The 72,089-nt window shown below is 32.9% G+C and overlaps 4 protein-coding genes and 1 long non-coding RNA gene across 6 annotated transcripts in view; 4 read left to right on the top strand and 1 right to left on the bottom strand.

Annotated features, from left to right (window-relative positions):
• LOC128228165 (guanylate-binding protein 1-like) overlaps nt 1-17,554 on the top strand; it is a 17,969-nt gene extending 415 nt beyond the window's left edge. Inside the window, exons 1-10 of the mRNA XM_052939325.1 lie at nt 1-293; nt 12,688-12,755; nt 12,976-13,175; nt 13,952-14,091; nt 14,421-14,530; nt 15,064-15,467; nt 15,806-16,086; nt 16,328-16,543; nt 16,763-16,844; nt 17,102-17,554. The exon at nt 1-293 is cut by the window's left edge and continues 415 nt beyond it. Coding sequence (XP_052795285.1) covers nt 1-293; nt 12,688-12,755; nt 12,976-13,175; nt 13,952-14,091; nt 14,421-14,530; nt 15,064-15,467; nt 15,806-16,086; nt 16,328-16,543; nt 16,763-16,844; nt 17,102-17,529 — 2,222 coding nt within the window. The 3' untranslated portion in view covers nt 17,530-17,554. The remainder of the gene's footprint in view (nt 294-12,687; nt 12,756-12,975; nt 13,176-13,951; nt 14,092-14,420; nt 14,531-15,063; nt 15,468-15,805; nt 16,087-16,327; nt 16,544-16,762; nt 16,845-17,101) is intronic.
• A 16,982-nt stretch (nt 17,555-34,536) lies between these two features.
• Nucleotides 34,537-39,320, top strand: LOC128228156 (uncharacterized). The gene is made up of 5 exons (XM_052939312.1): nt 34,537-34,583; nt 37,824-37,871; nt 38,114-38,146; nt 38,444-38,643; nt 39,316-39,320. Exons 1-5 carry the CDS (start codon nt 34,540-34,542, stop codon nt 39,318-39,320), a joined length of 330 nt encoding a protein of 109 aa, XP_052795272.1. The 5' UTR covers nt 34,537-34,539.
• A 1,441-nt stretch (nt 39,321-40,761) lies between these two features.
• LOC128228148 (uncharacterized) lies at nt 40,762-42,327 on the top strand. Its single transcript, XM_052939300.1, has 4 exons — nt 40,762-40,902; nt 41,149-41,364; nt 41,583-41,664; nt 41,853-42,327. The coding sequence occupies exons 1-4, from the start codon at nt 40,762-40,764 to the stop codon at nt 42,281-42,283; spliced, it is 870 nt and encodes a 289-aa protein (XP_052795260.1). The 3' UTR covers nt 42,284-42,327.
• Nucleotides 42,328-50,715: 8,388 nt separating this feature from the next.
• LOC128215058 (guanylate-binding protein 1-like) lies at nt 50,716-59,374 on the top strand. The gene is made up of 11 exons (XM_052921816.1): nt 50,716-50,870; nt 53,716-53,763; nt 53,998-54,030; nt 54,335-54,534; nt 55,281-55,420; nt 55,724-55,833; nt 56,265-56,668; nt 57,113-57,393; nt 57,641-57,856; nt 58,069-58,150; nt 58,345-59,374. The coding sequence occupies exons 1-11, from the start codon at nt 50,827-50,829 to the stop codon at nt 58,773-58,775; spliced, it is 1,989 nt and encodes a 662-aa protein (XP_052777776.1). The 5' UTR covers nt 50,716-50,826; the 3' UTR covers nt 58,776-59,374.
• An 11,991-nt stretch (nt 59,375-71,365) lies between these two features.
• The window catches only part of LOC128214964 (uncharacterized), a 12,954-nt gene continuing 12,230 nt past the window's right edge, over nt 71,366-72,089 (bottom strand). For both annotated transcript variants that reach the window (XR_008258018.1, XR_008258029.1), the window contains exon 7: nt 71,366-72,024. This is a non-coding gene — a long non-coding RNA (uncharacterized LOC128214964). The remainder of the gene's footprint in view (nt 72,025-72,089) is intronic.

Genomic DNA, 72,089 nt, shown 5'->3' with positions numbered 1-72,089 from the left:
ATCTGACCTCTTACAAAGAAACATTCTCGATGCCGAGCAAAACATCATGGAAACGCATTGTCAGCGCACGTGTTAGTGACTATCACAAGCAACAGTGGCTTATTCGTACCAGCGGAGACCCTGACTTTACTCGGTTTACAACGGTCCATCCACTTCCTAGAAGGGCGTCTATATGGGCCGCCGCCGACTCCCCGACTGAAGTACGCAACGCCACGGTCGTGATTCGTTTGCTGACGGACACGCGGACAAACGCTCGATCGTTGTGCAGAAGATGCAATGTTGTTACAGACAATGTTTGTGATCACAGGATCAATTCGTGCAACTACTTCAACCAATCAAGGAACAAACATCCCATAGTGTGCGCCGGGTCAGACGTTCATATTATATCACATATGTTTAGTGAACGAAAGCTACATACACTTGACCACCATATGGAACAGACATATATAAATGATGTGTGCAAATACGTATCATCAGTAATCCGTGGAGAAATAGACTAAGATGTTACAATGTTACTATTGCAAACTGTATATTGACTAGATCACAGTCTAAAACTCTGAAAGACGTATCACCTTATAAATGCTTGTTTTTGCATTATGTTGATATGAAATATTCTTCACATTAAATACATGTTACATGTTTTACATGTTTGTTCGTAAATTGAATAAGCTTAACAATTAAACAATTCATATTTAGCTGATCTCATTAGCAACTAAATATTGTGCTCTGTTTTTGTTTGCTCTATAATAATGTAAAGCAATTTGTTTGTCAGGAACATATTTCCTCTTTTATTATTTCTATTTTTAATTTGGTAATTACAAATATTTTAATATTACTAATTAAATCATTATGGGAACTTAAACCATTCTTCCATATCAACATCAAACCACTTTAATTAAAGTGAGACGTATCACAAATACTATTTTCTTTTTACATTGTTTTCAACGTAGATGTTTAACACCGCACAACCTTCACTTGTATTTCGTTTCGACAAGTGCGGGTATTAGTGCCTAACTCATCTAATATTATTTCTACAGTTATCATCCCTTGCCAAATCATCACCAATTTAAGTTATTTGGCAAATCTACCTTATCAACAACACCATTATTAACCTAAACTTCTCTACTCTAGCCATTGCCTTTTTACGATAAACGAGCACTCTTTTTCCTATATTTCCTTTGCATAAAGTTTAATATTATATAACTGTTCTTACTTTTTTGTCACCAAATACTAGTATGATTGTGTTTGAGAGTGTGTAATAATGTTATAATTTGTTCATGGCATGTATGTTATATTGCATATAATTTATGATATTTCTATGACTGTTTATTATGTGTAACACTTGTACTATTTATATAATTTGTATTATTTATATAATTAATCACTGTAATGGTGGAAATAAAGAGAATATATATATAATAATAATAATAATAATGATAATCTCTTGAAGGGAATCAATTAATGTAACTTTCCTTTTTATAATGATTTGCACAAATGATACAAACTCGCAGTCTCTATTCTGCTATTAATGTTACATTTGTATCTTAAGCATCCGGTTTTTTTGTGATGGAGGCGGTGGCGTGTTCCGACGCTCATTTTGAAATTTGTGTACTTATAATAAAAATTGGACAACAACAAAATACGTTGTTTTTTCAGGCTGGTGATTTTTCTTTAAATTCGTCTTTGATAAGTGAAATATTACGACAACGACACTATCATGATGATGCGATGACGACGATAGTGATAATGCGGCGGCGACGAAGACGAATATTATGAGCATTATAATGATAATGCGACAACGACGACTAAGATGAAGATAATAATAATGATAATGCTACGACGGCAATGATACTAATTATGATGTGACGATGACGACAATGATCATGACGAGATGATGATATGTAGATGTTCCTCATGATTGATGATGTGGATGATGATGAAGATGGTGAAGTTGGTGGTGGTGGTTGTTGTGGTGGGTGCGTTGGATGATGATGATGATGATGAATGATGATGATGATGATGATGATGATGATGATGATGATGATGATGATGATGATGATGATGATGATGATGATGATGATGATGATGATGATGATGATGATGAGTAATGATGATGATGATGATTATGATGATGAATGATGATGATGATGATGATGATGATGATGATGATGATGATGATGATGATGATGATGATGATGATGATGATGATGATGATGATGTTGATGATGATTATGATGATGATGATGATGATGAAGATGATGATGATGATGATGATGATGATGATGATGATGATGATGATGATGATGATGATGATGATGATGATGCACCAAAACTGTGACTGAGAGTTGTTGTATTGGGAAATAATTCGAAAATACAATTTTGACTGGTTGGATTTTTTGTATGAAGACAATTCATAAATCCATCTTTATTGTGCCAATCGTTGTTATAACAGTTAAATAAACAGCATTTCAGATCCATTCAAAATACATGATAAAATCTACATTTGCAGACATGCTTCAAATACACAAAATTACTAAAAGAAATACAGCTATTTTACAAGCTAGTCTCTTCAAAACACATTATTCAACAAAATGTATCTTTATTGGTGCAGATTGTCATAGTGGTTAAGTGTTCAGAGTTTCACGCAAATATTATCTATTATCTATTTCAGTCATGTCATGATATACACTGGAGTATACACTTAATGTAGCATTCTGTGTTTATGCACGAGACAGTCAAAGTAAAAATAAATGTATTCAGAAATATCAAAAAAGATGCACTTAATTTCTATAATAAGATAGTATGAATGTTTACATGATCAACCATGGTAGTGTGTGTTTTATATACTATCATAAGTTTGAATAAATGAATCATTTAGATTTTCCTATATAATTCAGAAGTGTTTTAATCCTTAGAGGAAACATGTACAACTGGATATACATCACAGTTGAAACTATATAAATATATATATATATATAAATATGGAAAATCTAATGCCAATGGCTTTTAAATGCAAAGTCAAACTTCAAAAATAAATAAGAAATTTCATTTCAAATAATGAAAGTTACACACAAATGCCTCACTACCTATTTAATAGTTTAAAGTTTTATGTTGTGTTGGGATATGCAATTTATTTCAGGTTCTGTGTCAATATATCTGTAGTTATCTGCTGGGTCTGGTATCTCCAGTGTATGTAGGTATAAAGTACTGTTTTGACAAAGTCTCCTAAAACACACTGATACCTTTAAGGTGAGTTTCTTGAAGACTGACCGTGAGCATATTCTAAACCTTGTGATTTTTCAGTGTCCTGAAAAAGACAAAAAGTTATAAAATATTGTTTAATACAGCACAATATATTGCATTTATGAAAACGCCTTTTAATGGTTAAACAACAAGAAACACATAATTTTCATTCCCATTTTTCAACTGAAATAGTTGGATATTTTATGAAAATTATTGTCTTTTTAAAAAAATAAATAGGTAGGGTATTTAAGAAAACATGAAAAACACCATTCTGGTCACATTTTATTTCTTGTTTAATGTTCATATAAGTTAAATAACAATTATGCTATACCAGTTAACTGCTCAAAGTAAGATGCTCAACATTGTATCAATATGAAATTCATTTTATTGTATTATTCATAAAATCGGTTGATATCTTATTGCATTTTATCATTTCCTACCTACTTTTATATTTCCCTCCATTGCCAGCTAGAAGCATTCCTGATAGTTTTCTATCACCAGCCTGAAATAATTAACTTAAACAATATTTAACAAGCAAAAACACTAAACAAATAAACATAGAATATCATTCAGCATCCGTTCATAGCCTGTGCATTAACTGCAGGTACATAATATGGTTTTACAGTTTAGTTTCTACATTAGTCCTTATGACAATGTGTCCATATGTTGAATATACCTCCATTATTATTCATAAAACCAACATTAGAATTAAATTCCCTTTTCCATACCATTATTAAACAGTAGTCAATGAAGAGCAAGGCTTTTTCCACCAAGACCATGACACTTCTGTTGTCAATTTTCATTGTACAGTTGGCATCAAATGGTATGACTGAAAAAGACAAGATTTAACCTTTGTCAGTTGAAAACTCACATTTGTACATATATACTACAAAGTTCTACATAAACCATATGATACCTTACTAAAACAAGTTTCAATTACAAGTAAAGGTGAAATAAAATGATTACATTGTCACCCGATAGTGTTCATGGTATTAAAGTAGCCAATAATCAACTTATTTGTTGTGACAGTGTTGTGTACATTACTGTACAGTAACTATATTTATATATTTAGCATCAGTTTTAGATGTGTAAAATTAAGAAAAATAATTTTATTTATCCGAATTAAAAACCATCTGAAATAGAAGAATTTCAAGAACATGTTTTACATGACATGACATGACAGCAATGGAACCAAATCATATTCAACATCATATTCCATGTTTTAGATGTACTTAATATCAGCACATTAACAAAATATAACAAAAAGCTTATATCTTCTACAGTTAAAATCCGTTTTTGACAGAACGGCGGAAATAGAACATTTTCGTACTGTTTTCAGCTATTTTTAGACATAGTTTGAAAATTCCACACCAGCGAACATGCTACACGTAATATTAAACTCTCAAATGTTAATAAAAAGTAAAAATATACTTTGATATGGAGAAAATCTTCGTCCGCCATCTTGGTCGTTAAGTTAACGAGTGCCTCTTACCGGTCGTAGGTTTATGAGCAATATTAACGATAAAGCAGGTGCACGTTGCGTCTCTGAAACGGTGCGGATCGGTAATTTTGGTCGTACTACCAAAATCAGCTAACGATCGCCTTAACGATCGTCTCTGAAACGCACCCCAGGTATCTTAAATGGTGGGCAATAATATAAACTCATTAGGGTAAATTTCTCTTCGAAAAAGTCATATACGAAGGTAAACTATTTGTAAATGATAACTTTAGAAGTCGGAATATTATGGTCTTTTGGATAAAAAGTAATAATTATGAAACAGTTATGAACATAATATGTTCTGTTTTTAATGTATGCACAGTAAGATCAAGTTGAAGGGAAAGTTAAAGTCGAATTATTACAAAAACCTATTATGCACCACATTGGAATCCTTATAAACACATTTCTGTAAAAATATCATCTTAAATTAAACCTTTTAAGTAGAATCCGCGTAGCGGTATGCTATTATACCAGGGACAAACTAAACTAGAGCTGTCCTTGACTGCTAGTATAGGTAGATTGCGACACCGAGTAAACACTTGAAGATATTCATTTAATCAAAATGAGGACACGCAGTTAATCTGTAATTTCGTAAACTTAATGTAAGTTTGATTACATCCAATACATTTAGAAAGATATGTGATGTTTTTGATATGTTGGTGTCTGGTAAACAAAATGGGCAGAGTGCGCCACAGCACGTCTGCGTTTGTATGCAAACGATTTTAATCAAAACACTTTGTTTAAAAAATTCAACAATTGGCAAGGACAAAAGCACAGTCACGCTAAATGGTCTATGTCGTAAATTTTAAAATACAGCCTTATGCATTTAAATACTTCGAGTGCTACTTCGTATAAATTCATTTGTACACATAACATGAGTCTACATTGCAAAATATAAAACGATGAAAACAAGCAAATTTTTTTCATGAAATATTCTTCAAAACTGCATTTATCACGAAGGTTTTATTTATATGTACAATAGCTTTACTTGAAATAAATATTTGTGTTAAAGCTTACCACGACCCATTTTCTTGATGCGAGTACAACTTCGACATGATATGTCATATTGAAAAGGTAATAGACTCTTGACACTTGTACATGTGAACAATTCATAACGATTCACATTTTACCTCTCAAATAACCAAGTGTACAGCATCAAACTTTGCTTTGTTTGGTACAGTTTTAGTACAACTTATAGCTTGGTATGTGCACTTTATTTAAATAATACGGAATGAAAGAAAAAAAATGACCGGTTTCACCTATTCAACAGCACTTAGGTCACCTTAGATCAGAAAATGCTGAATAAACGGGTCGAGTAGATTGTTAACTCAACCTATTGAAAACGCGAAAGTGACATTTATATCTACTGGCGGAACTTAATCCATACGGGCTTATCTGAGTGCATAACAATAATGCATGATCTCATAAGATAAGTCGATTGCGCTTCTGCTTGTGCATGGGTGGTTATTTCAGGCGCAAGCGGACTAACTTTGTTTTCTACGCAAGTCACAGTAAAAATGAATTTCGAATAATTGAGATATCTTTTAATATATCCTTTAACATATGTGTTTTTGTTTAGTTGTTAAAGGGGCTGTCTAACTAAGGCACCAAAAAATTGATTTTTGTAACAAATCTCAGGATATAAATTATCTAATAGAATGTGTTACGCTTTGATATCATAATTATAATAACAGTACCAAACTGTAAAATAAATTGTGTCAGGGTTCGAACCCGGGTCGCCAAAATTGTGGTCAAGCGTCGTACTCACTGAGCTACAAAGGCTTACTCTAATCGCGTGACATAACTAAGCTATACACCTACGTCGGTCATATCACGTGATAACACAGACTAGCCAATAACGCAATAAAGTAATTCATATTACCTGGTAGACATACCCAGTTATATTTTTAATCGAAAAATACGAAATAACTGCTAAACTTAAATACATTGCAAACTATGTGGTACTTCAGTTAGTAAGTTTCGATGCATTGTACACATCGATGCCAAGTTTATGTTAGTTTTCGACAATTTAAAATACCATGAGAAAAATATCTAACTATAAATCACTATTTATTCATCTATTTAAATTTGAGAGGGCAATAATTTCAGTTTATATGCCAAGATGTATTTGGCTGAACACGTATACTTTCGAAACCACATATATGTATTTATATATATATATATATATATATATATATATATATATATATACAAACCAAATTTAAAAAGTTGAACTCAAATATATTCAATTGCAGGAGTTTAACCTTGAGTATGCCTAAAATGGAATAATATTAAAAAATAATAAGGACGTGGGTTCTTTGTCTTTGGCGTTTACCGTGTACCATTAAAGGAATTAATGTCTTAACTTACTGCCACTAAGCTTGTTTATGAAGTATTTCACATAAATTCTGCACGTTATTTCTCGTTTTTTGATAGTATTTTGAAAAGCAGTATGAAATGTTATTGTTAACATCTCGCACGTAACAAACAGGTTAATCAGATTGTCCTTTGCCTTCATGGTGGTTTTGCAGCCAATGTGTGTCAACATTTCAGTCACAATCTTTACGTTATATCATAAATCCTCGTATTGAAATTGAACCTTAAAGGTCTTGATTTGTTATCCGTTTCATGGAAAAATGATAGTGAATGAAACAAAGTTTAACATATCATGACGTTATTATCCAGCGTGTCGCCAATCCTGAAAGATTGTAAGAGATGTGCATGCAGCATGGATAACATTTGAAAACTGTCCTTTAAAAGAACAGGTAAGCACACTTTTGTTAAATTTCCACTGACTGTTTGAATAACTGAAATAATGTAAGTTTATGTTTACTTTGACTTACAATAAAACATTGTTTGGAGCTATTTTAACTCATTTAAAAAAATGTTATTATGTATACAATTAAAATTATGTTTTCAATTGACATATGTAGGAGACCGTGCATGTTAAGTTCAAAAAGAGAAACGCGACTTATACTTGTTATTATTACTACCCTGCAGATGGTCTGAAAATTGGTTTGCACACTTGTTTTCATTTTTTGTGTACCAGAAGGCTGAAAAGCTCTCCCATTCATCGCTTTTTCGTGATTTTGTTAGTGTCAGTACCGTTTTGTTTTGTAAGAGCCTACTCTTTCCTATATAATATGGATCATTTTTAAAAGCAGTTTGGATATCGTTTTCATTGTTTCAACGTTTATATATAATAGTTCCCTTGATGATGTAGAATGTGTTAGCATTGTTACAAATTATGTTCGGCAAGTTCTCTTTTGTTTATGAAGTACAAATATTTTAAAAACTGATTTGAAAATTAACTGATTTCGCAAAAAAACAAACTAATTTACTTTTTATTCCATTTGATTGTTTGTTGATTTTATGGCCACTCAGAACATTCACTCTTAAGATAACTGGCTACTCAGTAAACGCTCATCGTATTAAAAACGCAGCTCTTTTAGATAAGCATACGTCTTTTGAACACGACTATTTAAATGAAGTTGTGATTGTTTTATGATTGTAGTAAGTGATAAATCAACAAAGAAGTGCACATTTCAGGGGTCAGTGGTTCAAGCCGCACACTTGGGATATTTTTGTATTGATAAAATGTTAGAATATGACACTTGAATGTGAGCTCTTTTGACGTTCGTGAAAAATAACAAGCAGGTTTCATCGAGGATATTGAGAAAGTGTTAATATATTCCGATACATTGCAAGACATTGATCTGTTCTTTATATGTTTCTTTCTTGGTCGCAAATGGTCAAACTTTAATATAATACTAAATTGTAAAGGAGGGAAGGGAAGGGAGATATGCCTTTCAAATCCCAAATTATCACATACTCATAAAATGTTGATATCTCAAATATCGACCTATAAATAGAAGCAATATTATTTTAATTATTTTAATTATCAAAGCATAGTAAAGTCATGGAATTGTACTTTTTTAGAATATACCGATTCGGTTTAGCTTTTAAGTAATGTTCTATAACGTTTCTGTTTACTAGGTGTCTAATCTGATGTTTACACTTTCGGCTATGAGCTTGTTTCTGTATTTTTTTATTTAAATATTAATTGTTTGAAAGCGGGATAAAACAAATTTGCGTATGAAAATTCACGTTCTATGATTGTTTAAGAATGTCTTATATGCAATAGTATATTTTTCAATATTTACTTTGGTTCATATACATATATTGCAGATTAAAGTGAAATCTATTGTTCATATTTTGGTGTTGATCACTAAAAACCTAAAGACCTTGTCCAGGATTTTTCGTATTCCTCCAAATTGCGCTTATGAGACGTCCAATTATAGAGCAATAATGAATAAACTGTTCACACGGCACTAAACAATATTATATGTATAAAGTACGCATATATCAATGCCACTCTAGTCAGATTAAAACGCATCCGTAGGCATGTGTAGAATTGTCCAAGAGTGGTCTTTACGATATATCAAGGAAAGTGTGTGTATTTCTGTCTTCAGTTATTACTTTGGACACGAACTGAAAATGAATGTCTCATAAAGGTTTCTTGCAACATTTAAAAAAATCGTATCTTTATGTCGTTTTTCATTCATAGTAAAAATGTAGTATTTGGCAGTATAAACATTTATGCAAAAAACTACAAAAACAAGCTCAGTAGCAAAAAATTTAAACATAAACCATGTTTAATGGCACTTGGTAAACGCCAAAGACATAGAACATAAAATCACAAACAAGAAACATAGGAGAACAGCACGAAACTCCACAAACAGCACAGTGCATACATACTATATATAAAATACTAGGTATGTTTATCAACAATTGTTAGGTACCGCCTGGGAACGGTTAGTAAAATGTAACTTTATAAATCAATTACGTGAACGTCTAGGAGCTTCGATAAATGTTTGGGTTGTAAGAGGAACGAATGCAAAGTGACATCTTTGTTTTAAGTTTGTAAACAGAAACCCTTAAAGATAACATCTTGCTCAGTCTGCATAAGTATGCGTTATATTTACGGTACTGGCTTAATTATTAAACACTCACTGTTTTATAGTAGAACACTACTATCTACCCAGCTATATCTACTATCATTTGTGCCATGTTTTTTTTTTAAATATCGATACTTTTAAATATTAGAAATTCATATATTTGTTTTTTTAAGGTGAACACGGCTCATCATGGATTTTAATGAGAGACGAAGGGTGTTTGAAGAGGGAGGAGGGTACTGTAAACGTTATTCATTGCTGTAATATTTGAGTGTTGAATAGACAGTATCTTACTGGACATTTAACTATTACCATTAGCTTATGCCATATTTGAGTGTCCATAAAAACGTTAACCTCGATTTTGTTGTAGTGTTATTAGACTTATTTTAAGTGACATTAAATTACTGATTACAAGATTGTAGCCGTGTATTTAATAGCTGTAAAAGCACACATACTAAATTATTGGTGAGTGCCAAAGGATTTACAGTCATCAACTTAGACAGAAATACCGTGTTTTATGCACCTTTCTTTCATGAAAATAACCCACAGAATTCTTCATAATAACCATTGTTTTCGATATATGTATTCATTCTTTACGGTAAATTAAAACAACTTTATTAATTGTGGTATATCTTATTTGTGAGTAAACGTGCATCTTTAAATCAATAATGAAAACTCACACTGCTTCTCGTACTTGACATTTCCCTTACATTGCACTTAACGGCATTTAGAATATAACAATTTAAGCCAATGAAATTGCAGGTAGGCAATCATTAAGTACTAGACATAATCATTGAGAATTTCATCTTTCGCGAGTAGTTAAAGGTCAGCCTACTGCCACTTATCAGATACACACTCCCTGTGTCAAATTTTGCGTTGTCAGTGTATCAACCAATGCGGTTGTATTCTAAGGCAGTTAGATGAGCTGGAGTAATTTCTAAATAATTAAAAAATCCTCGTTCGCAACGCTCACTACGCCGAATTTTTAATCATTAAGAATTTATGCCGTGACATCTAACTATTACGTAAATCATTTAATCGTTGACAAATAGTTTTATATACAAAGTGTATGCTATTTTTATCCTACTTCAGCTATCTTATCACCAGTATGTAAAGTTCAATTGGCATAGAGTGGATCTCCAAATCTATGAATAACAAGTGGGTACATGTTCACGTACGCCTTTTTTTCATCGCATCTCTATGATAACATTTTCGCTGAGTACGGGATTTTATATAAGGCATTGCAAAGGCTTATTTAATCAGAGAGAGCAATTTGTTAAAATAACGTGTTTTATCACAACGCTGACATATAATGTTACTGTACATACATATATACAACGTCAATGTACAAATTTACAAAATTATCAAAAAACAATAAAAATGAGAGCTATCCTACGATGTGTTGATTTTAACAACTCAATTAATTTAATTTGTCCCCGGTGTGTCGTCATCAGGCGTCCACGTGTGCCTTAAAACGTGATGTTTTGAAAGGGACATGATATGTATAGGTTGAAATGGGTTGCATTCAACAAAGAAAGCATTATCATTGTTTCTTAGGCACATATTTCAAATATTAAGCGGGGAGCGGGATTTGATCTAATTTAACTTTTTTGTTTATATCATTCTATTTAACGTTATTCAGTTCAAGATTCATAAGACTCAACTGCGATATTGCCGTAATAAAATATATATTATTAATGAATTCTTTTAAACAGCTTCACACAGCTAACAATGATAAATTCGTTGTATTCAAAGATACAAAAAAATATATTAAGAAATAATTAAGGAAAATGATGCAGGACTACTTTGTTGGGCCTCTGCAATGGACCACTGACGCATCGACTTGTGATGTTATACACTATATAAATTTACGGTTACATATGAATTTGTCAACACGGTAGCGAAAGTTGTCAACATTACAATGTTATTATAAAACATTCATTTGAACAAGAATATACTTTCTGTCAAAAGTTTTCTTAATAAAAAGTACCCCAAAACCCAGCCTCCGCAACCAAACTAAGTGATGTGTTGTCAAAAAAAGCCCTGTTATATTGTTGTTGTTTTTTCGGCCTTATACGAGCCTTTATTTCATCGTATCTCACATCGACTTGTGATGTGTTACACTATATAAAATTTAGGGTTACATATGAATTTGTCAACACGGCAGCGAAAGTTGTCAACATTACAATGTTAATATAAAACATTTATTTGAACAAAAGTGTACTTTCTGTCAACAGTTTTCACTTTTGGACAGAAACTTAGTATAAAGCACCCCAAAACCTACCAACCAAACTTAGTGTAAAAAAACAGTTATATAGTACAAAGCCGAGTCTAGCTACAAATAAGAGAAATCAATAAACGCCAGTTCACCTTGATTTCGGCCTTATACGAGGTTTCCCTATTTACACGTCGTTTCACGAGCTCTAATGCTAACCGATGCACATCCCTATCATAGCCTCATTGCGTTACATGTACTCGTACATAATGTATTGCATGTTTTAACTCATAGTTACTCAAACATATCCACGTATTTTTTAATAATCTATAGTGTGTACCCCTACTTTCATTTTCGAGCAAAGCAAACTATTATTGACATTCAGTGTCGAGTATTGGAAGCGTGTGAAATGTTCTTCAATTAATAAACTCTTGTCAAAAAGGGAGTAATAATAAGTGTTTGACTAAATTAAATGTGATTGCTTCATGACCGTGCAAATTAATTTTCCGTCTAACATTTTAGCAACGCTCCGGTTCCTAAAGAGGCACATGCTAATAGAAAGGCCGGGTATGTTGCTTAAAAATGATATTTGACATAATGGACAATGCATACCGACGCGATGTTAAAACAATTAGTATATTAAATATTTATCATTGCTCTGTGATTGAAAAGAAGTGTAAAAATATCTAGTCTGTATTTGATGAAACATTCACGCCAGTTCTAAATTTGGCATAAGCATGTTTTTAAAATTACGTACTAGTACATTTTGATTCTAGCATGAATTCGATCCCCTCCTTTTATGTGTTTTCAGTACCAACGCTGTAAATGTAAAACTTGCAGACAAGTAAGTTCTAGAACTAAGAAGATTTTCGAAAAAAATACTTTGATTCAATTTCTTCGAATAAATCTACTGGTTCGATATGTACTCTTTATATATATATATTGCAATTAAGTGATTCAGATTAATTTATCAAAAACGTATCTGAAATTGTAGTAATCGACTGACTTAATGATACATCAGAATATGCATCACAAAATGCCAACATCGCAACATATCATTCTAGGTACAAACTATCATTGTTCGAGAGACCATTACCACTTATCGTCAAACACGATGATGGTGAAGGTAACGCACTGTCTTACAACTATGATACCCTCGAGGAACTTAGCCAAATTGAGGAGCCATTATGTGTCATAGCTGTAGCTGGATGTCTGAGGACTGGAAAATCGTTCCTTCTTAGTCGCCTTGTACAGAAGTGCGGCCGTAAGCTAAAATTATTTAATAGTTTGTTTAATAGATTAAACCTAGTTGTGCAGACATGTTAAAAGTGGTGGTAAGTCCCAATTACCCATTCCTATATTTAAAAAGAAATGGTATTTTCAATTCCTAAGGAATGTAGTTAGTCTTGCCTCAACGTGGTCACATACATAAAAGGTTCAGTGAAAACTACTAAAACAAGTCATTCGAATCGGACGTTTCTCATTTGATATGCATTTACCGCAGTTTTGCTGTTTCAACTGAATATATTATCTGCAACACATAGTTATTGCTTTAGACATTGTTCGAAATGAAACAGTTAATAAAGGAACTGTCATTAACACAAAGAACATTGTTTGATTTTCGTCTTTTTTTGTTTAGAAACGAAACGATTGCGGCCGAAGATGGTTATTTCATGTTTAATTACATGATGTTTAATTACATTTTTAAAAATAGTTGTGATTATATAATATTTTATCCATTAGTTGGTATAATGTAGAAAAATCCCTCACAACATACTAAACTTGCATACGCCCAAGCCCGCAAAGAAACGCGAGAATAATTGGTGAGCGCGAATAACCTTCCCCTGCACATAACGGATAACTAAATGCGATTGTATAAAAGTAACTTACTAGTAATTAATATACATAAAAGGAGTTCGTGTGCAATGTTATTACAATAACATAACAGTTAAAATGTACGCTTTAAAATGATGTTAAATGGAATCGGAAAAACATATTTATCTCGTTTATATTTATGGATTAGATGAAAGTTTATTTTAGTTCCAGGAAAGGCTTTCACTGTTGGGCACTCAGCCAACGCACAGACGCAAGGAATATGGATAATGTGCAGACCTCATCCTACTCAGGAAGGGAAGGTCATTGTTTTTCTCGATACGGAGGGCATAGATGATCCAGAAAAGGTTTGCTTGATTAATTAAAACACATTTATACGTTTTATATCCGTCACGCTTTAAACATAGAATACGACTGATTTTAATTGATAATCATGTGCATGTACCGCTACAGATGGATTGCTTTGTTTGTTAGAAGATCTTCAAGTGTTTCACCAGAATGAAATATTCCGATCAAAGTTACAAAAAGTTATTGTTTTACTGAAACTGCACATTAATAGCCTGTATATTGTAATTTAACTTTGACGCAATCAATAAGCAATCAATTGTTCAAACTTCCTTTAAAATCTCATGTTGCATTCATTGCCATTTATACAATTTATCCGATGTGATTGCAGGTTGAAATTCAAGAAGACACTTGGATATTCCTTATTGCAACGCTTCTGTGTAATGCTCTAGTCTACAACACAAAAGGAGTCTTTGATGCTTCACATATCAGCAAATTTAGGTAAGAAATTTCAAATTATCACAGGTAACGTTGTTGTTTTCAAATAAACTTTTTCCCTAGGAACGATAGGAGGATGAACTATTATTTTGACATGTGTTTGGCGTTTAAATAAAATACCAACATTTTGACAATTGGGTTTAACACAACGAGCAATTTTGAGCTTCGATGGCTAACAAATATCAACCTTTATGGGATTATAACATTTTTTGTCAGGCGTTTGCCAAATAATGTTAATGTTTGTGTTGTATTATTTCGCGGTTTGATTTGCTTCAAAGTCAGCACAATTTGCATTTTGCCCTTCTTAATGTTCTATTTAGAAGCAGCCGACCGATTTGTACGCCTGAAAAATGCCATAAAGTTAACGAGAAAATATAAAAAAAAACCCATTTACTCAAAGCATAAAACAGTTAGTCAGGGCAGTGTTTGTAAGTTCGTTTGACAGGTGCAAATACAGACGAAAGGACGGCCTTATACTAAAATCATGAACATCTATATTATTAACATAATGCATTAATGGCTATTGATATATACAGATTTCTGAAGGTGGTTCATTCTAACGTGACGGTTGCAAGAGATTCAAGTGAGGACGACAGTTTTCTCGATTTCTTCTTTCCAAATTTCGTTCTCGTTTTACGAGATTACAATCTAAATACTGATACATCTGCTGATAAACTCCTTGAAAAACGTCTAGTGTACAAGACTGGGGAATCGGACATTTTTAGGGATTTCAACGAACCAAGGCAACTTATTCGAAGATATTTCAAGAATAGGAAATGCTTTGCCATCCCTATCCCATGCGCAAAGCCCGAAAATCTAGATTCAATGCCAGATTTTCTGATTGAGTCAGGGTTTTTGCAACGTTTAAACGACTTGCACCAATACCTATGCCAATGTAGCCCGATGAAACTTAAATCAGGAAAGCCTGTAAACGGAAGAAGTATGTATCTAATATATAAGCAATCGAATAAATAAAAAGCTTTTAAAGGTATCAAGGTGTTGTTTCATTAAATATGTTCTATAGACGTTGATTAAAATTAATTTGCCATGTTATATATCCGTGTGAGTTTAAAGTTCTCGTAATGGTAAACAAACCCATCTTGTTGTCTCATATAAGATGTTAATACAGATTATTTTTTTCAAAGAATAGTTGATAAAATTTGTGCCTGGTTATTGAACAAGTTTACTCTTTTACATGATTAAATATTAAGATGAACCAGCACTTCATTAAATAAAAAAAATCTATCTTATTTACATATGATTTTTTTTTATATCTAGTGCTGAAAACGATGATTATATGCTACATAAATTCCGTGAAGAAAAACATGGCACCGTGTTTAAACGATGCTATGAAACGGATTGCTGACGAGGAAAATCAGTTTGCAGTGCTGAAAGCGTCGGAATGCTACAAAGAAGAAATGAAAAAGAGGATTAACAAAAGCATGCCAAATGAGAGAGGACTTGAGAAATATCACACTGATTGCATGGACGAAGCTATGAAGATATTAAAGGAAATTGTTGTTGTTGATGATGGAGAAATATTTCACCGAAAAGCAGCCGTTAGTATGCATTCGTATTTGGGTACCTTTATACTAGTATGGTATAAGATCCAGAAATTAAATAGGTTGCAGAGTGACTTTGGTTGGCTTAATTTTGCAGAAAACTGACTAAGACCTGAATTGTCTTTTGGCTAATGCGATATTTGCATCTTCCCCAGAAAGCGTGTATTGAGAAATAAGTACAAGATAAAGAAATAATCGATTTATTTAATATAAACATATTTTTCACTTATTATTTCAGGAATGTTTCGAAGATAATTTGAAACGATTCAAGTCATATGTAGAGAGAGACTCCCTTGACAGGTGTAGAAGGTCTTTAAAACAGCTGGACATGAAAATTCAACAGAACATTAGAGAGAGAAAGTATGCTCATGTGCGTGGTTACAGCGAATATATGGAAGACATCAACACGCTTGCTGATAAATTCATAAAGCAAGAATGTTACCTTGGATCAAAGGTAAATATATAAACATTTTTATGAGCGGAATCTAATATTCCCATAAATCGTAAGACTTCTTTTTCAATACATGTAAAGTTTCCAAACGCTGACTGTTTTCTTTATAAAGAACATATTTACATATTATGTTATTAATGCTAAAGAGTTTATTATTATGTTTACGAATTTTTACTTAAATGTAAAGCGAATTGATACAATATAACACTGGCATAATTTCAGACCAAAGCTGCCTTGCAGGAATATATGGATACAAAGGTCGAAGAAGAGCAACTTGTTTACGAAATGGTTAAGGACAAACTTGGTACGATTTTTAGAATTTAAGAGAAGGATATTACAGGATTCATTGAAAATATGATTATGAGTACAAATACGATTAAAAGCGAAACATACGAAATAGAAGAAAACCTCTATTTTAAGTTATTTGTGACATTCGTTATCTACTTTTACGATTGGGAGCATGAAACGACTGGCTATGCATTAAATAAAGGGTAATGTAGCGTTAAACTTGAATGATATATTTGAAATGATGGTTTATACTAGTATACTGTCTTTTTCCAGATGATGAATCAGAATGTCAGTTGCGTCGCCTTTCATCTAGTTCAGTCCCGATTCCAATGAAGTTTGCAGATGTTACTGAAGGTGAACAGTCAGTTGAAAAAATGGCACTAGAGTCATTCGAAAAGTTGGAAAATGATGGACGAAAGAGTATTGGATCACAATTTCTTGAGAACCTGAAAATGAAGATACAAGAAATAGAGCAGGCTAAAGCAGAGTTATCAGAAGACGACGCATACTATAAGAAACTTGTAGCAGAGTACGACATCTGGGATAATATTTACAAACAGGCGAAATTCGCGAAAAATCAGAAATTGATCCCCTCGGAGGATATACCGATCAATCCTCGACAGGCTGAACGGCAAGAAAGTAAAAATAAGGAAAAAGGATTGAAAAAACAACCTGCAAATCCAGTATGTCAAATAATTTAAAAACACAAGACACTCAGAAATATATCATAATCATATTACTCAAGGATATGAATATGTTTCACAAACAAATGATGACACTAAATTTCTTCTTAAACTAAATACGGATTTATAAAACAATAGTATTAACTTGATACTTATATACATTTTAGAACTATTTAGAGGGATGCTAAAACTATTTGACAAAAAAGTCGACTTTGGGTGCATGTATTACTTTCGTATGTGCGTAAATTTATAAAGGTATATTCCTTATCCTGTACGTTATATTTGTGACACTTGTAAGCATTATATACATGATTTTTCATGTTTTAAAGAATGTTTTAAGTCTTTAAAGATTGCGTAATAATTTTTAGTGTGTTTCAATTTCAATGAAAGTAACAATGTGCCATTTATTCAGATATTTATTATATTTTAAATATTAGGATATTTTTGTAGGAAAACGTACACAATTGTATGTTTTTTTAGCAAAATGGTATGCGCTTATTTGCTGCCAAACTTTATGTGGCAAACGGTATGCACTTTGTGCAATTTTAGCATATGGAAATCGGCAAAACAGTCAGTACCAAACAATGTGTGTTTTTGTAGCAAACAAAACAGTACGTGTGCGAAAACAATTTGCTTTTAAATAGCAAAATGGTGAATGGGCAAAACGGTATGTTCATTTGTCGCAAAACGTGTGCGAAAACAATTTGCTTTTAAATAGTGTTCATTTGTCGCAAAATAATGTGCGTTTTGTAGCAATACGGTAGCGCATAATGATATTCTACAGTCCTGATCTTTGAACCTGTTTTATCTGCTTGCTGTACTCAGATATAAGATAGTTTAATATCCTTCTTTCTTTCTTGTTTGCCAAGATGATACATTTCCTTTTCTTCAAAAAAATTAAAACATGATATAAATAAATGTTTTTGTTTATTCTTTACGAACTGTCTTTCGTAAAAAATGTAAAATGTTGTATAAATGCAATCTAATTACATGCTCATATTGTGTATTGTGATTGTTTATTACTTACAAGAAAAGAATACATCGTTCTTACTATAATTGTCTTAAATGTTTTATATTAACAAAAAAAAAAAGGTTGGAATGGCTATATTTAATTTTATAGTTTCAAATATTACTTACACATATTTTTTCCAGAATTTATATTAACGATAATTATAAATAATACAAAGTTATCAATGAAATAAAGCTTCGCATCATTAAGTGTTTAACTTAAACATAGGTAAAATTCTAGTAAAGATCAAAACATAAGAAGCTGAGACCCTGTATGTCTAGATAGCTTCACGTTTGTGCGTTTAGCTCAATGCATGCAGATGCGTTAGCTGTGTCATTGTTCATCGCGATAGATAGGTCAATGTATCAATATCAATGTTTGTCACCCTTTATAAGTGTTCATAACCTACGAGTCGCTTTAGACTTTGCAAATCCCTCAGTCTATGGTAATGACCAGGAGTGTCCAAAGAAAGTGTGTAGTGCCGGAAGACAAAATTGTATGATCAGATTAGTCACATCAGAAGTTTTAAGTATATCAATTGCATGATAGTTTTGTGGTAAACATTCGCAGCTGATAAAACAAAAGAAACCTTTGTCATTTTTTTTTGTAAATAAATGGCAGACTATGTGCATGCGTAATTGTTTTGGCGAAGAATGGTGCGCAAAATGTAATGGAGACTGTAGTTGCTCGTTAACGACTTGGTATTGAGTTGTTATGGACTATACCTACTAATCTTTGATACGAAGATAAAATCACTTGACAAGTGATATTGAAATGCATTAAAGTGTAAACAGGCGAAAAATCCCATTTAAATGTTGTGGTGGTGGCGATTGTGGTCATGCTACGGCTGTGGATGTTAATATGCTCCTGCTGTTGCTGCTGTTACTCCTGATGGTTGAGATTATTATGGTAATGATGATGATGATAAATGACCGCGACGATGATAATTATGATGATGATGCTGCTGCTGCTGATGATGATGCTGCTGCTGCTGCTGCTGCTGATAATGATGGTGATGGTGATAGTGGTGATTGTGATAGTTGTGATGATGATGATGATGATGATGATGATGATGATGATGATGATGATGATGATGATGAAGATGATAGTGATGATAGTGATGATTATGATAATGATTTTTTAATACTTTATCTGAGTTAATTCCTTAATTAAAATGCATATATTTGGCAGACAACATTTTATGAGTACATCAAATCAGCTTTACCTACTTTTACGAGAAAACGTTGATTTTTAAGAATCTTATTAGCAAAAGAAATGTATTGTTACATAACGTTATGTATCTTTTTGTTAAACTATCATTAATTGTCTTTTAAATCGTTAAATAGACATAATAAGAAATCATGTTTTCAGCTAGCCTTACATATAACTATTTCATATGAGGTTTATAAAAGTGTTATCTATGTTCAAAATATTCGTCGTTCCGAAAAGTCACAAAATCAATTAAACTGATTTTACCCTTTTTTAACATTTTTTTGTCATCTAACCTATGATGTATTATTCTGTTAACTAATGTATGTGCTCAATAATCTCTGACAATGTAACACATAACCTTCTTGAAGGTGTAAATAATGAATTTAAAATACTTACATATATATGTACTAAATTATTTATTTAATCATATTGTAGAAAAAAAGATGCTACTATCATCCTACGTCGTGATTTTGATTATCTTAAAAGTATCTTTGGCAAAAGAAACACAAGGTATCGACGCAGTTGCCAACATATCAAGGTTGAATTTAAGTAAAGCATGTAACACGGAAATAACTGAGTCGAAGATACCTAAGTCGGAGATACCCGAGTCAAAAAAAAATATTCTGAAAACGAACCAAGAAGGAACGTTGCAAAGGGTAGTCGATTTAACTAACCATAATAAAGAAGTGAGCATTGTCAAAGACCCTGGAATGCAAAACACACATAGTTTGAAACAGAACGCAAATTATTGGACAGCTGGAAATTCACTTTGCCATCCAGACACACCATGTAACTTCTATGGTTACTCCTATATGTGGTGCTACACGGATATCAGCAAACAGAAATGGGACTACTGCTGTACAGGTGCGTGTGAAAGACGAAGCAAAAACTACCTTTGGTGCCCGTCGGGAAGCAGGTGGCAATACTGTGGCATCCCCGGTACAAAGACCGTAGATAACACAAATTGTCTGCCAACGCATCCTTGTGGTCTCCACCTTGATGTTAACAAAAAAACAACTTATTGGTGTTTTGTGGATATATATCAAAACTACAAAAGATGCTGTCAGCCTGGATTTCCTTGTTATGAATATAACAAGGAAAGCTATAAATGGTGCTGGACCGTATATTCCATTCAGAGTGGGAAGTGTAGCTATTGCAAAGATTAAAATTGATATATTTTGAGCCAGCATGAGACACTTCTAAAAACGAACACGAGGAACATGTACCTATTTTCAAAACTAATACCAATAGAGTAAAACTGAGCCATTATGACATCAGATAAGAAGAACACATTAAGAAAGGTCATGTTCATGTCTTATAAATATATCAACAGAGGCATCTGGGCTATAAAGGCACAAATTTAATTATAATTGTTATGATTTTGAACATTAAAGTGTAATTGTTTCTACGTATGACCGATCAATGTCTTTCCTAGCAAATATATTTTCCCCGTTATATTATTGTAAGGCATTACAAAATACAGTATATTATACTGAAAAGAGTATGTTTAAGAGTTCAGAACAACACTTTCAGACGCATTTCGGGTGTTCATCATGAACAAACATGTACTTTGAGTTTATAAGGTATGTATTATTGTATGTATATTAGATTGAAGTAAGAAAATTACAGTGTACAGTCATTTGTTGTTGTAGGTTTTGCTTTGCCTTAACAGAAATGTTTCTGTTACGATGCATTCCAAAATGAAATCGGTCACAATTTGCAATAAAGATTGGCGAAACGAAAATGTTCATATATTGTTGCACTGTTAAATACGAAACAATGGGTCGTGCTTAAAGGCTGACCAGAGTGCTGATCATATAGATATAGAGGAAAAAGGCTGACCAGGCCAGAAAAATGAAAACGAAACCTTTTAATATTAAATGTTGCATTAGTTTTATTGCGTTATTATAATTTCTGTGTACCATTTTATGTATAATAATTGATATATTATTAATAAATTATACTTTATAATAGCAAAATGGATGATTTTTTTATCGTTGAAATACATGTTTGTAATTACATTATTTCTTCACAAATGATCAAATGTATCCATCTATTGTGAGACATATGCATTGAACGGACTTTGAAAACATTTTATTTCCGGATTAGATATCATCTAAGTTCATGGTCAGCAAAGTTCGAAAAAGGCTGACCAGCAGTTGGGTTTCGAATAAGGCTGACCAGGTTCGTCAGCGATGAGAAATACTTGTTTCTAAATACACTATGTCTTTAAAATTCACAAATGATCAAATGTATCCATCTATTATAAGATATATGCATTAAACGGACTTTGAAAACATTTTATTTCCGTATTAAACATCAGGTTGATCAGCGATAATAAGAACATGTGTCTGGTTAATTTCAAGTATTCTATTTATAGTGTAATCATTCTGTAATGTTTATAGGAAATAAAATAATATCATACTGTTATGAAATTGAGTGGTCAGTGTATATAAACACAATTCAATGTTTTATACTTTAATAACGATATACATCTCATGATAGTAAACACAACTCTGCTATGTACAAAAGCCTGCAGCAGTAATAAGAGTAACATTAGACAGTAGGCGGAGCCTAATATTCATTAGCAGCTTTCAGTAATCATGGTTACATTTTATATGAATGGAATACCAAACATCTCCCTCCATAAATTGTTAACCTAAGGGTCACATATTAGAGACAGCACTGACAACTTTTGTGAAGTTCTAATCTAAACGTAAACGAAACTGCCAGTTAATACATTTCTTAATTAGCGATTATAACGTCTTATCTGAAACTTTTGAACTTAATCTGAATATCATTACTTCTAACATTAAACATAGTTCCCATATCACTGTGGTGATTTAACTTCCCTCCCAGTTCGAGTTACGTATATTACTGGAGATGTTTGTGTTTTATCTCTCTGTTCACTCGGAGTTTCCCTGGATTGTTGAAAAGGAACAGTGACACCGTTTTCACTTTGTTTTTTGTTTGATTTGTCAGGCTCACGAAAATCACTGTTCGGAATTTGTTGTAAATGCCTTCGATTTCTTGTATATGTCCCATTTTCTGTATCTACAACGTATGATCTTCTCTCTTGGAATGGAATAGTAACAGTTCCTTTTTTCCCCATTTCTTCTGATTGTTTAGTTTTATTCTGACCTTTTGACCATAATTCAATAATGGCAATGCACGTGCAGAATATCTCTTGTTGTAGAAAAGTTTGTTTTGTCTTCTTGTCGTTTCTTTGAACAATTGACCGTCGCCATTTTGTTCTAGTGATTTCCGGAATACATGGAAGAAAAGTGCGAACATTCCTGCCTATCATCAGCTGATTAGGACTAAATCCTGATGCTATTGTTGGCGTGTTCCGATACGTTTGAAGTGCTCTGATAACATCAGATTGTCTCAAAATACCCTTCGTTAATTTTACCCCAGCATGAGAATTGCCTTGCGGATATCTTGGGGATGTAAAAATGTTTGACATTTTTCCCACAACGTTATCACTTGTTGCTCTCGGTAAGTACCCGATCTCAAGATAACGGGAATAATAATCCATTACTACCAGAAACTGTTTATTGTCAACTTCGCAAATAGCTGCGGCAATTTTCTCCCATGGCTCATTAGGCAAGGCATTGTTTTCAATGGTTCACGTCCTTGTGTTGGCTTATTTTCTTGGCAAGTTTGACAGTTCTGAATTAACTTCACAATGTCTTTGGATATTCCTGGCAACGCGAAGCAGTGTCTGTAATTTATCCAAAAAACGTTTTAGAAGAGTAACTTAAATTCAAAATGATGAATGGAGGTTGGTGTTGTACCTATGAACGACCAGTTGAAACACAAATTAGAAATTAATGTTGATGTTTCGTCTTCATTACTTTGTATCCATTAACACTCCTTTGTTTTTAAATTCGTTTTTCTAATTTAGGTGTAATAACGAACTTGGTATTTTGGCAACGTATGCTTAAATGCATAAAATGAAGAAGCATTGACGACACCTCTCGAAGTGCGACGGGCAGAGCAGGTGAGGAAAATACGACACGGGACCAAAATATTATGATAGTACCTTGGCTCGGTTTAAACTGTGTAATCCAGCTCCAGATAAAGAGATACCGATTTATTGGCGTGTGCAACAAAAGGAGTAAGCAAAACATATTGTAGATAATGCTGATTCGAATGTGGACCTTATACACGTGCGGTAGATAGTAACGAGGCTTGCAATGGGTCGATATTGTTATTCCTTTCTGGAAAGACAAGATCGGTTCGTGCATTCTTTTCAAAGACAAGGACGCGCAGCATTTATGAATAACAGTTGAAATAAGAAAGTTCCAAAGAAAAACGCATGTTGATACAGTTTGGATATCTTTAAATGATTCTCTTTTAAAAGATTATTTATGTGATAAACGTCCTATTATGAAATTGCATCCAATTATAAATTAGAGTATTTTTAAGCCTAAGGCCTTATTTCCTCGACGAGTTGAATAAAAGTGTATTTTATATGACGACGTATGTCCTATTATTTTATCACTTGCTTTTTTCCTGTGAAAAGTTACAAAATATACTTACCTGTTTCATCAACGCCAAAGATGAAACTAACAACAAACTGCCAAAGCAAAGCCATTTCACTCGCTTCATTCATTGCAGAAATTAAGTACTCGGGATAATTTAAAACAACATATTCATATCTAACTGTTTTAGATCCTTTATAAAGTAAAATTAATACCGACATTACATATTCACTAAATATCAAAACATAAACACAATATACAAAGAAATTTGCTTTCTTTAAAATGGTGATATAACACTGGGTTAGAGGTTGTCATATTTATTGTTATACGTTCAGACAAAGAGACACACTGTCAGACAGAATGTTTAACAAAGCCTCACCTTGATTCATTCATGATATAAAAACAGATGAGACATTCATTTATAATGTATAAATCAATTCCTACAGCTATGCGAGACTTTTTGAATAAAAGATATATCAATTTTAAATATAGACAAATCTTACAATATCAATTATTTAAGACATGTTAAACATGATAATGAGTGTTCATGACGACATTTACCGTTTAAATTCAGAAGTTAATGACGCATGTTTAACGTGTTTATAACAATCAAAGTGAAAAATAAACGTATTTCTTGCAGGAATTATCCCTATTAGGCAATTCGAATTAATTGATTTATAACATGCAGAGTGGCTTTGTTATAGTACATAGTTGTTATACAGAAAACAACAACTTGAATGTTAACCGCAAAGATGCAGCATGTGACGAATATAATTATGCATTAAAGTCTTAAATTTGTATAATATTATAGAAATATGTCGCGTAATGCTACTGTTCACTTAACTTGTTGGAAGTCTTTAAGTTATTGAACAACAACCCTTCGAATGTCAGTTCTTTATTGTTCCACGTTCTTTCTAAGGACCCAAGGCCGCGTTCCTTGCCTTGCCTAACCCTCTGTCTCTTTACATCCCAAATCATCTCTCTTATACTAATTTGTGGTCTGAATATGACAGCTTTACAACCCAAGGAATACACGTATTTGTAATTAACATGACCATTTTGTACATTTGTACCAGGTCGGCTGTCAACTACTTTCATATTCAAATGACAATCAAATATGCCCTACATAACTAAACATACAGTATGTAGACACATATCCATTTAATTAAATCTTAATTATATCTTAAATATAACGTATTACGTCACATTCTATACGTAACTCTGTTGAGTGACATTCGTCCCTTTTTTATCAAGATTTTTAAGAAAATCTTTGCGTCAACCCCAAACAATGGTTATAATTGAATAGATAAATAAAATCGTAAGTAAATATGTTTCTCTACCCCAAACATGTAAATTAAAAAAAAGTAATTCCGACAAAAAAAGATACGCAAAAGAAAATCTGTGCCTAAATCTCAAACAATGATGATCAAATTGTATAGATACGTAGATACGTCCCTTTTTAATGCAAGATTTTCTTTTCGTAAGCAATAGAAAGTAAACTGACACCATATTTGTCAAAATTTCTGACATAATATAGACTAATTGGTAATTAGCCCTCAGGTAATTAATAAACATAGTTAACAATTAGAAAATAACACTGCAGATTGAGTCCAAATAATTAACACTGACAGTACTGTTGTCAAATTTGGTATTTAGTCAATGTTTTATGTAGCGCTACTTTTCATGTTATCATTCTGAATACAGGGAATCATCGTTGTTGTTGTTGCTGCTGCCGTGTTGTGGTAGCTGTAGAGTTTATAGCCAAGGGGTTGTTTGATTCTAGAATGTCCCCACCGACTCGAAATGTTCTGCCATTATACGACTGCTAATTCTTGAAGTGTACTTATATAGATGTGTGCAAGTGTTCATGTTATTGAAGATACTAACGATCTCAAGTTGGTGTTGTCCATCACACAGGAATCATCACGGTCCTAAAAACTTGATCATGTGACGTCAAGCCGAGCACAGGTCATACGAGAATGTGTGCTTAGCTCCTCTAGATATTCCGAAGTGTAACCAATTGGTTAGCACATCACATACGCAATACCAGAATATAGTTCGATCCTTTATGAAACACCGATGACCACTTAACACAATATCACCACTAGGTATATTATCTCGATATCCGCTGAAGAAGTATGTTGACATTGACTGTTCGTATCACGTGACATATTACCTGTACTTCTAAAACCTTTCATTGACATAGGTGTTGCTATTACCATGGAATTTTGTGTTGATATTTTCAAGCAGGCTTATATTTTGAAAGTGGCCCCATTTATAATTAATTACTGTATCTGCGTGTAAGTGTATTGTATGTTAGATTTAATGAATGTTTGTCCTAAGTTTTCTGTTAACGTTTTATTTTCATGAACAGCGTTTTGATCTTAATATTCAGAACACATTTTCTTTTGATGCAATATTTTACAAAGCTTAGATGTTACCTTTACCACACTAAAACACCCATTTATTCAACATGTGCATTAATTCCGTTCTGTTCTGCTTATCAGCAGATGTCTAACACCGTTATTTAGACCAAGATTGAAGATTCGGAGTTTATCATTTGACAACTTTTAATCTCATAATTATTCCATTATTTTAAGAAAACTAATACGTAAGTGATTCAATTAATTTATTAAATAACTCACACCCTAATGTGACTTCACAGGAGTCCAACAATTTTGTTGAAATTCAATATCTTGAACATATCATCTCCAATCACTTTTAAGAAACCTGGTCTTTCTTGACCACTATCTTTGTATATCTTTGTACAACTTTGTACATCTTCATAGTTATAAGAAAGCTAAACTCTAGCTTAACATGTTACCATCATGCTTATCATCTGATAACTTACAACTTTATAATTGATTCATTAGTTTTACCAAACTAATCTGTGAGGTACTTAAATAATTTAATTAGATTACTTACTACCTAACAAACAATTTTATTAGTGATTTTGAAATTGAAAATTACTTGCCGTATTCAGGCGATACACTTATATAATGACATCTAAGAAATTACTTTTCGTTTTGCACGCTTTCTCTCTCAGACCTTACTATGATCCAAACAATGATTTATTTATATGATTTTTAAAACGTTAAAACCTTCACCAATTTACTCAAAATTATATAAAATGATATATTGACAAAATACTACAATTATTTACACAACTATAACCTTACTTAATTTTAATGATTTCATATCATTAATGTCAAGTTAATTACAGGTAACATTGAATTCATTTACCTATCTGATTTGTTTGACAATGACTTACAGTTACATGATAACTGAAGTAATGAAACCTGCCAGTCTCCTTCTTCGACATAAAAATATCTCATTTTGTACTATCTTCAGTGTTTGCACTAAACCCTAAGTATAAGTCATTATTTTTTGTATTAATGCAACTTTCATTAATGTTAGACCTGCTAAATTAGTTTACTCAGACTTCTTTTAATAACATTTCTTTCCATGTTAATTGTTCAATTAATGTCCTTAAATGACTTAGTTTTCTTTTTCATAGTTATTCAATAATGTACTTAAATGATTAAGTTCAATACATGACAAGCTCTTCGGTTTCATTTAACAACGTTTTTTTTTCACACCTGTTTTACTTTTTTTTATCGAATATCTCAATATTTTTATCTTTGTTACCTTAAATACTCATTCTTAAGTTTATTATTATTTAAATCAAATGGTTTTATTGTACTAAATAATGTGGAACGTTGTTAAGTCAGAAATTAGATTGCTTAGGGGTTCTTTCAAAAGTACAGCTTGGCTCTGATTGCATTTATTATCCAAAACTTAAAAATTTTGCCCCGTTAAATATCCCAAAATTACAGCAACACATGTCATATCTAGGCAAGAAATACAAAGTAATAAAACGTCACTAACTTTTGTTCCGTGGCCCGCAAATACGTATGTAGGTGAGTACTTCTCGCTCGTCCCTGCCCCTTTTTTGTTTTAGGTGGTCGTCAGTACTTCGCCGTTGTGTTCCACGTCAACGTTGTTCTTATCCTTGGTCGACAGGCACCAAACTTTTACGTGTCGCGTAATACTACTGTTCACTTAACTTGTTGGAAGTCTTTAAGTTATTAAACAACAACCGTTCGAATGTCAGTTCTTTATTGTTCCACGTTCTTTCTAAGTATAATAATAAGTTCTAAATACAGTATGACGTTTAAGGTAATCCCGCATCCTAACTGCCGTCCATTAAGGACCCAAGGCCGCGTTCCTTGCCTTGCCTAACCCTCTGTCTCTTTACATCCCAAATCATCTCTCTTATACTAATTTGTGGTCTGAATATGACAGCTTTACAACCCAAGGAATACACGTATTTGTAATTAACATGACCATTTTGTACATTTGTACCAGGTCGGCTGTCAACTACTTTCATATTCAAATGACAATCAAATGTGCCCTACATAACTAAACATACAGTATGTAGACACATATCCATTTAATTAAATCTTAATTATATCTTAAATATAACGTATTACGTCACATTCTATACGTAACTCTGTTACGTGACAAATATTTATTTTATTATACCGAACACAGTTACATTTATGCAGCATGTGACGAATATAATTATGCATTAAAGTCTTAAATTTGTATAATATTATAGAAATATTTATTTTATATAAGATTTTTACCATTACACAACTTTCAAATTTAATCAATATTTTCTGAAATTATTTTTTGTTTACATTATTAGCTGTCATTTTGTTGCAAATGACTTTAGAAATAATGCAAACACCGGTTGTAATCAGATTAACAACACATTTTAATAAGCACTTACCACCTCAGCTTGGGAAACCCAAAAAATTTAGACCTGTTTGTACTTTTGGAATCTTTATAGACTCAACTAATGTATTTCCGTCGGCCTCCGTATGGGAGGCAAAAGGTTAAGAATTCATTTTCCAATGCTTCTGATGTCCTGACAATTTTATTTTTTTCATATCGTAGTCGATAACTTAAACTGTTTTGTAATGCAATTTTATTTACTGTGCGGGCATCAGCTCTTGTTATTAATGCGGCCATTAAAAATTCTAAAGCGCACGCGCATCTTTTCTGCGCATGTGGTATTACTTTGCCAGTCAACATTACCGGGCAATATTATAATGTTATTAATTAGGTGATTTCATATTGGCCAAGTTATTTGTCCGAGGTTAGCTGTACAGCACGGTACATTTTAAGGAAGCATGTCTTTGCGTCTTAATTTTATAAATCGTTTGCCAAAACGTCAAATATTTCACCTTCGTTGTCCATTTTGTCGGTGTACAAAATCATAATTGTCGTAAAATCCACCAACGGGTTAAAAACAACTGTTATATCAAACCGTACAAAGTGGTTCAGTCATTTAATAGGTTCAAGTATTCCAAAGAGGTTTATACGAAGCACAAAAAATTCAAAACAGACGGAAACGGAAAACAAAATGGCTACCTTTAAAAATAATTACCAGCGTATTTCTTATATTAGGCGAGTTTCGACAGCCAATGAAAATGGCTCATTTCTCAAATCCTATATTAGGCGAATTTTATAGTCAATCAAGACGGAGGAAACTCATATTAGCCAGGTTTTGTTGAAATTTGCCGAGTTTGGTCGATATAGAGCGAGTTCTGGTATATATTGTCTTCAATTGTCTGGTATTGGTACCGCAATTGTCTCTGTATCTCGTCAAATACGTAATAGTTGATTAATAATAATAAAAAATATTGACCGCTCGGGTATATGGAATTTAACATTGAGAATAAAAGTGAGGTATAATAATATAATATAACTAGAACATAACATGATAATAAAGACACTTTCGCACATTTATCAAATAGAAACATAACTTAACTAGCATATTTGCTGTTAATGCCGCTCGCTTGTCATGCTTTAAAGTGTAATACACTGAAAATGCTAATTTTAATGGGGGCTGGCGTACCAAATTTCAGCAGATCGCTTTATACATATGAAGGTACAGGTGCTATGAATAAATTGGAATAAACAGGCATTATTAAGAGATACTAATACTTTAACACTAACGTCACATGAAAACATACTTTGTAACATACCCAGTAAATTTACATTTTACTGACCGTTCCAAGGCTGTAACTTACAATTCTTGATAAACACACGTAGTTTTTTATAAATAGTATGCATGCACTGTGCTGTTTGTGGAGTTTTGTGCTGTTCTTCTATGTTTCTTGTTTGCGATTTTATGTTCTATGTCTCTGGCGTTTACCCAGCGCCATTAAACCGGGTTTATTTTTAAACCTTTTGCTACTGAGCTGGTTTCTGCAGCTTTTTGCATAAATTTTTAACACATTTAGTGAATTTTTAAAAAAGGGCTTTCTATGTAAAATCGAAATAAGTGTTTCTCGAATAATATTCAAAATTTGCTAACCGATATTATTCTTCAATTGTAGCTTTGAACTCTTTGACAGAGTCTAATTGGGAGGTATGCTTATTTTAAGATTTATTATTGTTATGGGACCGAGCCTTTCAGGAATACATGCAACTGCCATTAAAATGAATATGAAAGAAGAAAATAACTACTGGCGGCTGCTTCTTGCAAACTACTGCTTTTTAGCTCAAGGTGAGCTATTGTGATCAGTCTTCACAGGAAGCTTCCTTAGGTGGCCATCTACAAAAATACAACAAGGGGTCACGATTGATCAACAACAACAAAAGGCCGACTTCCTGTTTTGAGTCAGTGTTAAATGTTTTTCTTAAGGTATATCTATCTGTTCACTGTCGCTCTCAGACTCTGGATCTTACGGTATTTTCTAGGGGCGAAATCATGCTCAGTGCAGCCGAAGGATGTTTTGTTGTTGAGACAGCAAATAAGTTTCATATTTCAATCTGCTTTAATTGTTCAGGTTTTTATGGCCGATGATCTGAGCTATTTGATAAGGTTGGACTCCTTTATCGTTCAACTTTTGGACAAGCCTTTCCTGAGCATTATTTTTTAAAAGAAAAATGGAATTGTTGAACTGATGAAGGTAAACTGAAAATTGGTTAAATTCAAAATGCTTGTGCATACATGTACGCGGTTACAGTTTGTAGGTAGAAATTATCTATCAACTCTATTACTAGCACAAGTGGCCAAGTAAATATTCAACCGATTCCTACCTAATGGGTTAATTGTAACAGTATGTTCCATGAAATATCATATATCATACATAAATTTGTAAGGTTTTTTTTTTTCTTTTTTAATAGTTATTATCAATTGCATAAAAATGTTTGTTTTATTAAAACTATTACATACATGTATTTTTTTCAAAGTCAAGGGAAGCAAATCTTGTAAAAGATGAAAAATAGTCCCGAGTTGTCTGTACAGAGCGGAATGATCAAGTTGTTATTCGCCAATATTTTTCAGTCTTTCACCGATATGCATGAAATGAAACAGACGGAACTCACTGCATATAAACCAAGCGGAGTGCATCCCAATGATACACATACTCATAAATTAAGTCAATCGTGCATATGTTTTGAGGGGGGGGGGGGTAAGGCGTAAGCAGACTGGCCATGCTTTCTTCACTAGATATATTTCTTGAATTTAGGAATGTTTTTAGATAACTTTTTAAAGGCATTGCATGTCCAAAATTACTTGTCTTTGTCCACAATATCACACATCTACAATGGTCCAAAGTAAATGTTATTATGTTTTCTATTTCTGAGGCATGGACAAGGTCTTTACAAAGTTTTTCAATACGATTTTCTATTTCTGAGGCATGGAAAAGGTCTTTACAAAGTTTTTCAATACGATTTTCTATTTCTGTGGCATGGAAAAGGTCTTTCCAAAGTTTTTCAATACGAGTTGATCTGTTTCAAAAACGCATTGAGAGTGATGCATATGTCATGACTGACAATGGACAATTGCAACCAAACAGAAACTGGTGTTTCATACTTTGCATCTAGTTGTTCTTCCGAAAGACCTCCCTTTCTAAATCAATGCATATCAAACAAAACACAATTTCACCTTGGCAAAACGGATTTTTTACAGTTTTCTGTTAGAACCTCATATCCTATTTTAGCCGTCTGTTTCGAAGAAAAAAGTAGAGGTTATGTCGTAACCTTGGTGTCGTCGTTTTAAGCATCACAGTGAAAACATCATAACTATGATCCTTTCAAAATATTAACTTAAACGTAGATGAATTTTGCTTAATCAAAACAGTAAAAGCCTTCAATGAGTTTATCTTGTACAAGAATGTTCAGAGGGTAGTCAAAGCAAAATAGAAATACAATTTTTAAGAGCATAATTTTAGCGTTTTACGCAATAACAAGGAAAACAATATAATGAAAAAATGAAATTGTTCTGTTACACTGTTACGCTTGTTCTTCTAATCTACTTTTAAAATTGATGACTTTCAATGAAAACAGGCGCTGATAATAGGGGATATGTTTTTTACATCCTTATTGTACGACCTTAATAGTTTATGCTCTTTAATGGACGTGTCACTGTATTCAAATCAGGTGTTCAAAGATTGCGTTGCTGCTGCTAAGGATGATTTGGAGGCACGCGGGCCGTTCTTCGGAACAAATCTGGCCATGCTCAACTGACTTCCAACACGCATAATACATATTCGACATTGCCCAGAACTTGTGCCAGCCACACCACATTCGTCAGATGGGACCTTTGTACTCCTAGGTAATACGTCACACTTCAATATAACATCCTTTCATTTAACAACAATACTTTGAAGTATGACAACCGTTGCGTCAAAATAAATGTTTGTGCTTTCATACGGTTGTCATGTGGCAGATTCTTCCTTTATATAAGTATATTTTCCTAACACAGTTTCTGACTATATAAAAATATGTTCATGTATTTACAGTAAATGTCATTTAATCGAGTTTTGTGTCGACACCCTTCCCATTTAGTACACCTACCTGAACGACGAAACCCAGATGATAGTGAAGAATTGAGCTGGCATAAACCGGCTAGGTGCAGTTATCATGTTTTGGATAATGCTCTTGCAGAGTTTTGGCAGAGGGAGGGAGTCACTACTTTTCATGTGGCTGTTATTTACTTCTTCTGTTTGAAGATGCATTTAGATAGTGTGATGTTATTTTATGTGACAGCTATCGGAACAGATGCAAACACGTTAAGTAACGCCCATTAGTTGTACTTATTGAAATCATTATAAAAAACATTATTTAAACTATAAACGCAATCGTATACGACTTACGTTCATTATTGTGCTTTGACTATCTATATTTGCAGACAATTTGCGATAAATATTTTATTCCCAATCTTTATCTTATATCGTAAAACCTAGTCGTGATTTTTTATCCGTTTATTGGAAAACTGATAAGGAATGAAGTGGATGTTTTCATATAATTACATTGTTATCTGACGAAAATTGCCGATTTTAATTGATTGAAAGAGACAAGCATGCAACATAGATAACATTTGAAAACTGTTTTTTAAATATATATCCAGGTAAGCACATTTTTTGTCAAATATTGTTAAACTGTTTTATTAAAGGAGATAATATAAGTTTATATTTTCATTGACTGACAATTAAAGGTTTTACCAGTGCTGTTTTAAAGATATTTCTTTTACATTGCTATAATGTATGCACTTTGAAGAAAGCGTTTTGAGTTAACACAATATTTTGCTTGAACTTCTAAGGCACGTTTTTTTTTCTTTGGACCCGCGTTGCCATTGGCATATGAAAAGGCGGTTCACGTTAAGCCCAAAATCTAATTTCTCCAGATTGCGGATAAGAGACATACACTGATAGCTCATTATTGCCTGTAATGTTCAAACGACAATTTGTACAATATTATATGTATTTGGTATGCCAGTATCAATGTCACTTTAATACAATCAAAAGATATATTTGGGCATGCGTATAGCCTTTAAAAGAATGGTCCTTACGATGTGTGTGTGTCTGTCAGAATTGTGTTGTATTCAGGACACGTTATGAAGATGTCTGCCTAACAATGGCTTCTTTAAACCAAAATTTAAATCAGCCCGTCTTTTACCAATAATAAACATGTAGTTTTTGACCATACAAACAAACTACGTGAACGCTGAAGGCATTCGATAAACGTTCGAGCTGTAAAACAAACGACTGTAAAATAAGCTATTTGATTTGAGTTTGTAATAAGAAACCCTATCAGCTATCAGCTTGTTCAGACTGCATAATTGTGCGTTCTATTCATTCGAGAGGATTAATTATCTAAAAACCTGTGCTTTAATAGTAGAACACTATTATCAACTATGCTACATCTAGTGTCGTTTCGTTCCATGTATTTTCGATATTGATATTATTATATATTTTATTTTTATGTATTTGTTTAAGGTTAAGGTAAAAACTACTCATCATGGATTTTGAAGAGAAGCGAAGGATGTTCGAGAAGAAAGGAGGGTAATGTTAACGGTTTTCATTTCGCTAAAGTATTTGACTGCTGATAAGCCAGTATTAATTACATTCATATTTCCTTGAACTGTTTTATTTTTTTTATTTTTAGGGTCTTATGGTCGTTATTCTTTGTCGATTGAAGCCAAAGCAAGCGCGCTAAATTCCCCGTGGATTATAGCTAACTTTTAAGTGACCGTGTTTATGCAGTTTCCCCAACATTAACCAATAACGATATTTTTGGCGTTATTTTGTATCTCGTTTTGTGTTTCATTGCTTGTATCATTAGGCTATTTAACAGGAATTTGGTAAGTTGTAGGCTGATGGGCTGGCAAAAAGTGTCTATAGTTTTACTTGTGTAATTTTTAAACATGCTTAAGAAGACGGAGATGAAATTACTTCGGCTAAATATGCTTATATAATCTTCAAGTAAGATGTGCGGTATGTGGTTGCAATGTTTACTAGCTAATGATTTATCCGGGTGCACTTAAAAACGTAAACCTTGGATTTTATTTAAAATAAATGTCACTTATTTAAATTGTGAAACTCACAGAGCTTTTCTCATATCTCATTCACATCAATCTCGATTGCACTTAACAGCACGCAATTTTGAACTTTTATACTCTTATCTTAGGTAGTATTTGAAGTTCATGAATATAGTGGATCTCCATGTACTTGAAAAAAAAATGTGCATATGTTCAAACATGTTTTTCACATAATTAATGCTTTTATATTATCATAACTCTAAGATAGCTTTATCGTCAAAGCCGGGGACTTTTATGCATGGGGCATTGCAAAGGGATATGTGAGCAGAAGGAGCAATTTGTTTAAACAACGTTTCATATATTTACACACAGACATTTTTCACCACTATCCATGATGTGTGTGACCGTCAAAATCAATGAAAAAATAAATTAAAATGTAAAACAATGACGATAACTCTCAGGTTGCAAAAGCAATCTCATGAAAGGTCTCTATAAACTCTTTATATACCAAGTTTGCTCGCAATATGTCGACCCTTACTTAAGTTATTCAAAACCAACCATGTTTCAATTAATAGTAACTTTGACCTTGACCTTGATCCTAGGGACCTCAAACGCAATTCCATGAAAGGTCTCCATAAACACTCAATAAACTCTTCCTATATACCAGGTTTGGTCACTATATATCAAACCTAGCTAAACTATTTGATACATAAAGTGACTTTGACGCTGCCCTCCCACCAGCCCGCAAAAACAATGACACAATTTAAAAAAAATGTCAATCAAGGGCCATAATTTGTATTAAGGGTTTAAATAGAGTTATGTAACTTTATGGTAAAATGGTTGTCATTAATTGTGCGAATTATTAAGTCAATTGAATGAAGGGTAAAGAAGCTTTTTTATTGAAATCCAAACTTGACCTTCAACTTCCAACGTGTGCTGTTCTATGTTTCTTGTTTGTGTATTTTTGTTCTATGTCGTTGGCGTTTGCCCATTGCCACAAAACCGGGTTTATGTTTCAACTATTTGCAAACATGTTTCTGTAGCTTTTTGCATATATATTCAACCTAAACCTAAAACTTTAACCTAAGTTCCTAAGTCAATCAGGGGTCATATTTTGTATTAAGGATAATATGGAGTTATGTAACCGCATTGTGCGATGGTCCCGAACACTTGTGTGAAGTATTAAGTCTATTGAATGAAGGGTATAGAAGTTATTAATAAATATCCCAACCTGCCCTAAAACTTTAACCTAAGTAACATAGTCAATCAGGGGATATTATTTGTATATAAGATAATATTGAGTTATCTAACCTCAGTATGTGATGGCCCTGAACAACTGTGAGAAGTATTAAGCCAAATAAATGAAGGGTATTGGACTTTAAAAATCTCAACTTGCCCTTAAACTTTAACGGGACGCCGACGGCAACGCTTGGGATAGTAGTAAAGCCCTCCTTATTCTTTGATTAGTCGAGCTAAACACAACATCAATATATTGAACATTTTAGTTCAACTGCAGTTTTATAATTACCACTAGAAAATAGGATTTCGATTTACTTCCTGGTTACGGAACTCTCATTTTATGACCATCAATCAAACCTTAACAGCGGTTTTGAAAGGAGAAACCTGCGTACTATCATAAGGTGGGCTGTATTTAACGATATATTTGATCAGTGAGTCGATATATTTGATCAGTGAGTCGTTATCAGTTTTCCACATAAGCCTTAAATATCAAAGTAAGAGTGTATACGAAATGTATTAAAAGGAGCAAAATTCGTTGCTTTAGACCAAGAAAACATTTTCATTGTTTCTTAGTAACGTGGTTTGTAAAATAAGTACAGGAAGCGCGAAATGTTATCTCATATTTCATTGTGCTTAATATAAAATCAATTTTACACATTCATAAGGTCAAGATACGACATTAAAGTTATGAAATATAAACTAATATTGACACAAAGCTTCACAAAGTTTACACGAAAGCTAGAAATATAATTGCTTTTAAACATCTAAACAAGAAAAAGTAAAGACAAAAAAAAAATTCTCAATAGTGCAACGAGAGTTGTCAACATTTCAATGCTAATTTTTAATATACTTTTAAACAAAAGTATCTGTCCCGACAGCAGTTTTCGTTTTTGGGCATAAGCGTTATAAAAAGCACAAAAAACTCCCTTTGCAACCAAACTTTGTTTCTTTATTTGTGATACAAAGTATCCAAGTATACAATGCCGATTGTGTGGTTTGACCAGCTAGGAATGCATTGGATGCCAACAGATCTATGATCAGAAGTGAAAAGGTCTTAATAATGGTATGCTGATACTTTTAAATATGCACTAGTTACAATTCAATCATGTGTTTTTGGATAGAAAATCGAGTTGAGATTATACAAAATGACGTGGGTTTGAAAAAATAAATGCGGTGGTGACTCAAAACCTATTTTTTGGCCACAAATGAGGTTTTCCTATTTCCATTTTGTTTTAAGAGCACCGGTGCGCATCCTACCGTGTTAAATGTATTCATACACTAGATATATCATGTTTTAATTCAAAGCTTCTCCATCCTATACTTAAAAATAATTCAAAGTGCTTACCCCTAATTTTGTTTTCGAACAAAGCAATCGAATATCATGGACATTCAGTTTCGAGTAATGAAAGCGTGGATAATGCTCTGCAGTTAACGAACTCCAGTTATACATGAAAAACCTTCTTTAGCTTGATTAATGAAATTGTTTCATTACTTTGCAAATTTAATATTTCATCTTACCTTTAAGCAAAGTACCGATACCCCAACTAGAGTCACGTGGTAATAAAACGGCCAGGTATGTTTGACATAATGAATTATGCATACAAACGCAATGTAAAACAATAAATTGAATTATGCTAGTTTAGTTAATTATCAAAGCTCTGTGAATGAAATAAAGTGTGACAACAACATACTTTTAACTGTTTTTGATGACATATTCACGGCAGTTCTGAAATTGGCAGAAGCATGTTTGCAAATTGACCGTCTAGTATATCCTGATTAAACTACGAAGTCGATTTCCTCCTTTTCTTATTTCAGTGCCAATGCTGTTAATGTAAAGCTTGCAGAGAAGTAAGTAGTTCATCATGAAACACGAATCGTTTATTTTCGAGAAAACCTTTAAATCAACTTTTCATTAGATACTTACAGGTGCGATAAATAATCAGATAAGCTATATTTCATTGAAGAGATAGGATTTAATTATCAAAATCGTCTTTGATCAAGACGCTTTTTATTATTTTAATTCAAAACGACTAATACGGCAATGTTATCCAAATGTAACACTAAACGAGTTATGCAAGCTACTCCTTCAATGATAGAAACACGTAATTTATCAAAATGTGCCTACAACGAAACGTGTCATTCTAGGTACAAACTCTCATTGTTCGAGAGACCATTACCACTTATCGTCAAAAACGATGATGGTGAAGGAAACGCACTGTCTTACAATCATGATACCCTTGAGGAACTTAGCCAAATCGAGGAGCCATTATGTGTCATAGCTGTAGCTGGATGTCTGAGGAGTGGAAAATCGTACCTTCTTAGTCGCCTTGTACAGAAGTGTGGCCGTAAGAAAAAACTACTTAGTGGTAGAAACTTAAATGTTATTAGTTAAATGCTCACTGTGCTCACCGGATATCCAATTGCGATGATCATATGTTACTGAATGAGAGGAAAATATGATTTTGTTGACTGATCTGACATGTATATTAAAAAATAGTATTTGTTTAATTATATCGTTGATATTCATGGATCAGATGAAAGTTTATTTTAGTTCAGGAGAGTGCTTTAATGTTGGACACTCAGTAAACGCACAGACGCAAGGAATATGGATCATGTGCAGACCTCATCCGACTCAAGAAGGGAAAGTTATTGTTTTTCTCGATACGGAAGGAATCGATGATCCAAAAAAGGTTTGCCTGATTAATTACAAAAACAAATGTTTTCTGAAGCCTCAAGCCCAAAACTTAAAAATCAATACATATAATTGTTTCTCATTGTTCTCATGTGCATACAACTAAATGTGACATTTTTGTTTGTCAGAGGATCTTTAAATACTTCATCAGAAGGAATGGTTTCGATTGAAGTTGAAAACAAGCCCATGTTTTCCGGTAAATGCCCATTGTCCACATATCGTTATATTACTTCGGCGCAATTAATTAGCAATCAGCCGTTCCAAGTTCTTTACTACGCAGGTTGCATTCATTGCATTTCGTAAAACTTGTGTAATGTAATTGCAGGTTGAAATTCAAGAAGACACTTGGATATTCCTTATTGCAACGTTGATTTGCAATGTTCTTGTTTACAACACAAAAGGCGTCTTTGATGCATCAAACATGAGCAAATTTCAGTAAGAAATTTCGATTTCACTTTGGGCTACGTTTATTCAAAAGGAATTGTATTTTAGGAAGAGCAGAAGCTAGTAAATTTTAATTGACATTAGTTGTCGTTAAAATGAGATTTTCACGCTTAAACGTAGGAAACATTTTTGAATATCGCTAAGTATCATTATATATATACATTGATTCGATTACAAAATGAGTCCGTCAAATTCAATTTAATCAAGGCATCAAACTAGGACATGCGGTGTTTGTAAGTACTTTAGGCAAATGCAAACAAAGACTTGGTTAAAGTCGGCCTTAATTAGAGTAATATCATAAATAACTACATTGTTAAAATACACTGTTGGCTGTTAATATGTGGTTTACAGGTTTCTTAAAGTAGTTCAAAATAACGTGACGGTTGCAAAAGATGAATGTGAGGATGACAGTTTTCTTGACTTCTTCTTTCCAAATTTCGTTCTCGTATTACGAGACTTTACACTGATTTCGGATACATCTTCTAAGGAACGCCTTGAAAACCTATTAATGTACAAGACGGAGAAATCAGACAGTGTGAAGAAGTACAACGAACCAAGGCAACTTATTCGAAGATATTTCAAGAAAAGGACATGCTTTGAAATCCCCATCCCATGCATGAAGCCCGACCAATTGGAATCAATGCCGGATTCTAAGATTAACAAAGACTTTTTGCAACGGGTGAACGACTTGCACCAATACCTTTGTGAATGTAGCCCAAAGAAACTCAAATCAGGAAAGCCGTTAAACGGAAGAAGTATATAACAAATCAATTATCGATCAAATATAATTATTTTTATTTTACTTATTACTTTTTTTTGAAAGAATAAGGTTCTCGTTTCATTAAATATCTTTTTTCTGTTTTTAGGTAAAAATATCTTGTTCTGCTAAATTAAAGTGTTATATGTTAATGAAATAATTCGCTCTTAATACAAATCAAGTACAGAATGTCTTGAAATATGTTTTTCCCGAAATAAAAACAAAACATCAATTACAAAGCACATGCAAAGAAAAGGAAAGTTACACTTTCTGCAATCTAGATGATATTCCTTTTGTTTATGATTAGTTGACAAATAAGCCTCAAGGTTCTTAAACTAGTTTAAAAATAGATTTTAAATCACAAAAGATGCACCAAACTATGATTTTATAAAATAATAAAACTTTTTAACCAATGTTTGTTATATTCTAGTGCTGAGAACGATGATAATAAGCTACATGAATTCCGTGCGGGAAAACACGGCACCGTGTTTAACCGTTGCTATGAAACTGATGGCAGAAGAAGAAAACCAGTTTGCAGTACAGAAAGCGACAGAATGCTATCAAGAAGAAATGAAGAAAAGGATAAACAAACACATGCCAAATGAGGAAGGGCTTGAGAAATATCACACTGACTGCATGGACGTCGCTGTCAAGATATTAAAGGAACATATTGTGCTAGATGACGGAGATATATTTCACAGAAGAGCGGCAGTAAGTGTGCATTTGTATAAGGGACCTTACAAATTATTAGGCATTAGATCAAGAAGATAAAAACTGTTGGGATTACATTTGGTTGGACTATTTGATAGGAAAGTATAGTACACCAAGATTGTTATTTTACTAGTGTCAGTTTAATCTGACACATATGGTACGATGGAATATGAGAGCATGATAAACAAATGATTGAATTGTTTTATAAACATTTCATTTCCAAACGCCTTCTTTCGATTCTTTAAGGAATGTTTCGAAAACCATTTGCAACGATTCAAATCAATCATAGATAGAGACTCCTTTGCCAAATGCAAAAGGTCTCTAGACAAGCTGGATATGAATATTCAACGGAAAATCAGAGAGAACAAGTATGCTCATTCGCATGGTTACAGCGAATACATAGAAGACATCAATACACTTGTTGATGAATTCACAAAGCAAGAACGCTATCTTGGATCAAAGGTAAATATAATATGATACAAATTACAAATCAAATCTAAAGCGGAATCAAAATATTTTGTACAGCGTATGATTTCCTTTGCATTATATGTGTTGTACGTTTCCTCGATTATAATATTTGAAAATTGTGTCATTTGTGTTCATGCTTTTCTTATTATCTTAACGAAATACAATTTAATTATACGGCAACTTATTACGTTATGGCAATTTTATAATTACAGACAAGAGCTGCCTTGCAAGAATATATGGATGCAAAATTCGAAGAAGAGCAACTCGTATACGAAATGGTTAAGGACAAAATTGGTACGACCTATAGACCTGAAGCAAATATGAATTTGAAAAAAATACGATGATGAGAATGAACGCCATTAAGAGGAAAAGATAACTCAACCTTTAATTAATAGTGATTTAAACCTTAAGATTTAAACAGTTATACTATCTCAGCGTTTAAAAACCGGTCGTTTAAATTACAAACTGTCTTTTTATTCCAGATGCTGAGGGTGAACGTCAGTTACATCGGCTTTCAAATGGATCAGTCCCGATTCCAAAGAAATTTGCAGATGTTACAAAAGGGGAACAACCACCTGAACAGAAGGCCAGAGAGTCTATTGAAAAGTTAGAAATTAAGGGGCTTATGAGTATTGGATCACAATGCCTTGAGAACCTGGAATTGAAATTACAAGAAATAGAGCAGGCTAAAGCCGAGTTGTCAGAAGACAACACCTACTACAAGCAACTTGTAGCAGAGTACGACATCTGGAATAATATTTACAAACAGGCGCAATTCGCGAAAAATCAAAACACATTGAAGTCGATCCAAAAGCCAAAAGATGTGGAAAAACGACCGGAAAGAAGCTCTGGTGATAAGGAACCAAGACTGAAGAAGAAAACTTCAGAAAACCCCAAATGTCCAATTCTTTAAAAAAACAAACCCTCACACAAATATGTCATGATGACATAACTAAAAAACGTGAACCTGTTATAAGACATTGTTTAACCCTCAATGTCTACGGAATTAAAATAGTATTTAAATAACAAAATACTACAGTGGTTACTAATATTTATTTTAAAATTTGATTGTTATTCTTAAAGTAAGGGACAAATAATTCGACTACAGTTTCATGAATTTCGTTTCGTTGTGTGTTTATTTATACAATGTGTAGTTCCTATCCGCTTCTATATTATTAACACTTGTGAACATTATTTACACTCTAATTGAACAATAATCGGAAGTTTAACACCCTTAATATATACAACATAGGTGTGTGTGATTCCGGTTGTTTTTCAACTTTTAAGCTTTTTGGTAACAGTGTGTGCAATTTATTCAGAAAAAAGTGTGCATGTGCTTTTGTTTAAAACGGTATAATGATTTGAAAAACGGTATGTGCAAAACAGTACGTGTTTTGTAAAAAGTTGTTATCTGCTTATTTTTGTGAAAAGCGTTTTTTAGCAAAATAGTGTATGTGCAAAATGATTTGTTCTTATGAAGCAAAACGGTATATGTGCAAAACGGTATGTTCTTTTGTCGCAAAATGTTATGTTCAGCACATTGATATTGTACATTCCGGTTTGGCTCATTTCTTGACATGTTTTTTATAGTTTTATCTTGTTTTCAGAATAACTGTATTTAGAAATATAATAGTAAATAGAATAATAAAATATCATTCTTTGTGTTATTGATAGCCAAGATGCATTAAAGGTAATGTAACTTTGAACATGACATAAATGAATGCTTTTTTCATATTCGTACGAACTCTTTCCGAAAACAAATGTAAAATGTGACACAAAGGAAATTTTATTACATGCGTACATTATGACATAGCATTGTTTGATTTCCATTAAATATACTTCATTATAAGTGTAGATAACATACAAGAAAGGATTAAAGTGTACTTAAATACTACGCTAATATGTTTTATATTTACATACAAAAAAAAGAATATGACTGGTATTGGCAATGATTAATGTAATTGTTTTCAACATTACTGATTTTATTCAACGCTATATATGACTAATAACAGCAACCGTAACAATTAAGAAATGCATTCTAGATACCATAACACCATTTGAAACTGTATGTCCAGTAAGCTTTAATTGTTCGGGTTAACTCGATGCTTGCAGATACGTTAACCATTATTATAGTACATCGTCTAAACTAAGCTAATCGGTACCATATATTTCGCCAAGTATAATTCGATGTACTTGACCTAATGGGTTTTGTTTTATTTATTTTACGTCGTGCTGTCGTACTTAATGATCTCTATTCTGAGGTTTAACGATCAATTAAGTCGGTTTCAGTCATGAAAAAGAAATTAAACAAACTAATTCCTAGTCGCTGTCACTCCATTAGAATTGAAATTAAAATTTAATTGAAGACTCGGGCGTATGTGTTTGATTTATTCTTCAAGAATTTCAATCAATACATATATCGACACCTTTTGATTAGGTGGGTTAAACGCAATGCATTCAGCCAGGCATGTTAACAAAATTGTAATATGTTCTAAGCACGCTGGATGGTTGTCAATCGTCTGATGTCCCCGAAACACTATCGCGTTATGCCTCCCTTTGTACCGTGGGCAATTAGGCTACGAATTTCTCGTAATTTAGAGTAATCAATGATGCAGTTGCATTGGTTCCACAAAGAACCAAGGAATATGATTATCGCATGTGCAAAGACATAATGTTTGCCCGAAGAAAAAACCTACGGAGACAACATACAAAACAGATTATTAAAATATACACAAAAGTGATGTGTTTTTCATTATATAGTTTATTATATTGTCAAATTAACTTTCCCAATTGTACCGTTTTAGTACGTGTATTTAGATAATCGATATACCAATAAGATCTTTGTTTTATCAAATCATTGGCCGTTTTTTTTAATATGATCCTTCGATTGAATCTTTGTCTGAACAGTATTCTGGGGACCATTAAGTTCAAAATTATGATTAAAATAGTAAAACATTTTCAAATAAACTGCCTCTCTCTAAATAGTAAACTAAACCTACAGTAGCTGGCCATAATTGAGTCATCAACATGGCAGCCAAAACAAGCACCTGTTTTGAAACACTAAACTTCAGATCAACTGGATTAAACAAAATCTACCAAACTATGAAAACTGGTTAATATTTGGTAACATGGCATATACCGACTATCACTCGGCGAATTCTACAAGGAACGGAGGCATACAGGCTTTCTGTCAAGTGCACTGGTAGATCATTTCAAATTCTCTCAATTTCATCAATAGTTTTTGTTTTGATTTGATCAAATTTATCTTCTTCTTTTTTTGTACCCCACACATTTTCTAAGATGCTGATGTCAGGTTCCTGTGCAGCCCTTGCCCATGAAGTCGTAGGTATGTTCTCTTTGCCTCTCGAAAATGACACATTACTTGATTTCCACAGAAAGCAGAACCGGGAGTCAATCATTTCAGAATGTAGCCTTTTTCACAATGATAATCGAGCTAAATAAATTAGTATATTACACGAAACACAACACTTACGTTTATTAACATTTTGTTCGTCGCTGACTTATTCATCTGTTCCTGTTCATTTCAACTTCACGTAATGCTTACGGTATTCCTGTTCTTATCGATATGGTTGCATTTTATTTTTAAAGTGCCCATAGGCATACGAGGGGACCAAGGCCAATGCCCGCACGGATGATGGGCCGAATACCACACACTTACAAGGCAATTCCATATCCCTAGCTACATGCAATGCAGAAAAGTAATTCCCGGAATAGTTTGAACCAAACTATATGCCAAAGCATTTGAATTCCGTTTATAATTAGAATGAATCCTGAGGTAATATACATTTAGTGCCACCATATTATCACTATACTTTTAGTAAAATGTGTTTTTATTTAAATGGTGACGTCACACGAGGTTAAATGACGACAATATTTTGAAATATGTTCATAATCAATTCCGTTTCAATTCAGAAACTGATTCATATTTTAAATAATTACAACTTTGAGCAGGTGTGAGTAAATGCTTTAATCCTATTGGATAAGACAACCCATGTGACATTCATTCATTTCTACATAAAGCATTCCTGTATGCAAATCAGTTTATTAATATTCATTTCCGGGCTACTTTCCTTTTACAACATTTGACGTCACGTCATAGAAGGAAGTTGTTAACATGTGTAAAAAATATTTTGGGTTAAAATAAAGCAACAATTAAACAATAAACCTTTTAAAAATGTTGATCTTGTATTATTGTTTTATTACAAATGACAATAAATTGATTGCTGAAAGTTCTTCTGCAGCACAGAGAAAACATGGCGGATGATCTGTCAGATTTCACTTTTTTAAAGATCTTTTGGAAGTTTTGAGTTCTTTGTACCGAAATTGAGTGAGGAAACTAATGCTGCTGCTGTGATTTCTCACGAAATTAAAAGAACTGCTGAACATGTTATTTGATGACTTGTCCGAAGTTACAAATATAAAGTGAAAATGAAAGTAAAGATCTAGGTCAACAGCATAGTGAAAGTACTGACATGCCGACAATTTATGAATATAAACAACAGGGCAGTAGGCTTAGTGGTAAAACTATTGTCTTAGGCGAGAGATAATGGATAAAGATACATTTCAGAGTTTAAACAAGTCATCTTTAGGTAAATATTTTACGTGAAAAGTGCTATTAACCCGCTTCGAAATGGGGAAAAATGAGGAGTGGACAGCCATTACCTGTCTCATGTCTCTAAGACGATGATATATTCATACGCGAGGGAAGGCTACAAACTACTTGGAAATATCGAGTGATGAATTGCGGTTCTTTGATAATAGCAAAATAAAAATGATCTATTATTTTTTATAGTTGTAATTATAAGTAATGAACATTATTTTTCTGCGTTTCAATAATATATAGTGTCGGAAAAAAATACACCTAAGTTATACATACAAATTAGGTGTAATTTTCCCGACACTTCATACATCAATTAAACGCAGAAAAATAATGTTTAATTCTTAAGAAAATCATTTATATATTCCAGAGAAATATAATATTTTTTTATTAATTAAATGGAAAGTGAACTACCTATATAAACAGTTTCATGATTGAACAATACGTGCTAAAACGTTTTAAACCGTATATTAAGTATGTGATAAAACGGTTATATATTGATTTCAACAAACCATTGTATACCTATCTGAAAAACTACACAAACAAGCCCAGTAGCAACATTTTTTAAACATAAACCCGGTTTAATCAGGGTGTGGAATCACGTGACTTCCTTTGTATACATTTCTTAGTAATAAGTAATATTTAAGAACTCATATATATGCTAAAATGTTCCTTTCTTTCATTAAACGAATTGTTTGTAGAATGTCTTTTAGATCTTTTAAAGAATATCGATATTTCAAGAAAGGCTGTTGTTAACGTGAATTTTATATATGCTAGTGTTAACGCGAATTCTTCTCATAACATGCTTATTCTATTTAATAAGTTGTTTGTACTATACTCTCAGCTGTGACGATATTGCATTCGACATTGAACTATAATTCCAAATGATATTTCTTTCATGAAAATAATGTATATGCATCCATTTGATCGATTCCAAAATGTTAAATTTATGTTCTAGGTAGGCCGTCATGGTGATACGTCCAAATTATCCATTGTCCCTCTGAAAGACACGGATCTACCCCCATTTGTTTCACCAAATGTTGACAGATGGATAAATTCAATTGATGCAGTGAAGAATACATTCAAATGGAAGCCAAGATATACTCCAGCCAACTCCGTTCCATGTACATCCCCCGGTATAAGAAAGTCAACAGTCAAGAAATGATTGAACTACGTGTTTATGTACAATTAATCATTAAACTAATGAATCGAATAAATAAATGATTGCATTTGTTGCTGGTTGTGTCCATTTTATTTGTATGTGACGTCATTTTAAACTAGTTATATCTTTTTTATGTTATAAGCCAAACCCTTTGAGTGAAATGATTTTAAACGTCGCGCTTATAATGTAAAATTGATGGATGTAGTGGATGCAATAACAATTTCTTTGATATATTATATGTTTGCATATTACATAAGTAAAGTCATGTTGTTGTTTATATAAATATAATCATATTCCATTGTGGTTTGGCATTGCCTTTGTACAACTTTGAATGCATTATACATTGGAAATGTATACACAAATGACTATCTGAGTTTTTAAAATACAATGTAGCTGTAGTCTATTTTATCAGAATCTGAAAGTGAGTTACAAAATGATCTGTTGTTGTTAACAGATTACTAGTAAAGATATACATCAATATTTATCTTTTTAAAAAGCTGAAACATTAGGCGAAATTAAATTTGTATACTGGGCTTGAGTTTGAAATTCTGAATAAATTTACTTATCTAGAAATAGTATTTAGCACCGGTGGGTCATTTAGGACAACGTTTGACACTTGGTCAGGACAAGTTATGAAGACTGTTTACAAGCTTAATTCAGACCTAGTAAAATATCCTGGTATTGCAACATGCCATTAATTATTTTTCTTTAATAAAAAATAAGTATATCTTGTTTTAAACTATGGTTGTGAAGTTTTGGGTCAACAATATAGTATTCAGTTAGAAAGAGTTTATTTCAAGTTTTGTAAAGAAATACTTGATATATATGGAGGCTATTTGTTGCCAAAAGTCCAGACGTGTAATTCCCACAATGTGCTTGTTAATCGTACTAAATATCTCTTACATTTGTCAATGTCCATATGTTTGGCGTATTGGTGATAATCATCGCCCCATTTTATAAACAGTTTAATCGATAGAAATTTTTGAATTTTCAAATCATAGCTATTATCAAAGATGATTGTTTAGAAATAATTGTTTACTTATTTGTAAGACAACTCCGTTCACAAAAGTTCCACATATACGATCTACAATTTTTGTGCTGATCAAAGATTGTTATGTAACCCCTTGAACGGTTAGTTAAATGTTAATTTACTTGGGGCACTGTTTTAGGATTTCCTATGCATGATGTCGTTTTTAATAAATGCTAAGACCTTTTCATACCATATAAAATCTTTCAATGCGTTTATTGTGTAAGAATTTTCAGTACTTAAAATAAAATAGAAATACATCTTTTAAAAGCAAAATAAAATATGAAAAAATGATCTGCAATGAGGATGAAATAATATATTGAAGTAATGACTTCGTAAGGCTACACTATTAGGTTTGCTCATTTAATCTACTGTAATGCATTTTCAATAAAACAGTCGCTTAAATTGGACGATATGTGTTTAACATTCTTATTATATGAGCTAAATATTCTAAAATCTCATATATCTTCAAGTATGTGTACTCAAATCAAGTGTACAGGGACTGCGAAACTGCTGCTTAGGACGATTTTGAGGCACGCAGGATGTCCTTCGGTGCAATATGTCTGCGAAAAACTACAGAAAGAAAGAGAATCTCCAGCCATGCTCAACTTCCAGCACGCATATCACATATTCGACCTTGCCCATAACTTGTGCCTGCCACACCAAAATCGTGGGATGAGACCACATCACTCCTAGGTAATAAGTCACATTTCAGCGTGGAATCCTTTCATTCAGCAGCAGTACTTTGAAGCATGACGACCGGCGTCAAAACCAGTGCTTTTCATACCATTGTTATGTAGTAATTCTTCATTCATATAAGTTAATTTTCTAAGACAGATTCTGACTATTTCAACATATTTTTTATTTACAGAAAAATGATTTAATCGGGTTTTGGGACAACACCCTTCCTATCTATTTCATGTAGTTTGACGAAGAACATATGACAGAGGGGAAGACGTTACTAATGTTCTTAGAACTTGTGTCTAACCCATTTGCTTTTTGCATACTCTATATTATTGTTGTAAATACCGATTATGTTGAAAGAAAAAAGGCAATAAAATATCTTTAAATAAAATCAAATCAAATCAAATCATATGACAGAGAAGGATGAAGCTGGCATACACGGGCTTGATGCAGTGATCTCGCTTGTGGATTACGCTCTTTCTGCATTTGGGCACAGGGAGCGAGTCTTTACTCTTCATGCGGACACTTGTGGCTGTATTTCACTTATTCTGATCGTAGATGCATTTAGATAGCGTGATTTTAGTGACAGTCAACGTAAAAGATGCAAATATTTCAAGTTATGTTCAATAGTTGTTTTAATTGAACTAATTATAGAAACCGTTATTGAAAAACAATTAACGTAATCATACAGCAGGGGTTCGGGTATGAAATAGGTTTATTATTGTGCTTTGCCTTGATATTTATTGCAGACAATTTGTGATAAATATTTCATTCACAATCTTTATCTGATATCGTAAATCCTCGTTTTGTAATGGACAATGAAGGGTCTAGATTCGTTATCAGTTTCATGAAAAGATGATAAAGACTGAAATAGATGTTAACATATATTGACATTGTTTTAGAACGAACATTGCCGATTTAAATCATTGGATAGTGATGTGCATGGATAACATTTGGTAACTGTTCATTAAATAAATACAGACTAGTACACCTTTGTAAGATATTGTCGATATGTTTTATTATATCAGATGATTTAAGTTTATGTGCTCATTGACTGACAATTTAAGCTTTTATTGATGCTGTTTTTAAACATATTTCTCTTAAAATATACACTATCAAATGTATGCAACTTTGAAGAAAGTGTTTTGAATTAGCATACTATCAGGCTGGAACTTCTAAGGCACGCTTTTTGAATTAGGCACATATGGATCAGCGTTGCAATTGGCGTATGAGTTTGCGGTGCACGTTTAGCCCAAAATCTAATTCCTCCAAATTTCGCATATGAGGCATACAAGAAAAGCTTAATAATGCATGTAATGCTCACACCACACTTTGCAAAATGTGTATAAGGTAGGTATCAATTAATGGCACTTAAATAAAAATCAAAACCTCATGCGTAGGATTGCGTATAACCTATAAAATAATGGTCCTTACGGTGTTTCCAAAGTTGTGTGTGTGTGTGAGTGTGCGTGTGTGTGTGTGTGTGTGTGTGTGTGTGTGTGTGTGTGTGTGGTTGCGTGCGTGCGTACTTGTGTGCGTGTGTGTGTGGGTATTTTGTTACATTGAAGACACGTTATGAAGATTGCTGCCTCATAATGGATTCGTTTAAATCAGCCCGTTTTTTTACAAATAGTAAACATGTAGTAGTTTATGCCCATATAAACAAACTACGTTTACGCTGAAAGCATTCGATAAATGTCTGGGTAAAACCGCTATTAAAGGAACGACTGCAAAATGATTTGCTTTGAGATTGTAATAAGAAACCCTATCAGCTATTAGCTTGTTCAGATTGCACAATTGTTCGTTCTAATCAGTCGAGTGAATTGATTATCTATAAACCTGTGCTTTCAAAATACTATTATCAACTAAGCTATATCTAGTGTCGTTTCGTTCCATGTATTTTCGATATTGATGTTAATATATACTAAAATTGTATGTATTTGTTTAAGGTAAAAACTGCTTATCATGGATTTTAAAGAAAAACGAAAGATGTTCGAGAAGCAGGGAAGGTAATGTTAACGTTTTTCATTTTGCTATAGTATTTGATTGCTAAATATACCGTAGTTTATCACATTTATTTTTCAATGATTTTTTTGTGTCGCCTGTCCAGGGGTTACTTTTGTCGTCGGCGGTGGCGGCGATGGCGGCGGTGGAGGCGGCGGTCGCGTCCCATTTTTACTTCAGTGCACAAGAACTGTTTCTCTTGCTTCCATATTTTTAGAGTTATTGCCCTTTGTTAATTGTCATGCTTTAAGTTTTGTCCGGTGCGTATCTTGAAGAATATAAGAGTATCAACTTGAAACTTCATAGATATATAGATCTCATGGAGGGCAAATGCAGAACACAAAACCGTTACTCTTGCATCTATATGTTTATTGCGGTGACGGCGGCGGCGGCGGTCGCGTCCCATTTTCACTTTAGTGCACAAGAACTGTTTCTCTTGCTTAGATATTTTTAGAGTTATTGCCCTTTGTTAATTGGCATGCTTTAAGTTTTGTGTGAGGCATATCTTGTAGATTATAAGAGTTATCAACTTGAAACTTCATATGTAGATATATCTAATGAAGGGCAAGTGCAGTGCACAATAACAGTAACTCTTGCTTTCTTAGTTTTAGAGTAATTGCACTTTGTTAATTTTCATGCTTGAAGTTTTGTCCGGGGCATATCTTGAAGAATATAAGAGTATCACTTTGAATCTTCAAAGATAGATAGATATCATGGAGTGCAAGTGCAGTGCACAAGTACCGTTACTCTTGCATCTATATGTTTACAGTTATTGCCCTTTGTTAATTTTCAAGCATACATTTTGTCCGTGGCATATATCGTAAACTATATGTGGTATCAACCTGAAACCTAATAATTATGTAAATATATTTCATTGAGGGCAAGTGCAGTGCATAAGAACCGTAACATCTGTTTCCATATTTTTAGAGTTATTGCCCTTTGTTCATTTTCCTTTTTAATTAATGTCCGGTTTAAAGTTGTTAGCTTCAGTTCAAATACCACCTACACTTGAAAGATAAATGGCAACGCCATTGTCAATAAATGTATAACGCCTATCTAACAGCTATAATATCGACAGTAAATAATTCGTCAGGCGACATATCCGACTCGCGGAGTTCTAGTTTTGTTTTTAAAGTGTCTCATGGTCGTGCTACTTTGTTGAACAATGTTGAAGCAAGCTAGCAATACACTCCTAAATTGGTTTCCCGTGTATGGTTAAAAGCAGTTACCCAAATATTTGCAAATAACGACATTTTCGTGACTTTCGACATATTTGAGTATCTCGTGTAGTGTTTCGTTGCTTTTATCCTTGGGATCATTAACATAATTTGGTAAAGAAGACGGAGATGTAATGACTTCGGCTAAATATGATTATATAATCTTCAAGTCAGGTGTGCTGTGTTTGGTTGCAGGGTTTATGAGCTAATGATGTATCCGGGTGCCTTTAAAAACGTAACCCTTGGATTTTTTAAAACAAATTGAGACTTATTTAAATCAGGAACTTACAGTGCTTTTCTTACATCTCAATAGCATCAATCTAGTTGCACAATCTAGATTGCACTTAACAGCAGGAAACTCATGGAGCGTTTTTATACTCTTATCTAAAGTAGAATTTGAAGTTCAATTTGCATAGAGTGGATCTCCAAATTGTTTAAGATAGCTCTTAGAAACATTTTCGCCAAAAGCGGGGACTTTTATGCATGGGGCATTGCAAAGGGATATCAGAAGTAGCAATTTGTTTTAACAACGTTTTTTTATATTTACTTATATACATATATTGCCACTATACATACATATAAACTATGTGCATGTCCACGTCAATGTACAAAACATAATAAAAAACAAAAACAATGTTTTGGCTATGTTAGTTCAACTTCAATTTTTAATTACCACTAAAAATAGGATTTCAATTTACTTCCTGGTACCAGAACTTTCATTTAATGTCACACAATTAAACCTTAACAGCGGTTTTGAAAGGAGAAACCCTGCGTCCTTTCATACGGTGGGTTGCATTTAACGACTGATTCGATCGGTAAGCGGTTATCAGTTTTCCACATTTAAGCCATAAATATCGAAGTTAGAGTGTATAAGGGATGCTTTGAAAGGAGTAAAATTCGTTGCATTAGACCAAGAAAACATATTTATTGTTTCGTAGGCACGTGCTCCGAGAAATAAGTACTGGAAGCGCGAAATGTTATCTTATTTGACTTGTTTGCATCTTTCATTGTGCATAAAATGAAATCAATTTGAGTTTAATCAACACTCATCAGGTCAAGATACGATTTAAAAGCTATGAAATATAAATTATTGCTGAAACACATAACACACCTTTTAAAAGTTTACACGAAAACTAGATAAATGATTGGTTTAAAATTTCAGGATTCAAGAAAGAATATTGACATAAATAAGAAAATTCTCAACAATGCATTGAAAGTTGTCAACATTTAATGATTAACATACTTTTAAACAAAATCATCTTTTCTGATAGAGTTTTTGTGTTATAAAAACACCTCAAACGCCCTGTTCAAACATACTTTGTTTCTTTATTTGTGAATCGAAGTATCCAAGTATCCAATCGAGTATATTGTACAATGTCAATTGTGGTCTGATCAGCTAGAAATGCAATTAAACATTCGATGCAAACAGATTTTTAATCGGAAGCAAAATCGGTTCGTTTTCGAACAAAGCAATCGAATATCATGGACATGGTCATGACATTCAGTTTCGAGTAATGGAAGCTTGCATAATAATCTTCAATAAACTCCAGTCATACATGTAATAACATATTGTGCTTGATTAATGGATTTGTTTTATTACTTTGCAAATTTAATATTTTATCTTACTTTTAAGCAAAGCTCCGATACCACAACAAGAGGCACGTGGTAATAAAACGGCCGGGTACGTTTGACATAATGAACTATGCATAAAAAGCAATGTAAAACAATAAATTGATTTATGTTTATTAAATATCATGTCTCTGAGAATGAAATGTAGTGTAACAACAAAATATTCAAACTGTTTTAGTGACTTATTCACGACAGTTCTAAAATTACCAGATGCATGTTTGCAAATGGACCGACTAGTATATCCTGGTTCAACTTAAAAGTTGATTTCGTCCTTTTCTTATTTCAGTGCCAATGCTGTTAATGTAAAGCTTGCAGACAAGTAAGTACTTCACCAGGAAATACAAATCGTGATTTTCGAGAAAAACTTTTGAACCAACTGTTCATTACATACTTACAGGTTCGATAATTAATCTAATGAGATATATTATTATGAAGTGATTAAGTTGTCAAAATCGTTTTAAATTAGGACGCTGTTTTATTCTCTTAACTCAAGTGATTAGTACGGCAATGTTATCCAAATGTAACAAATATGGAGTTATGCAAGCTACTCCATAAATGATATAAACATGTACCTTATCAGAATGTGCATAACAATATGCCAACATCGCAACATGTCATTCTAGGTACAAACTCTCAATATTCAAGAAACCATTACCACTTATCGTCAAAAAAGATGATGGTGAAGGAAACGCACTGTCTTACAACCATGATACCCTTGAGGAACTTAGCCAAATTGAGGAGCCATTATGTGTCATAGCTGTTGCTGGATGTCTGAGGACTGGAAAATCGTACCTTCTTAGTCGCCTTGTACAGAAGTGTGGCCGTAAGCTCAAATTACTTAGTGATAGAAACTAAAAAAGTCTTTGTTGTGAAGGTGTCTAAATCTATGGATTTATGTCCCGTATCCGTCCCGGAAACGTGGTGGTAGTTCAAATAACCTATTGCTTTCGTTTTATATTTTAGATATGGTTTAAATTGGCAAAAATAAGTATTATTGTCTAAATGTCTACATAAAGGTCGCATTAAACAAGGAAACCACTGAGGGTTCGGACGTATTCAATCTGATTTAACATAAGTTTACGGAAATTGGCTGGTTCCATTGAATATATATAAAATCAAAATAGGACACTGTTTGGAATGTTATAATTAGTGAAGCGACTGACATGCATTATCACAAGCAACGTTCTTATCTTTTGTTCAGGAGGTATTGAACCTCATTTATGTTGGATAATGAATATTGGAGAACACAAAGGTTTGTATTTATTATCGGGGGCATTGTTAACGATTGTGTCTGCGGTTGGTAATCTGATAAATAACACATTTTGAAAAGATCGATCAGTCTTCAATTAAACCCGAGATGTATTGGTGAGGACGACTTGGCTAACACTGCGCTTATTTGATATCCGGTTGCGATGATCATAAGTTATTGAACGAAAAGAAAATATGATTTTGGTATAATTTATCCCACAGATATTATATTAAATATTTCGTATTTGTTTAAATGAAGTCTAAAGTAATCGGGTCATTTTTATCTCGTTGATATTCATGGAACAGATGGAGTTATTCTAGTTTTAGGAGAGTCCTTTACTGTTGGGCACTCAGTAAAGGCACAGACTCAAGGAATATGGATCATGTGCAGACCTCATCCGACTCAAGAAGGAAAGGTCATTGTTTTTCTTGATACGGAAGGAATCGATGATCCAGAAAAGGTTTGCCTGATACATTAAAAACACAATTTTTTATGAAGCCTCAAGCCTAAAACTTAAAGTCAATACATATAGTTATCATGTGCACGTATAGCTACATGTGGCGTTCTGTGCTTGCCAGGTATTCTTTAAGTTCTTAATCAGAAGGGATGGATTCAATTGAAGTTAAAAACAAGCACTTGTTTACCACGTCCACGTATTGTTATGATACTTTGAAGCAATTAGTTAGCAATTAACCGTTCCAAGTTCTTTACTACGCAGGTTGCATTCATTGCATTTCGTAAAATTTGCGTAATGTAATTGCAGGTTGAAATTCAAGAAGACACTTGGATATTCCTTATTGCAACGTTGCTGTGCAATGTCCTCGTCTACAATACAAAAGGCGTCTTTGATGCATCACACATCAGCAAGTTCCAGTAAGAAATTGTATTTTAAGAAGAGCAGGAGCTAGTAATAATAATTTGACATCTGTTGTCGTTATAATGAGATTGTTACGTTTCATATACCGTGCTTAACATAGCTAAAAAATATATTACGCTATAATATCAATATATCAACATTGATTCGATTACAAAATGATTCTGTCAAATTTACCTGTTGCTTGTGTTGTATGAATGTCTAACTTAATTTGTATGCCTGAATGGTAACATAAATTATACTAGAAAATAGTCTAATTAACAACACAATGTGTTTGATCAAGGAATAAAACTAGAGCATGCGGTGTTTGTAAGTACGTTGGGGAGATGCAAAAAACACTTGTTTAAGGTCAGCCTTAATGATTAATATCATATATAGCTACATTGTTAAAATAAAAGTACATTGTTGGCTGTTAATATGTACTTTACAGATTTCTTAAAGTGGTTCAAAATAACGTGACGGTTGCAAAAGGTGCAAGTGAGGACGACAGTTTTCTTGATTTCTTCTTTCCAAATTTCGTTCTGGTTTTACGAGACTTTACACTGATTTCGGAAACATCTTCTGAGAAAATCCTTGAAAAACGATTAGTGTACAAGACGGGGAAAAGGGACAGTGTAAAAGATTACAACGAACCAAGGCGCCTTATTCGAAGATATTTCAAGAAAAGAACATGCTTTGAAATCCCAATCCCATGCACAAAGCCCGAACAATTGGAATCAATGCCGGATTCTAAGATTGAGAAAGACTTTTTGCAACGTATGAGCGACTTGCACCAATACCTTTGTGAATGTAGCCCAAAAAAACTCATATCAGGAAAGCCGTTAAACGGAAGAAGTATGTAACAAATCAATTTCCGATCAACTATGTATTACTATCTTTGAAGAGATTAGGGTTCCGTTAGATTAAATATTTTCTGTCTGCGTTAGGTAAAAGGACTTATCATGCTCAATAACAGTGCGAATTGATGGCGTCATAACTTGTTATATGTTCGTGACCTAATTCCCTCTGTATAAACATTATGTCGTTGAAAATATTAGAATATATATCGTATTTTTTACGAGATAAAAACAAAACATCAATGATAAAGTTCTTGTAAAGGAAAGGAAATTTACCATTTTTGCAATCTAGATGATATTCCAATTGTTTATGATTAGTTGATAAATAAGCCACAAGGTTCTTGAACTAGTTTAAAAATAGATTTTAAATCACCAAAGATGCATCAAACTATGATTTTATAAAATGATAACTATATTTCAAACAATGTCTTTCTTATTCTAGTGCTGAGAACGATGATCATAAGCTACATGAATTCCGTACAGGAAAACACGGCACCGTGTTTAAACGATGCTATGAAACTGATGGCAGAAGAAGAAAATCAGTTTGCTGTAAGAAAAGCGTCAGAATGCTACCAAGAAGAAATGAAGAAAAGGATTAACAAACACATGCCAAATGAGAAAGGGCTTGAGAGATATCACAATGATTGCATGGATGTTGCTGTCAAGAAATTAAAAGAATTAGTTGTGTTAGATGACGGAGATATATTTCACGGAAGAGCGGCAGTAAGTATGCATTTCTACATAGGACCTTACAAATTATTAGGCATTAGATCAAGAAGATAAAAACTGTTGAGATTACATTTGGTTGGTCCTTTTGGTGGAAAAGTATAGCACACCAAGATTGTTATTTTACTAGTGTCAGTTTCATCTTACACATTTTTGTACGCTGAAATATGAGAGCATGATAAACAAATGATTGAATTGTTTTATAAATATTTCATTTTCAAACACCTTCTTCCGATTCTTTAAGGAATGTTTCGAAGATAATTTGCAACGATTCAAATCAATCATAGATAGAGACTCCCTTGCCAAATGCAAAAGGTCTCTAGACAAGCTTGATATGAAAATTCAACGGAAAATCAGAGAAAACAAGTATGCTCATTCGCATGGTTACAGCGAATACATTGAAGACATCAATACACTTGTTGATGAATTCACAAAGCAAGAACGCTATCTTGGATCAAAGGTAAATATATAATAAGATGCAAATAACAAACCAAATCTAAGGCGGAATCCAAATAGTTTATACGGCGTATGATTTCCTTTGCATTACATGTGTTGTTCGTTTCCTCGGTTATAAGATTTGAAAAATGTGTCGTTTGTGTTTATGCTTTTTTAAACGAAATACAATTTAAATATACGGCAACTTATTACGTAATGGCTCTGTAATAATTTTAGACAAGAGCTGCCTTGCAGGGATATATTGATGCAAAGGTCGAAGAAGAGCAACTCGTATACGAAATGGTTAAGGACAAAATTGGTACGACTATGGTCTTATAGCAAGGCTAATATGATTTTATATAAAAATGATAATGGGTATAAACGTCATTAAAAGGAAAATGTACAAACAAACCTTAATTGTTAGTGATTTAAACCTTAATATTCAAACAATTATAATTTCTCAGCTCTTTAATGTTAAAACCGTTGTTTAAATTCCAAACTGTCTTTTTCCAGATGCTGAAGCTAAACGTCAGTTACATCGGCTTTCAAGTGGATCAGTCCCGATTCCAAAGAAATTTGCAAATATTACAGAAGGGGAACAGCCAGCTGAACAGAAGGCACGAGAATCTATTAAAAAGTTAGAAATTGATGGGCTTATGAGTATTGGATCACAATGCATTGAGAACCTGGAATTGAAATTACAAGAAATAGAGCAGGCTAAAGCCGAGTTGTCAGAAGACAACACATACTACAAGCAACTTGTAGCAGAGTACGACATCTGGAATAATATTTACAAACAAGCGCAATTCGCGAAGAATCAAAACACATCGAAGTCGATCAAAAAGCCAAAAGATGTTGAAAAACGACCGGAAAGAAGCTCTGATGATAAGGAACCAAGACTGAAAAAACGATCTTCAGTAAACCCAAAATGTCCAATTCTTTAAAAACAAACCAACCTCTCACACACATGTCATAATGACATTACTATATAACGTGAACCTGTTATAAGACATTGTTTAACCCTAATTGTCTACGGAATTGAAATGGTATTTAAATCACAAAATACTACAGTGGTTACTAATAGTGTTATTCTTTAAGTAAGGGACAAATAATTCGACTACGGTTTCATGAATTTCGTTTCGTTGTGTTTTTATTTATACAATGTGTAGTTCCTATCCGCTTCTATATTATTAACAATTGTGAACATTATTTACACTATAATTGAACTATAATCGGAAGTTTTAACACCCTTAATATATACAACAAAGGTGTGTGTGATTCCGGTTGTAAGCTTTTAAGCTTTTTGGTAACAGTGTGTGCGATTTATTCGGAAAAAAGTGTGCATGTGCTTTTGTTTAAAACGGTATAATGATTTGAAAAACGGTATGTGCAAAACAGTACGTGTTTTTGTAAGTAGTTGTTATTTGCTTTTTTTGTGAAAAGCGTTTTTTAGCAAAATAGTGTATGTGCAAAATGATTTGTTCTTATGAAGCAAAACGGTATATGTGCAAAACGGTATGTTCTCTTGCAGCAAAATGTTATGTTCGGCTCATTGATATTGTACATTCCGGTTTGGCTCATTTCTTGACATGTTTTCTATAATTTTATCTTGTTTTAGAATAACTGTATTCAGAAATATAATAGTAAATAGAATAATAAAATATCCTTCTTTGTGTTATTGATATCCAAGATGCATTTAAGGTTATGTTACTTTGAACATGACATAAATGAATGCTTTTTTCATATTCGTACGAACTCTTTTCGAAAACAAATGTAAAATGTGACATAAAGGAACTTTTATTAAATGCGTACACTATGACATGGCATTGTTTGGTGTCCATTAAATATACTTCATTATAAGTGTACATAACATACAAGAAAGGATTAAAGTGTACTTAAATACTACGCTAATATGTTTTATATATACATACGGAAAAAAAGAATATGACTGGTATCGGCAATGATTAATGTAATTGTTTTCAACATTACTGATTTTATTCAACGCTTTGTATGACTAATAACAGCAACCAATCAAGAAATGCATTCTAGATAGCATAACATCATTTGAAACTGTATTGCCAAGTATAATTCGATGTACTTGACCTAATGGGTTTTGTTTTATTCATTTTACGTCGTGCTGTCGTACTTAATGATCTCTATTCTGAGGTTTAACGATCAACTATAAGTCGGTTTCAGTCATGAATTAGAAATTAAACAAACTAATTCCTAGTCGCTGTCACTCCATTAGAATTGGAATTAAAATTTAATTGAAGGCTTGGGCATATGTCTTTGATTTATTCTTCAAGAATTTCAATCAATACATATATCGACACCTTTTGATTAGGTGCATTAAACGCAATGCATTCAGCCAGGCATATTAACCAAATTGTAATATGTTCTAACCACGCTGCCATACACCGGATGTCCCAGAAACACTATCGCGTTATGCCTCATTTTGTACCGTGGGCAATTAGGCTACGAATTTCTCGTAATTCAGAGTAATTAATGATGCAGTTGCATTGGTTCCACAAAGAACCAAGGAATATGACTATCGCATGTGCAAAGATTTAATGTTTGCCCGCAGAAAAAAGCTCGAATTGAACTCGGTCCGCCTAATCAATACAGATTTAAAACAGGCATTTAGATAACTCGCCTACGGAGACAACATACAAAACAGATTATTAAAAAATACACAAAAGTGATGTCTTTGTTTATTATATAGTTTATTATATTGTCAAATTAACTTTCCCAATTGTACCGTTTTAGTACGTGTATTTAGGTAATCGATATACCAATAAGATCTTTAATATGATCCTTCGATTGAATCTTTGTCTGAACAGTATTCTGGGTACCATTAAGCTCAAAATTATGATTAAAATAGTAAAACATTTTCAAATAGACTGCCTCTCTCTAAATAGTAAACTAAACCTACAGTAGCTGACTATAATTTAGTCATCAAACTGGCAGCCAAAACAAGCACCTGTTTTGAAACACTAAACTTCAGATCAACTGGATTTACAATTTTATCTACCAAACTATGATAACTGGTTAAAAACTGGAAACATGGCATATACCGACTATTACTCGTCAAATCTACGAGAAACGGAGACATACAGGCTTTCTGTCAAGTGCGCTGGTAAATCATTTCAAGTTTTCTTAATTTCATCAATAGTTTTTGTTTTGATTTGATCAAATTTATCTTCTTTTTATTTTTGATTGTAGGCCACACATTTTCTAAGATGCTGATGTCAGGTTTCTGTGAAGTGTCCATCCCTTGCCCATGAAGTCGTAGGTAAAAAACCCACAAAGGAAATGTTCTCTTTGCCTCTCAAAAATGACACATTACTTGATTTACACAGAAAGCAGACCCGGGAGAGAATCATTTCAGCATGTAGCCTTTTTCACAATGATAATCGAGCTAAATAAAATAAGTATATTACATGAAACATTTGCGTTTATTAACATTTTGTTCGTCGCTGACAAATTCATCTGTTCCTGTTCATTTCAACTTAACGTAATGCTTACGGTATTCCTGTTCTTACCGATATGGTTGCATTTTATTTTTAAAGTGCCCATAGGCTCTGATGTCCGGGCATAGTGTTTCAATTACGAGGGGACCAAGGCCAATGCCCGCTGGATTATGGGCCGAATACCACACACTGACAAGGCAATTCCATATCCCTACATGCAATGCAGAAAAGTAATTCCCGGAATAGTTTAAACCAAACTATAAGCCAAAGCGTTTGAATTCCGTTTATAATTAAAATGAATCCTGAGGTAATATACATTAAGTCATTATACTTTTAATAAAATGTGTTTTTATTTAAATGGTGACGTCACGCGAGGTTAAATGACGACAATATTTTGAAATATGTTCATAATCAATTCCGTTTCAATTCAGAAAGTGATTCATATTTTAAATAATTACAACTTTGAGCAGGTGTGAGTAAATGCTTTAATCCTATTGGATAAGACAACCCATGTGACATTCATTCATTTCTCCATGAAGCATTCCTGTATGCAAATCAGCTTCTTAATATTCATTACCGGGCTACTTTCTTTTTACAACCTTTGACGTCACGTCATAGAAGGAAGTTGTTAATATGTGTATTTTCCTTTTTAAAAAAATATTTTGGTTTAAAATAAAGCAACAATTGAACAAAAAACCTTTTAAATGTTGGTTGATCTTGTATTATTAATTTATTATAAATGACAATAAATTGACTGCTGAAAATTCTTCTGCAGCACAGAGAAAACATGGCGGATGATCTGTCAGATTTCGACTTGTTTAAAGATCTTTTGGAAGTTGAGAGTTCTTTGTACCGAAATTGAGTGAGGAAACTAATGCTGCTGTTGTGATTTCTCACGAAATAAAAGAACTGCTGAACATTTTATTTGATGACTTGTCTGAAGTTACAAATAAAAATAAAAGTGAAAATGAAAGTAAAGATCTAGGTTAACAGCATAATGAAAGTACTGACATGCCGACAATTTATGAAAATAAACAACAGGGTAGTAGGTTTAGTGGTAAAATATTGTCTTAGGCGAGAGATAATGTAAGATACATTTCAGAGTTTAAACAAGTCATCTTAACGTAAATATCTTACGTGGAAAGTGCTGTTAACCCGCTTCGAAATGGGAAACAAATGAGGAGAGGACAGCCATTACTGGTCTCATGTCTCCAAGACGATGATATATTCATACGCGAGGGAAGTCTACAAACTACTTGGAAAATATCGAGTGATGAATGCGGTTCTTTGATAATAGCAAAATAAAAATGATCTATTATTTTTTTTCGTTGTAATTATAAGTAATTAACATTATTATTCTGCGTTTCAATGATGTATGAAGTGTCGGAAAAAAGTACACCTAATTTATACATACAAACTAGGTGTAATCTTCCCGACACTTCATACATCAATTTAACGCAGAAAAATAATGTTCAATTCTTAAGAAAATCATTTATATGTTCCAGAGAAACATTAAAAAAAAATTATTAATTAAATGGAAAATGAACTACCTATAGAAACAGTTTCATGATTGAACAGTACGTGCTTAAACCTTTTAAATCGTATATTAAGTATGTGATAAGGATTTATATGAAACGGTTATATATTGATTTCAACAAACCATTGTATTCCTATCTTAAAAACTACAGAAACAAGCCCAGTAGCAAAATTTTTAAACATACTCCCGGTTTAATCAGGGTGAGGAATCACGTGACTTCTTTTGTATACATTTCTTAGTAATAAGTTATATTTAAGAACTCATATACATGCTAAAATGTTCCTTTCTTTCATTAAACGAATTGTTTGTAGAATGTCTTTTAAATCTTTTAAATATTATCGATATTTCAAGAAAGGCTGTAGTTTACGTGAATTTTCTATATGCTAGTGTTAACGCGAATTCTTCTCATAACATGCTTATTCTATTTAATAAGTTGTTTGTACTATACTCTCAGCTGTGACGATATTGCATTCGACATTGAACTATAATTCCAAATGATATTTCTTTCATGAAAATAATGTATATATATATATCCATTTGATCGATTCCAAAATGTTAAATTTATGTTCTAGGTAGGCCGTCATGGTGATACGTCCATATTATCCATTGTCCCTCTGAAAGACACGAAGTCTACCCCCCCATTTGTTTCACCAAATGTTGACAGATGGATAAATTCAATTGATGCAGTGATGAATACATTCAAATGGAAGCCAAGATATACTCCAGCCAACTCCGTTCCATGTACATCCCCCGGTAAAAAGTCAACAGTCAAGAAATGATTGAACTACGTGTTTATGTACAATTAATCATTAAACTAATGAATCGAATAAATAAATGATTGCATTTGTTGCTGGTTGTTTTGCATATTACATAAATAAAGTCATGTTGTTGTTTATATAAATATATCATATTCCATTGTGGTTTGGCATTGCCTTTGTACAACTTTGAATGCATTATACATTGGAAATGTATACACAAATGACAAAACAATCTGAGTTTTTAAAATACAATGTAGCTGTATTTTTTTTTTAAAAAAGGAAACGTATTTAGGGCAGTCTATTTTATCAGAATCTGAAAGTGAGTTTCAAAAGGATCTGTTGTTGCTAACAGATTTCAAGTAAAGATATACATAAATATTAGTGTAATAAAACAAAGGTAATAATCTTTTTAAAAAGCTGAAACATTAGGCGAAATTAAATTTGTATACTGGGCTTGAGTTTGAAATTCTGAATAAATTTACCTATCTAGAAATAGTATATACCACTGGTGGGTCATTTAGCACAACGTTTGACACTTGGTCAGGACAAGTTATGAAAACTGTTTACAAGCTTAATTCAGACCTAGTAAAATTTCCTGGTATAGCAACATGCCATTATTTATCTTTCTTTGATAAATAAATATATCTTGTTTTAAACTATGGTTGTGAAGTTTTGGCTCAACAATATAGTATTCAGTTAAAAACAGTTTATTTCAAGTTTTGTAAATAAATACTTGATATAAGATCCCAGAACAATTTTGTGTATGGAGAACTTGGTAGAATACCATTACTAATTATAGGAATTGTAAATGTGTTTTATTATATGTTAAAGATTTTACAATGATATGATATTAAATATGTTAAAGCTGTTGAAAGAAAATCGTATAGGGATTTAGAAAAGTTGCCAACTTGTTAGTCATGGGCTTAAGTTATTATAGATATATAACAATCACTAAGATTTTATGATGCATTGTTATTTCAAAGTGTTGGTGATTTTAATATATATTTATATGTGAAATGAAACAGAGACTAAAAATGTATAATGTATAAATGTAAATGGTTTGCTGAATTAAAAAAATCATCTAGAGCCGAAAAGTTTGTATTGTCCGCAGACTGTAAGTTACAGCCATTTGAATGTGCTTTTAATATAGCTAAATTTAGCAAAGCATTGGCGAGATCTAGACTTTTGTCACACAGGTAAGACATTGAGGCCCGTAGATGGCACAAACCTACTCTGAATATAAAAGGAAAAGTCAAGTTTGCAATAAAATAGTACATGAATTTCATCTCTTGTTTAAATGTACTTTATTTAGTTATTTAGTTATTTAGTTATTTAAGAAGACATAACATACATAAATACTATTTAAAGAAACCAAATATAACCAAATGTGTTTACAAATACAAATAAGACTACTCAAAGGAAATTAGCAATGTTTATCGACACGGCTTTTAAATTCAGAGTCCCTGTTATATTTAAAATGATGTTAAATAACTCATACTGTCATTGTTCAATTTGTGTTTCGAAAGCACCATGTTAGTATAAATAAGTATACGTGTATTAATTAATATATTATGACCTACGATCGATTGGAAGAAGTGCATTTAATTACATATAGTATGTTCATCTGCCTATGGGCTTTATTCATTTGAATAAACTATATAACTTTATAATCACAACTCGGAGCTTGTGATTCCACTTACGGTGTCTGGTTTGTGATATTTACTTCTATGGCGTCAAAACTATCAATTTATCTCCCCCTCCCCGCGCCATATTAATAGATTAAACTATTGAGCCATGCTTGACATCCTTACCGTGCTCCATCACATAATCGCCTCCCTTGTTGAAGACCGTCGTCTGTAGCAAATTGGAAACATTGTCACATGGTTTTATTTGAAATATGAAAAATGTAAACCTTGTTTTCGCATATCGCGCAAGGCTAGGGTTGGGATGAACCTTTCTTACATGCAGGATACTAATTATCATCTTACGGGGAAGGTCATTTTCATGTTAGTCAATTTCTTTATCAGTATTTCTTATTATTTCCTTTTAACATACCAATTAAACATAGTCAGATTTATTTATATGACAAGAAGTTCACGTTAACGGAAGCACATATAACATTCACGTTTACAACAGCATTTCTTGAAAGTTCAATACTTATTGAAAACAACAAAAATAACATTGAACGAACAATCCGTTTTATAAAAGTAATGAGCAAAACTAATTTTTAAAGCATGTCTGATTTCCTAACTATTACAAAAGACTAAAAACTATGTACAAAACACAGAATCTTGAAGCACACAGCGTTACATCGTTCTACAAAATTCCTTCGAGTTGAAATTTTGGTCAAGGCTTGCATCATTAAAATACAAGTAAATATTTTACACGTGTAGAAGCAGAAAATAACATTTTCTTTTAAAGGCTAATAAATATTTTCTAATCTTTTCTCTGAAAAATGTTATTCAGGAATTACTGTCACTGCCTTGCTTGTTTGCATCGGTTTTGAACCGTGGTGACAAATTTGAGAACCCCGTTGAAGTCACGTGATTCCTCACCCTGTTAATGGCACTGGGTAAACGCCAAAGAAAGAACACAAAAACAAAAAATCACAAACAAGAAACACGGAAGAACAGCACAAACTCCACAAACAGCGCAGTGCATCCATAATGTATATATAAAAAACTAGGTATGCTTATCAAAGATTGTTAGGTATAAAGCCTTGAAACGGTCATTAAGATGTAAATTTACTGGGGGTTTAAACCAGTTTACGTGCACAAACCTTATCTTATGGTTCAGATAACTAAATCGACTTACTTCTCTTAAAGTCAAGCATTTACAAAGCTAACACCTTTATATGAAACAATACAGAATTAGAATGAAAGAGTCTGATAAAATGTAGGCTAATGTGCACACATGCTTTATAACATTTCAGACCTTTTTATGCTTTCATATGATTGAATACTAAGCGTATTTGAATGCAGTGTAAAGCTTTATATAACAAAATTGTCTAATGCATCCCTTTTAAATCCATAAAAACAAAATGGTTTTCTTCAAAATATCATCATTTACTAATGTAAGTTGAAACTTTTTTCTTTACTGTCTTTTAGAACGCGTTCTTATATGTTATTACACCAAGGACAAACTGATACGTGCCCTAGACTGCTTGTATAATATATAATATATATATATATATATATATATATATATATATATATATATATATATTATATCTACTTAGGGCATTAAGGAGACCGTATGTATTTTACGGCATTAAGGAGACAATTTGTATATTTTTTTTTTATACTTTATTTTGCTTTTTTGTTGATAATTTAGTATTGAAATGATCATTTATTATGTGTACAAGATTTAGGCTTCTTAAATTAATTAACAAAAAATATACGTAATTTGCGGTCTCCTTAATAATTTGTAAGTATGTTGCAGGTTTTAAGGGGACAGGTATATATGTCGAAGGGTTTATGGAGACCAGTGTATATATTATATTATTTTTGAGGCATTAAGGGGACCATCCATATTTTATGGCATTAGGGGGACAAATTATATATATCTTACTTTTGACAGTGAAGGCTCCCGTAACCTTAAGAGACAACTTTGTAATAGTATTTTTATATAATTGTGTGTAATAAATCCACAAACATGACCGGTCGAAACGGGAGGACTGCAAATTTCATAGGATATTCATCAGAAATCTTTTACAGACCATCTCATTCATTAAATGAAATTCAGCTTCAGTCACTTGGTATGTGTACCGTTTGATAAACAAAAAATATAATGGCCAGGGGCGGATCCAGGAATTGTCGTTAGAAGGGGGCGTTACTAAGGGGCGTTTGCAGGAGGATTGAGGGTTACTCAATCAAGAAATTTTTAACAATTTGTAGTCGGAAATGATGCATTATGTGCGTATTTATTTTCTTCTCATATATTGACACAAAAAGTAAACTTGGACGATTTTAAAGGCAGCGCACGCCGATTGCGCCCCATTCTCAATCCGCTAGTGAATGGTGACTTAATATTTGATATATTATGGTTAAATAGAACTTTCAGTTGAATTATATAGAAACTGTAATTCTAAATACAAGTTCTGTGCTTGTAAAAACAATAAAAGTTTCGTCTGCACAGGAATGTGTCTGTTAACGCTTGAACAGTTAGCTCATGATTAAAGAACATTGTTCATTGGGTTCATTGTGACCCATGGAAGTTTTTTTTATTAAATTCCAACTTCCCCTTAAATTTTACTTGCCTAAAACTTTAACCTAAGTCAATCAGGGGCCATAACTTGTATTATGGAGTTATGTAACCTCATTGGCTGATGGTCCTGAACAATTGTGTGAAGTATTAAGTCAATTGAATGAAGGGTATAGAACGCCTTAACCAATAGGCTACGGAGACGGTTTTAATGCATGTACTCAATTGCAGATTCAGGGGGGGGGGGGGTCGGTCCCAGCGCGCGCGCCGTCCCCCACCCCTTTGAATCGTCCGTTTATAATACGTTCTCAGTCAATATCGGGAAAAAATACAATATTAAGATAAAAATGCACTATTTCGGACTATAAATTAGGGGAGTCTAACCCCCACCCCGGTCCAACATTTTAAGCCATTCAATTTCTGTTCTGAGGGAGGGGCGGATGTGGAAAGATTAAGCCCATGAGTTTCACGTACCCCTTCTTAAGTCAATTCCTGGATCTGCCACTGATATCTGTAATCAGATTTGTTGTTTCATAATGTTATAGTTCCTTTAAACAGTTTAAACCTTTTATGGCATCAAAATAAACAGACGCATGTTCAGTAAAAACATACTCTGTATACAACGTTCTCGTACTCCAGAGCGATGATGCTATGCATTATATTTATCATCATCTGACTGACTGAGTAACTGCCAAAACTTTTCCGTTTAAAGAGACTCTCTCATGTTTTGGCACCAAACATATTTTTCCTCGTAATGCATCTGAAAACACTTACATGTATATTTATTTTACTCCTTGGTACTGAAATTGCAGAAATAATAGTAACCAGGTTGATTTTCTTTTATACTTCAATTGCATTTTTAAAAACCGATTAAAGTATTAAAAATTAATCTTGTTCAAGTTGGGAGCAAGCACATGGGGGTGCAGATAACACATAGAATAAAAAACGGATCGCTTATCCACTCGCCCACAGGGACTCATACTAAGGTGTTGAATATTTTAACCTTAATGGAAGTTATTGGTTTATCACGTGATTATGTCAATCAACTGATTGTGCAACAGCCTTTTGTTGAATCGGGTTAGTAACGCATGTCAAAATTTTGGACTTCAAAGACTATATTTTAGCACATATCAACATTTATTGAAGGGTTTCAGCCATCAATAGCTTGGCTTTAACACTTCGTTTGATTCGCCATACTTTATTTCGTAATAACAATCTATAAAATCCAAGTAAAAGATGCATTTTCAAAACACTTAACGCTTCGCTTATATTCACTCAAAAACTCATGTTCGAAAGATTTAAAAAAAGTATGTCATAATCATATCTCTTTAGCGGCTGAGTTTCTTAATATTTAAATCTCTTATAAATTTGCCAAATAAAATTCAACATGGGTAAACAATTATAACAAATAACGTATTTTATGTATTGCAACATATTTATAAAAAGATAAAGTCAATTGAATCAAATGACCATTTTTCTTTCTCGCGGAAAGTGGACATTTCATCTTACTCCAACAAGTGTGGGGTATGGTTGATTCTCTTCGTGACTGAAATCAACTTTTTAAACACTTGGTGCATTTCAAATCTAGTCCATATAAACAGCCCCTTCAGATTCTTTGACGATTGCATTTCCATGGGAGATCACTGCGTATGATAAACATACAAGTGTTGTTTAGCCACACTGTGGTTTCAATTATGTCAGGGGCGTAGCTACCCCTCTATTCATGTGAATTCATGTGCTGGGGGGTTCAGGGGCGTGCCCCCTCAGAAAATTTTGAAAACCATGGTGCAATCTAGTGCATTCTGGGCGTTCCGATGTGCATTATTTAGTACTGGAAAATAACCAGTTTTAGATTCATGTAGTCAAGTTCGCATACTGCAACTTTGGTTGATTTTTTTGTCAGAATCATGTGGATTCAGCCGCGTATTCACGTATAGGCGGCTACACGCCTGTATGATGTGCATATGAATGTATAATTTGGTTTAAATGATGCATAATTAATGTAACACCTCCTTGCTGCTACACCAATAGAAACTTCATGGGATGTTAATAGTAAAAGAACTAGCACTGACGTTCCCATTTTTGTCTGAGTCATTTAAATAACAGATAACAAATTACAAGGTAAACAAATTTGTTTTGACTTCTTTAATGAATTATATAAAACATTGTACAAAGATATCATGACACTTTTAAACAATAAGTATGGTTGTCAATTAAACAGTATGCTAGCTTTAAAGATTTAGGCAAACCATTGGAATTTTACGCGGTCTTAAAAGGTGTATTTAAAGCTGCAATCTCACCGATTGATCGTTTTGACTACCGGTACTCTTTTATTGTTTGTCAATAAATGGAGTATTTTTTGCAGAAATGTCTAGACCCAAGTGATATAAGACTGCTGAAAAAAGATCAGATTGCAGTTCATCATATTTATGTTAAAAAAATGATGTTTTATGACTAAAAGCATTACGAACAATGACTAAAAGCATTACAAACAATTTAATGTAAATTACTTTTCGGCAGTTTTACCAAACATTTTTGATTGGTTCTATTGTGAATTATCTAATATGACTGAATTAAAGGAATGATAACCAAATCAGCCGATTTTGAGACAATTTTGTGTCTAAACTGACAATCTGTAAGAGTGCAGCTTTAAGTTTGATCTAAAGCTTCATATACACATTGTTATATTGTCAATAACTGTTTAAAAGGTCTCATGTACTAAATAAGATAATAATTTTCATAATATCTAAAATTGATTAAAATAAATAAAGTACCATTATACCTATTTCTTAATAGTGCCGTTTCTCATCTGACAATACATTCAAAGCCATCATTTCAACTATGAATTTATTTTTAACTTTCAACTTTTCTATAGCATATGCAACAAAATATACCAAAAATACAAGCCATGAACAATATGATTGTTCAACTTGCATTATCTTTGACCTTTTGATATGACCATTTTCCAGTTTTGTTTATTTGTAAGTTGTGCCCTGAAGAATAAAGTATGACTGTATGAATCAAAAACAAGCAATAAAAACACTAAAAATATACCCCAATCCCTGTAATTTCTAAGCAATTAAACATTTAGAGCTGCACTCTCACAGATATACCGTTTCCACAACTTTTTTTGTCTTCGAATGAGCAAGTTTTTGCGTAATTATCTGCAAACCAATGATAAAAGATTGCTGACAAAAGATCAGATCGCAGATTTCATATTTCCGTTCGAAAATTAATGTTACTAACGGTTTAAGAAAAGTGCATAAAAAACATCAATGTTTTAACTTAAATAGAAAAATCTGGGATTTAATTTTTCGCAAAAATTGGATGGTTCCAATCCAAGACATAAAATGAAAAAGTTGTCAAAACATCCAAAGTGTGAGAGTGCAGCTTTAACGTTTGAAAGTAACTCTGTTTGCCTCGTGCCCCTAAACAGGGTTTAATTATATTATATGCCCAGTGGGCTTGTCCCTGTATATTTGATTGTATGATTGCAGTAATGGATACTGGTCTAATTATCTTCTGACAATTTTTCACAATTTTAAAGAATGAGAAAACATATTAAGCTCATATAACGCTGTACAATTTAATCTCATTCATTAGGTTGAGAAAAATTCCCTAAAAATATTAATTGTGGAGACATATCTTATTTAAATACATACAGGAAATGGCGACATCATTTACCCTTTAGTATGAAAAAGGCAGTTTCCTGATATTTGAATAGCGGTTTTTTATTTAAGCATCTCAATTCATAGTATGTATGAAGTTTCAAAGGAAACCAAATCATTGTAACGATTGTTTTCAAAATAGATTCACACTCTTGATAAACTTCTTTTCCTAGTTTCAACTTTTGAGACTTTTTGATGAGCCTGCACCTTCCCCCTCTTATGCAGTGGCTTCAAGCAATAAAGCTACCAGCTCAAGTTGCACAGCTGGTGAACAAGACTGCTGATAGTCGGCAAACTGCACACTTGATGCCATAATAAATCATGTCCATCGACTTCCAGAATGAAGAAATGACAGCAGCACAGAATTGATTTCAATTGGACCTCTGTACTTTCATCACCTTGTTGTAGTCAAAGACTATGTCTTAGTGTGCAGTGCGGGATCTTGAGAAGCTTTCTGCTCGTCTGATGAAGTAAGTTTGGCAGAGTGTGACACTCCTATCTACTCATATGGCTAGACACCTGTGATCTATGTCTTCTTGTGTGTGCCCAACCATCACCTGAAGAGAATTTAGAGGAAGTTAGTGCTTGATTACAAGTCAATGTGACAAAACAAGGTCTTTCA

Source organism: Mya arenaria, chromosome 1 (genome assembly GCF_026914265.1).
Source record: "Mya arenaria isolate MELC-2E11 chromosome 1, ASM2691426v1".
Taxonomy (NCBI): Eukaryota; Metazoa; Mollusca; class Bivalvia; order Myida; family Myidae; genus Mya; species Mya arenaria.
Note: the sequence above shows the minus strand (reverse complement) of the source record. Positions and strands in the feature narration are given on the sequence as shown.

Excerpts from the sequence above, each read along its gene's own strand:
- LOC128228148 (XM_052939300.1), top strand. The coding sequence starts at position 40,762 with ATGAAGAAAAGGATAAACAAACACATGCCAAATGAGGAAGGGCTTGAG. Across the intron at positions 40,903-41,148 it reads TATTTCACAGAAGAGCGGCA|GAATGTTTCGAAAACCATTT; the intron begins GTAAGTGTGCAT and ends CGATTCTTTAAG. Across the intron at positions 41,665-41,852 it reads AATGGTTAAGGACAAAATTG|ATGCTGAGGGTGAACGTCAG; the intron begins GTACGACCTATA and ends TTTTTATTCCAG.
- LOC128215058 (XM_052921816.1), top strand. The coding sequence starts at position 50,827 with ATGGATTTTAAAGAAAAACGAAAGATGTTCGAGAAGCAGGGAAG. Across the intron at positions 55,834-56,264 it reads TCACACATCAGCAAGTTCCA|ATTTCTTAAAGTGGTTCAAA; the intron begins GTAAGAAATTGT and ends TGTACTTTACAG. Across the intron at positions 58,151-58,344 it reads AATGGTTAAGGACAAAATTG|ATGCTGAAGCTAAACGTCAG; the intron begins GTACGACTATGG and ends GTCTTTTTCCAG.
- LOC128228156 (XM_052939312.1), top strand. The coding sequence starts at position 34,540 with ATGGATTTTGAAGAGAAGCGAAGGATGTTCGAGAAGAAAGGAGG. Across the intron at positions 37,872-38,113 it reads CGTGGTAATAAAACGGCCAG|TGCCAATGCTGTTAATGTAA; the intron begins GTATGTTTGACA and ends TTCTTATTTCAG. Across the intron at positions 38,147-38,443 it reads AATGTAAAGCTTGCAGAGAA|GTACAAACTCTCATTGTTCG; the intron begins GTAAGTAGTTCA and ends GTGTCATTCTAG.